General features: G+C 40.5%; 1 protein-coding gene across 1 annotated transcript; it reads right to left on the reverse strand.

Annotated features, from left to right (window-relative positions):
• Nucleotides 1–27661: 27661 nt before the first annotated feature.
• Nucleotides 27662–30789, reverse strand: LOC147635065 (serine/threonine-protein kinase D6PK-like). The gene is made up of 2 exons (XM_086804344.1): nt 29740–30789; nt 27662–29436 (listed from the first exon to the last, which is right to left on the reverse strand). The coding sequence occupies exons 1-2, from the start codon at nt 30375–30377 to the stop codon at nt 28161–28163; spliced, it is 1914 nt and encodes a 637-aa protein (XP_086660470.1). The 5' UTR covers nt 30378–30789; the 3' UTR covers nt 27662–28160.
• Between the last annotated feature and the right edge of the window lie 41300 nt (nt 30790–72089).

Raw genomic sequence — 72089 nt, forward strand, 5'->3', positions numbered from 1 at the left:
TCATGAAACTTATTGTGCTATCTCTCTTATGTAATGGAGAGATGCTAAGCTAATACCAAATTTGTCGATCGCAACTTGGTCATCAGCAAGTATCTCTTCATACCCTCCTCGTGACTTGACTGAATGCTTTGCCTCTACTTTTGGAGAGAGTGGAGCCTCTCTCTCTCTCTTCAACCATCCTTGGAGCTTTCCTTTCAACACACAAACCAATTGATTAGTTGGGGGCTTCTTCTATGATAGAGAAGTAAGCAAAAACAAGAGGTAAAGTGTGATTTTATGGTTTTTTCTATACTATTCTCAATGTTTTCACTTCTCAACCCCTCTCAAGCTTGAGAAGTTTCTTAATTAAGTGTTTATAATAAAAATCAAGCTTTTCTTAAGTGTTGTAATGAATAATTAAGAAAAGTTTACATTTATTCTTAAATTAGAATGATTTTATGTTTATCTCTCTCTCCCCCAAAGGATGGTCATTCCTATGACCAATTCTCTATTCAATTGATGCTTCTCATGGAGAAATTCTTAATTCACAAATTAAACTCTAGGCTTGTGAAGCTAGAGATTAAGAAAATGGTCTTTTATACTTATATGCTTGAAAATTATGGTAATATTATGAGATAAATCCATAAATTAGGTTTAAGGTTAAAAGATAGTTATACTATCATAATTACATTACTATGTCTTATTCTTTTCAAAAATATTAAAATTTGCCAGCGTAATTTTTTTAAGAAATTGATACATAATTCATTCTTATGCATAACGTGAAAAGAGGACTTCCTACCATATTCTAGGATTGAATATCCTAGGCTAAAAGAATGATTTTTGTCACATTCAATGGAAAACTAAATTTTAAGGTTTATGTATAATTAAATAATTAAGAAAAGAGAAAATTATAGTAATTATATTTAAATGATAAAAGAGGAATTCCTATGATATTTGGAATTCAATCATTTAAATGGAAAAAGTGAATTTCCTAGCATATTGGAATTAATGGATATTTTATTTAAATTCAAAGATAAATTTTAGTTAAATCTATTTCATGTATGAGAAATATTTAAATGATAAAAGAGAAATTCCTATGACATTTGAAATTCAATCATTTAAATGGGAAAAGTGAATTTCCTAGCATATTTGAATTAATGGATATTTTATTTAAATTCAAAGATAAATTTTAGTTAAATTTATTTTATGTATGAGAAATATTTAAATAATAAAAGAGAAATTCCTATGACATTTGGAATTCAATTATTTAAATGAAAAAAGTGAATTTCTTGGCATATTGAATTAATAGATATTTTATTAAAGAAAAGAGAAATTTTAGATAGATTTATTTTATGATAAAAGAGGAATTCCCATGACATTGATTAAATGCAAAAAGAGGAATTCCCATGATATTTGAGGTCCAAGAAATTAAATGGAAAAAAGAGAAATTTTTAGTATAATTCAATTTATGATTATTTATCAAAAGTGAAAATATGGGTAGAATTGATTTTTGTAAATCCCATGAATTCTTTTATTCAAAAGAGGAATATTGAATATAATTCATTTGAGAAATTGAGAAAGAATATGGAAATAGTTGTCGAGAAAAAGAACCTTTATCTAGGCTAAGCAATTGGCAAAAATTTAGAAAAAGTCCCGTTATCAGTATTGAAGTAGAAAAAGCTACTAAATGAGAATAGGATGTGAAATGGATGTGATAAGATGTAAATGGGATGTGATAGGATGTGAATGAATATGATAAGATGTAAATGGGATGCGATAGGATGTGAATGGATGTGATAAGATGTAAATGGGATGTGATAAGATGTAAATGGGATGTGATAGGATGTGAATGGATGTAAATGGGATGTGATAAGATGTAAATGGGATGTGATAGGATGTGGTGTAATGAAAATGAATGTGGATGAGATGTGAAGTAAATGGATGTGGATGTGAATCATGAGATGAGAATGAGATGAGAGGATATGTGAAAGGGTGAGATGGGAATTAAATGGATGTGGATGTGTATGTGAAAGAATGTGATGTAAATGGATGTGGATGTGTATGTGAAAGAATGGATGTGGATGTGTATACGAAAGAATGGATGTGGATGTGGATGTGAAAGAATGTGATGTGATGTAAAGGGATGTGGATGTGAATGTGATGTAGATGTGGATGTGAATGTGATGTAAAATTGGATGAGATGTGGTGTAATGTAAAGAGATGTGGATCTGAATATGATGTGGATGTGGATGAATGAGATAGGATGTGTATGAGATATGATGTGGATGTGATGTAAAGTGGATGGAATAAATGAGATATGATGTGGACGTGATGTAATGTGGATAGAATGTATGTGTTGGGCTAGTGATGAGAGTGAATGTGATGGATGTATGTGATGAGATGTGATGTAAATTGGGATAGATGTGAATGGATGATAGATGTGATGTGAAATGGATGTGATGAGAAGTGATGTAAATTGGGATAGATGTGAATGGATGATATGTGATGTGAATGAATGTGATGTGATGTGACGTGAATCGGGATAGATGTGGATGAATGAGATGTGATGTGATGGATGAGATGTGATGGGATGTGAATCAAGATAGATGTGAATGGATGAGATGTGATGGGATGTGAATCAGGATAGATGTGAACGAATGAGATGTGAGGTGAAATAGATGTGATGTGAATTGGGATAGATGAGGATGAATGAGATGTCATGTGAATGGATGAGATGTGATGTGAATGGATGAGATGTGATGGGATGTGAATGGATGAGATGTGAATCGGGATAGATGTGAACGAATGAGATGTGAGGTAAAATGAATGTGATGTGGATCAGGATAGGTATGATGTGATGTGGATCAGGATAGGTATGAATGGATGAGATGTGAATGAATGTGGTGTGATGAGATGTGGATATGGGTAGATGCGAGTGGATGAGATGTGATGAGTATAAATGTGGAAAGATGTGATGAGATGGAAAATGATGTGATTGGATAAGAATGGATGAAAGACGATGGGAATACATATGATTGGAACTGGATTAAGTAATGTGGAACAATGTGGAAAGACGAGAGTTCATTTTAGAAACTGTATTTATGACCTGTTTTTAAATGACTGTTTTATGTCAAGAATGCTGGGGAAGCATTTTTGACCGTCTTGTGAATGAGGTCGTGGAGACCTAACTGATAAAGTTGCAACAGCTGAACGGAGAGTCAACGGAGGACGTCTCGTGTAGCAAGGTCGACCGAGGTCTTGACCAGCCTCGGTTCGATTTAAATGGTGAGCTTCCGGTATGGTGGATGAGGGACCAAGGAAGCGGCCTATAAGTGAAGTGCTAGCTGACTTGCGAAGGATCTTAGAGGGTGCTGACCATACGGTGCTCGGGCTCTAGGTCGTCGAAGATACCCACGCGTGCGTCGAGGACGATATTGGAACAAGGAGAAGAGTTGTTTTCTAAATTCGGACATGGATCTGGTCGATTGACCTTGCTGGTCCTCAACGGATGAGTCCATGGCTCTTTTATATGGATCTATTGGTTGATCTTACTGATCTTCAATGGAGCTTCCATCTGGATTTTTTATAAGTGAATATATTACCGGGTATTATGAGCTAGGAACTATCGAAAAGGCCCCTGAGTGGACAGGTGGTGAGCGTTCTGGTTTTGCCAATGATGCCATAGGTACACCGATTTGAAGGAATGATTGGAAATTAGAATTCAAGCGGATATTTTGGAGGATTATGATTAGTGATACTATGGTTTTGTTTTAAAAAGATTGTTTTTAAGTCAGCTGAATCTGAGAAACATGAAATTTCATATTGGGTGTGTAAGTGGTGTGACTATCTTGAAGTTTGCATGAAGCGCCGGCTAGGGGACCTGGGAACTCTTTTCCCTGGTACCTGGGACAAAACCTAACCAAATTCCTAATTGGATCCCATCACTGCAGTGGTTGGGCGGTTGGCTAACCCATGGGACTGGATAGGATGCTAGACTGATGGATCCCTAAAATGAGACTCAATTCTATTATGGTACAATAGATGCAGTAAATCCTGGATAGTAATTGTTCTATGTAAAAGAATCAACAGATGTGCCTCTTGAGTGATGAGGAAAAAAGCATTGGTCTCTATGATCCAAGTGCAATTTTCTTCCTTGATCTGACCAAGTGACTTACAAGTTCGGTCGAATCAGTTTGGTCAGTGATGACCTTGACTACGTTAGAAATAAAAATATCTTGGAGGAATCGCCCGTGCTTTCTGGGTGAGGGAAGTTTTTCCGAGTTCAGTTTTGGAAGAACCGAGGGATTAGTCTCTTGTCCAAATATCCGTGGGCAAGGCCCCGAGTGAGAGGCCCTGCCCTATGCAAGAAGTGCTACTTCCACTACTAGCACCCCCGAATTCATTACGCGGAGGGAGCAGGGAGGGACTGGTATCAGAGCGAATTCGTTACGCAGAGGGGGCAGGGATCTTTCAGCTGGTATCAGAGCAAATTAGCTAAAGTGGATCAACCAAGAAGCCAGAAATGTCAAAAATTTATGTAGTAGCAGTAAAAGGGTGTAATTCTGTGATGAAATTCATACAAATTGATATTCAGAATGAAGATTCATAAATAGGTAATTAGGTCTTTAGATGAAAGTACCACAATTGTATGGAATCCTTGACCGCTTGAGGCCTAGGCATGATAGTATTTACCTTATAATTCCAAGGACCGTGACAACCCGTATATACCGAGGGTATAACTGCAGCTCTTTACTGGTAGTATATACGAGTAAATATAAGACCTTGAAATCATAAGCAAAAATTAGGCTACCTAAGTGTGCTTCCACCCTAGACTTTTATTTCTCTTTTGATCTATTCATGGTTTTTATTTATTTTTCATTCTTTTTTATCCTATCTTTTCTTTCTTTTTTTCCCTTATCTTACTATACTCTTGTAATTTATGATATTCTCACTTTTTGTTCTTTCTTGTTGTATTTTAGGTTTTTAAATCTCTCTCAACTAGATTGTTTAATGCCTTGGTTTTGCAAAATATCTGTGCTCCTTCACTTGTTGGATTTTCAAACCAACCATAATCTTTGTGTCTTAATTGTAGGTACTAGGGTTATCATTCTTCTAGACAACTCTTTGATTCTCTCAACAACTTCCATAACTAAACTTCTCTCCTGTTTAATATCTCCAAAATGGTATAAATGTCTTCATTACTACAAGTTACTTTGAATCTCTTGGCAAAATCTTTGTTCATTTACCATAGCTTGTGTGGATATGCACACTATCATTTTTTATCTTTTTCCTTCAAGGTTTCCAGGATGTTTAACTCCTCTATATGATGAAATATTTAGCATCATTGTATCCAATTTGTCTAGTAGACTCAACTTTTTATATTTAAAAAATTCTCTATTTTTAGAGTCACCCCTAATTCTTCATATTGCATCTTGTTTCTTCTCTACTTGAAGCTTAAGACAAGTTACCACAGATGTTACTATCAATTTGCTATTTTGCATGTTACAATTTAGTAACACTTCTCTTACATTGCATATTTTGTTTGGACACAATTATTCCTTCCGTGATTTGCCAAAGTTTAAATCCCAAGGATGGAATCTTAGGGAAATTCCACCTCATCTGACTTTATTAAGCATCTTATTGTTATCTTGACCATTTAGGACATTGGAAATATGCATTCAAATGAGTTTGGAAAATATTTTTAATTGAATGAATACTTTGTTTAATTATAAGAGGTATCAAGGTAGATGCACTTGGACTCACCTAATCATGAGTCTCACTAAGCATTCCACTTACTAATTTCTTTACTTATGGATACAAAAGTTTCTACTTGGTACACTTAGATATATAGTACTATTTTTAGCTAGTCTAGCAAGTCAAGTCATATTGCATGTGATATATCATCTCATGATATTCCAAAAAATCATTCATATTGGGAATTACATATTTAAATACCATTGGTGATATTAAGAGAAGATTTTAAAAAATTTAATAGTAGATACCTATTTTAAAAGGAAATTATGAGAACAAACAAGATCCCACATTATAACTCTTGTGTGATAGAATTTATACAAATCCCTTTTTCACAATGTGCTACATTGTCTTGTACATCCTCAAGACCTTTAAATTATGCAAAATGCATAAGTTCTATTAACAATACCAAAGCACTCATCTTCAAGCTTTAAATTTTACTCATAGTTATATTTTGAGAGTTTTTATTATATTGGGAATAATATGTAAATAGAGACTTATATTAATTGTGAAAATTGTTGAGATTCAAGCTCGATGTCAGCTTGTGCCAGTTGCACTATATGCTAGCACGTTAGGTAGTAACATGTGTTATACATAAATGACCGCGTCCAGCTGGTCATAGTTGTGTGGACATTAGCTAGGGTTAGCTGTGTGTGGACACAACACATATAGTGTGTTGTAGCTTATGGATTATGGCTTTATGCATTGTGTGAGAGGGGACATGGTTTCCCTCTATGGTTAGGGTTTGCTTAATACGTTAGGGTTTGCTCCTATGTGTATGTCCCCTCCCCCTCTACCTATTTTTCATCATGGTATTAGAGCCTGGTGCTCTCTATTAGGGTTTATGAGTGAGTGAGAGAAGAGGGAGAAGAAGCTATGAAGAAAAGCTGTGCAGCTTGCCATTGAAGCTGTGAAGCTTGGAGCACACCGATTTTCACCAAATCTGAGAGCTTGGCCTATCGGGTAAGGAAGACTAAACATCCTTGAGCGGATTGCAGGTGCAAAAACACAAACAACATCAGATTTGAGTTGCCCAAAGCAAAGAAAAATTTATGTTTTACAAGCTCTCCATTGAAGCTTGAGTGTGGTGAATGTATGAGGCAAATGGTTGCAAATCTAACAAAGAATCATATATCTGGCAAATGGGAATGTGTTGGCAACTCATGTGCAAGCCCTACAATGAATTTGGAGCAAGTTTGATGCATTGGAGTGATTAAAAAATTACTGTTTTGAAGCCCTCACAAAAACAGAGAATAGAGGCCCATTGTTGATGCAATTGAAGCCGGGGTCTTTTGCAAAAATCAACACATTGGTGGATTGTGTGCATGCCTAGGAGTGTTGGGAACCTACATATGCCTTCAATAGCCACAATAAACTAGCCAAATCTCTCCTACAGCAGGCGGCGCAGCCTGAAGGCCGAAAACAAAGCAGAAAATGCATCACATAGCAAAGTGTAGGCCAAATTCAAGCTTGGTGATTGATTAACTTCAAAATTTTCTTAGCAATTTTGTGATACACACAGATGAGAAGGTTGCTATGTGGTTGGTTGGAGCAATTATGCATTTTGGAGCTAATTATGAGCTGATTAAATAGGCTATAAACAGTGATTAGTGAAACAAAGGGTCATTAATTGGCTAATTACTCACTCAACTTTGGACAAGAATTTAAGAAATTAGAGCACTTTTCCTACTTGTTTTTACTGGTTTTACTGGTTTTTCTCAAAACAGAGAAGGGGATTTGATATTTTTGATATGTACATGCACCTTGGTTGGTGTTAGTATGCAACATTGAGCTTGTTTAGGTGTCAATGCAAGTTATCCACACTTGAATGAACCACTACATTGCAATTTGAAGCCTTGGAAAGTGCGCTAAAATAGGGTACTTTGGACTGCGTATGCCAGTTCAATTTGAATGCAATCAGAGTGATTTTCTACATCAACAGTGAAGTTCGTTGAGTACTTTGGAGTATCTGGAACACTTATTAGAGAGTGGTTGAGCTGAGGAAGGCTCATTTACAGAATTGGACGTGTGCGGAAGGTGCATTTGCATTGAGCAAATATGTCAGACACTCTAGTACATATTGTGGGTGAGAAGTTGGATAGAAAGAACTTCCAGGCATGGAAGTACAGGATTAAAAGCTTTATGAAAGGAAAAGGATTTTGGAACCTTGTTACAGGTGCGGAGCCAGAGCCAGCGGATCTACCCCGACAAGCTACACAACAACAAGTTGTAGCTTGGTCAGAGAGAGCATACAAAGTTTTGCATTACTTGTCTATATGTATCTCAGATGCTATACTCATACACATACATGATGCTGAGAATCCCAAGAATGAAATACATTGGTAAAGCTATTTGATACAGATACTAGTGCTCATAAGTCTTAATTGAGACAACAGATTCATAATGTGAAGTGGAAAGGAAGGAGTATTCATGATTATGTACAAGAGATAAAGAAGTATGCAGATGCATTGGCAACTATCAATGCCCCCATGCCTGATGATGATTTGGTAGACATTGCCTTGCGTGGTCTTGGCAACAAGGAGTACAAGTCTTTTGATACATCTATCTCTGTTCGGAGTACAGGTTTACCACATTTTGATGAGTTGGTTTCACTCTTGCTTTTTGAGGAAATCAAACTCAGTGACTCTTTTCATGATGCATCTACTAGCCATGATGATAATGGCAGGAATCAGGCTTTCTATTCACAAAGGGGATTTAAAGGCAGGGGGAGATTTGCATCACGAGGTCGTGGTAATGGTCGTGGATGGCAGGATAGGTCGCCACAACAGAATTTTCAGCCTTCATATGGTGCTAGAGGTGGTCCGTGGATATACACCTTAGAGAGGCAGAGGTAATCCTCATGGAAGAAGACGTTGGCAAGGCCAACAAACATCTATGCAAAATGTGAAATGCCATTACTGTGGAAAGCTTGGTCATATGGCACGTGATTATCGCAAACAAAATGATTTGAGAGGGGGTAGAGCACAACATGGTGGAAATTATGCACAATATGGTGGAAATTTTGCATCAAGCATGATGGCAACGCAAATCACTTGTTTGCCATGAAACATGTCGTGGGATCTATGATGACAAATGGTGACAGTGATGACACTTGGTATATGGACTCTGGAGCATCAAACCATATGACTTGTCATAGTGAATGGTTTGAACATATGAAGCCAATGGATGTGAAAGGCTATGTGGAGACAAGTGATGATTCCCAGCATGCTATCACTCATGTTGGAAGTGTACCATTGGTGATGCACAATGGTGAAACAAAGTCTATGGCAGATGTCTTGTATGTGCCTTCTATTACAAAAAGTTTGTCAAATGGTTGAACAAGGTTTACAGGTTCGTTCCAACGAGCATGGTTGCTTCATTGAGGATTTCAAAAATGGATGTAGAGTCATTGCCAAAGGCAAGAAAGAAGGCAAGTTATTTAAGTTGGATGCTGGGATTCCTGAGTTAAAATCGGCCATGTTCTCTAAAAGCCGAAATATGGTACAAGACATTGACATGTGGCATAAAAGGATTGGACATGTGAACATACAAAGGTTAAAGAACATGCAGGCAAGAGGCATTGTTGGTGGGCTACCTAGATTCAAGTATGATGGGAATATGCATGTATGTGATGCCAGTTTGGAAAGCAAGAAAGGTTGCCATTTCTTAAAAGAGGCAACATGAGTAGCAGGCCACTTGAGATAGTTCATAGTGATGTATGGGGTCCTGCACAAAACCCATCTATTAAAGGCAACTTGTATTATGTGACATTCATTGATGATTTCAGCAGAATGACTTGGATTTACTTTCTCAGAGAGAAGAGTGAAGTGTTGAGAAAGTTTATGGACTTCAAAGCTTTTGCAGAGAAGCACTATGGCTCTTGGATGAAATGTTTGAGGACAGATGGAGGTGGTGAATACACCTCACATGCTTTTGAGAATTTCTTGAGAAAGCATGGCATAAGAAGGCAGCTAACTTGCAGGTACACACCTCAGCAAAATGGTGTTACACTGAGAGGAAAAATAGAGTCATTGGTGATGTGGCTAGGGCAATGCTCAATGAAAAGAGCATGCCAGACTATTATTGGGGACAGAAGCGTGTGCCACAGCGATGTATGTACTTAATAAGACACCCACAGCAGCCATACATGGAAGTACACCAGAGATGCGTCTTATAGGTTTTAGGCCAAACATTGGATACCTCAAAGTGTTTGGTAGCATAGCTTATGTGCATGTGCCAGATGAGAGAAGGAAAAAGTTGGATCCTAAGGCAGAAAAGTGCATTTTTGTTGGGTATGCACAGGATCACAAGGCATATAAATGTTATAATCCACATACTAGGCAAGTAGTTATCTCACGAGATGTGGTGTTTGATGAACTTACTAGTTGGTACAAGGCAAAGGATGAGGGTGTCATTGATTTCGTTGATGCTAATGTGCATGTGAACTTGCCACAAACAAGTTCTATTTCTATGTCTGGGCTAGCAGAGTCTGAGAGTGTAGCACTATACGTCCATGGTCAAGACGCTTGAGACATGAGAGTGTGAGCACTAGGAGGTTGAAGGAATTGGCATTACAAGTTATGAGTTGTCAAGTTCAGAAAGTTTGGATGAGGAACTTGGCATACCAGTTTTACGCACACCAAGTGCAAGGCAAGATAGACATGTGCCTCCACATGCTAGAGTGACAGGTGTTCAGAGTGATCCGCATGCATTGCGGAGATCCCAAAGGGTCAGGTATCCAGTTGACAGGTTGACATATCCTAACTTTGCTATGCATTATGCATATATGACCTCTTTGGTGAAGCATGTGGAACCTACATGCTATATAGAATCTATTGGGAAGCATGTATGGGAAAAGGCAATGGATGTTGAGATGGACGCATTGGTTCATAATGAAACTTGGGCTTTGGTTGCCTTACCACAAGGCAAAAATATCATTGGTTACAAATGGGTTTATAAGGTGAAATGCAAATTAGATGGTTCCATTGAGCGCCATAAAGCGTAGTTGGTAGCTAAGGGTTATGCACAAACCCAAGGCTTGGACTATGATGAAACATTTAGTCCAATTGCAAAGATGGGAACAGTGAGAGCAGTCATTGCTATGGCTGCAGCAGCAAATGGTTGGGAAATACATCAAATGGATGTGGAAAATGCATTTCTAAATGGTGATTTACAAGAGAAAGTTTATATGGCACAGCCAGAAGGATATGTACACTCGAGGTACCCCACTCATGTATGCAAGTTAAAGAAAGCATTATATGGTTTGAAGCAAGCACCTCGTGCTTGGAGTGATAAGATAAGTCGATATCTTATCTCCCTTAGATTTCAGGTTTCTTTAGTAGATTCTTCACTCTGTGAAGAAAACAGATCATGGGATTGTCTTAGTTGTCATCTATGTGGATGACTTGATTGTCACAGGAGATCACGCTACTTACAGATGTTATGCATGTCAAGAAGGCATTGAGTGGGCAGTTTGATATCAAAGACTTGGGTGGGCAGTTTGATATCAAAGACTTGGGTAAATTGAGATATTCTTGGGATTGAAGTGATCAAAGACCATGCAAGGACATGATGTCAATGGAACACTTGGTTTCAAGCCTTCAAATTACAGGCAAGACATAACCTCAAGCAACTCATGGAGAGGTTAGTTACCTTAAAGCAAGTTAGTGAGCAAACATTGCGATTTGCTTTTACACATTGATGGTTGAAAAACTATGGCACAAGCTGTGGTTTGATGACCAACTCAAGGATAAATACATGGAAGTAGGAGACATGGTGCTTATATACTTGTGCTTATGTACAGTGTCAAGAACATGCCAGCTAGAAGGTTAAAGTTTAGACAAGCGCACCAGTAGAGCAAAGCCAACGCTAGTGGCATCCAAGCTTTCATCGTAGATGACCAAGCGATTCTCCACTGCATGCTAGGTGTACATGGTAAGCCACAAACCCTACACCCTTGTTATACATATGTAATGTAGCACCCATGCTTAAGTGTATAGTACCTTTATCAAGAAAGATTAAAAATAGAAAAAGCCTAAAACAAAACTTGAAACATAAAAAAATAACTAAAAATACACATTTGCACAACACACGTTGCCCCTTGCACATGCACACTCATTTGCACAACACACGTGTGCCCCATGCACACGCACACTCACTTGCATAACGCACATGCACATACATTTACATATCGTGCACGTGCAGGCACCTTTGCACATGCACCTTTGCACATTTGCATGGTGTGCACCCCACCCACATGCATAAACCTTTGCACATGCATGTACACACTCACTTGCACATGCACGTACACACACTTGCACATGCACGCGCACACATTTATACATTGTCTCCCCTAAAAACATGCACACACCTTCGTACCTTGTGTGTATCCAAACACGTGCACACCCACTTGCACCACACACACGTGCACACCCACTTGTACCACACACATGCACGCTTATCTACATATCATGCCCTATATTCAAGCATCCACATTTGCAAAGCATGCATCCCATGTGCATGCACACTCACATACACAATGTGCACTCCCATTCATGCATTGTGTACCCCTGCATATGCTCACACATTTGCACATCATGCACCACATGCACGTGCACACTCACTTGCACAACGTGCACCCCATGCACGTGCGTCTACTGGCACACACACGCACCACCCCCACTCTTGCGTGCATGAATGTCTGTCCACCCACTCAAGCATGCTCAAAACCCGATTTGAAAATACCCCCTCCTTTTTTGATTGTTCATATATATATATATATATATATTTAACCCCCTCTTTTTTTAATTTTTCAAAAAAAAGTAAAAAGTGAAAAATAAAAAAAAGGTTGGCTCCAACATAGCGAAGTTCGAACTTGGGAGGGGCCGGAGCCCGGCACCCGCTTTTGCTCGTTCCTCATCGCTTTCGACACCGCCTTCGCTACTACCGCCGCACTCGGTCGCCAACCACCACCACCACCACCGTATGTGTGCGTGCATCACTCCATCACCACAACCTGCACTGTTGCTCCATATGCCTAGTTCGCCACTAGAGCCATAATCGCCATGCTCGCTCATTGCATATGTGCTTGCGCCACCCAGACCTGCAACCTTGATTGGCCTTCTCTGCCTGCCCTGGATCCCTCGCTAAGGCCCCGCCCTGTTCGTCCGCCCAGATCTACCACCACATAGAAAGAGCGTGGTGGGGTAGTGAGAGAGAGAGGGTATGCTCAATTACAGGGGAGAAGGGGAGATCTGTCATCGACCACCTTGCCCTGTTCTTCCAAAGGGAAAACGTTTCTCAACCCCTCCTCCTTTTACTGTTTATTTCCCCCCCCCCCCCCCCCCCCCCCCTCCAAAAAAAAACACTCCGGAAAAGACCAAAAAGCACCCCTCGAAAGTCTAAAGCTTTCACTCTGCCAACCCAAAGCCCCCTTCTCTTCTCTTTATTATCTTAAGGAAGAGTTTCACAAAGCTACCATGTGGTAAGAATTTGAAAGTTTGGAAAGGGAGGAGGAGGTTTGGGTAGAATTTGAATTTGGAGTCTCAAAAGACGTGCAAAGCACGGGTTGCCCATTAGTTTTTATGATAGCTAACTCCATATGCCACTTCACATACACTTGGCACTGCTTACACAACGACTGTACACTTACTTAAAACTAAGAATTTTATCCATTGCACAAGTAAACTTCCCACACACACCATGGATGACAGAGCCATATCCACATCATCACCCCTATGTAGGGAGCCATATGAATCTCCCATATCCCTTCAAATATCTCTCACCATTCACGATGATTCCCTAAAATGCTCTACAACATATGAGGATGCCTCATTCATGCCAAGTCAAACCCTTCTCCTTTGCAACATCTTTAGGGTCGCCTACCCATCGGCAAAATGTCGTACCATGTTCCATTTACCCAAAGGTGCCCCTTACCTCGACAAGGTCCGGGCTTCACAACCTTTTGTAACTAATCCCCATGGGGTCCGGATCTCTCTCTTACCATGCCACTACATTTAGTCCTATCAAAGGAGACTCACTGAAGATCCCGCACAAAGAGCCCTACACCTCTTGGCCCACGCATCCAAATTCCATACTACAAGGAAGCCATGATTGCACCCGATCACCAATAATGGCCTCAATTCCAATGGGGCTAAATTTGATGACATCGTAGTCCCATAATGGGTGCCACCGACCCGTGTGCTTACCTTGCTCACTTACTAGAAGGCCCAAGACTACCATAACAAGGTATCCCTCACCATCCTAGCCAAGCTACTTTTTGGTCACAACCAACAAATTGGGCCAAAGACTTTGGCAATAAGCTCTAAAGCTCTTGCAAGAACCCGACAGGCAATAAGTCCATATGCTCATAAAGATCCTATGCCATGCCATTGACAAAGGGCTTTCACCCCTTGCGCCTTGCCTAGCTCGTTCCTGGCTTATGGTGTAGCGACTCATCACACTGACACCCCCAATTCCCTATTACCTCTTCCAAAGAAACACAAATGGGAGACATCCCACAACCCACCATCCGTTGCTTCCCCAAGGCCAGCCATGTAGGAACATTCAATCACCCACATGCTATTGGATCCATGCAACTTAAACCACCCACTGTCACCATTCCATTCCCCAATCCACTCAAGAGGAAGCTCCTTGTTTAGGGAAGTCGGAGCTTCACAATAAGAATTATCTTCACCAAGGAGTACAACCCGTTTAGAGCATGAAAGCACATTGAACGTGGGAATAGAAACCTTAAGGGGTGTCAAACCCTCAAGCTCTACAAATCCAATGTTTGGACCTTTGTAATTTAATCACTCACGAAGGAGAAGCTAGCAAACTTCCTCTCCTCACACCTTCTCTCTCTCTCTCTCTCTCTCATCACACTCTCATCACACTCAATCACACTCCACACCTAGTTAATCACAAGCAAGTATACCTTAGCCTACACACACACACACACACACTCAAGAGCTCACACATACTCTCTCTCTCTCTCTCTCTCTCTCTCTCTCTCTCTCTCTCTCTCTCTCTCACTCATCACACTCTCATCACACTCAATCACACTCCACACCTAGTTAATCACAAGCAAGTATCAAGCAAGCTTACCTTAGGCACACACACACACTCAAGAGCTCACACATACAAGCAAGAAACTTAACAAGACTCCATAGCTAATGATAACATAAACATGAAAGTATGTAAGAATTAAGAAGAGATTAAGACAAGCAAGAATGAAGAAGCTCCCAAGCTTGAGCTCAATTGTAGATTGTATTAGCAAAAAGTGTCTTTACACACTCCCACAAAGAGATTAAGACAAGCAAGAATAAAAGGCCTCCCAAACTTGAGCTCAGCTGTAGATTGTATTAGCAAAAAGTATCTTTACACACTCCCACAAGTCACTTATATGCAATTGGGCTTTGCTCGACTACCCACACCTATGGCGTGCCCAAAACATGTTCTCATTGCAAACTCAAACCTTAGATGGGTCGGCTTTCGTTACAATGGTAGGCCTTTGGCCATGTACAGTGTGAAAAATGTAGGCTAGGGAGGGGATTTAAAGAGTGTATGAAAAGGAGTAACAAACCCCCCTGCCTAGGCTAGCTTCCATCCTTGGAGGTAGTTACTGGAAGACGATTGAAGTTGAAAAATTAAAATGTAGGAGTGGATTAACTGAATAGGGCTGGAAAATCTAGGACATCCCTAGTTGGAAAAATTCAATCAAAAAACACTCTTTGAAGGTCCATAGACGGTGTGCTAGAAGAAGGTACCAGACCCGCTCATAGTAGCCCTAGATTTGTCAGTGGGTCGGGCCAATGGGCGAAGTCAAATGCCAACTCGTGAGGGTGATCTCATACTAGATGTGCCAAACTTTACATCTTCAAAATTTTCCAATCAAATCAAAAGAGTTTTGAAAATTTTACAGGTCATCAGCAAATCGTGTGAATTTTGATAAAAAGAGTCTCATCACTTGCCACATCCAATCTTCATAAATCTAGTCTCTCTATGGCAATGCTGGTAGCTTCAAAAAGTTTACCAAATATTCATTATATTGAAGCCTATCTGAGTATTCTCTCCACCTATAGATCTTGAGAGTGGGGATCAATCCTCTCGGCAATAGGGGCATGTTTGTAAGTGTCTTTGTAAATGTGGTGCTTGTGGAATCAGGGAAGTCACCACTTTGGCTAATGTTCACCCAACACTCTTTCCATTTGGCTACTCTACTGGCTTGTGGTAATGGACAACAATTGCATAGATTAACTTATTATACCTTGTGATGTTGTTGCTCCATATAGAAAACTAACATCTTCTAGTGGCAACTCATAATCATCCTTGTCCGAGGGTTTCTCGTCATCATCATCCTGAAGGGAGGTTCCAATGTGTCATTGCCAACCACGAATCCTCATGGGGTTTGGTTGTCTGAATCTTGGATCTCTTGTCCCGAGGGTTTGCCTGCATCTCTAGAAGGTTGTCACACTGCCTTCTTCCACTTTCCCTTTACCCTTATCCTTATGTGAGTCATCTGTCATGTGCTCTTCTTTGCTTTGTAGACGAGAGTTGGGGTTTTCCTTAGTGTCATCCTTGTGGTCTGGTTTTTGCATGTTGCCCTTGTCCTTCTTAGAGTCATCTTTCTCTCAAATTGGCTCCTCTCAGCTCTTGTTCTTATTACCCCTATCTAAATCTTTATCCTTCTTTGCTATGTTGACGAGATTTAGGCTTTCCCTTAGCTTCCTTAGTGTCATCCTTGTGGTTTGGTTTTTACTTGTTGCCCTCGCCCTTCTTAGAGTCATCTTTATCTTCGTCTCAACTTGGCTCCTCTAGGCTCTTCTTCTTATTAACCCCATCTGAATCTTTATCCTTCTATTATGGCTCACCCTAACTCTCCTTGAAACACATCCAAAAAGAGATTACCTGGTGAACTGCAACCGTGAGGATATTTCCAATGGCTGAGCTTGTAACCCTTGAGGTGTCCAAGCTCTACAACTCCTTGAGAGAAGCAATTCCACTACGTCTCCCGCGAGCATTATCACACCGCCGCGTTGCGCTACTACGGGTCCTCGTCCCTCCTCTCACCTCACTTCACTCACACACACTCACTAGCCTGCATTAGGGAGAGAGATTAGCAAGAGGATTAGCAAGAGCAAGACTCAATTGCACAATGGGAGAGTATATTGCATTATGAGAGAAATTCACTTATATACATGGCCATAAGTGTTCACACTCACTTAAACTATGCCCGACCAGGCACTTTAGGCTCATAAGAGGCCTAATGCTATTACAATGACTACTCTCATAATATATCCATGAAGTACATTACTTAGGACTTTATCCTAACTTGCTACCACACGCTCTTGAAGCAGGAATCGCCATAAATACTCTGTCACACCATTACGAGCGCCCGTCCAAGTTGTAACTTTGGACACCATTGCTTCATATCTTGAATTTCATATCTTGAATGTATGACCCTTTGGTGTATCTACCGTGACTCCTTGATGTAAGATAATGGTGGTAGCTCTTATTAATCCTAGAATTGGATTAACATTCCCCCCTTCCTGATGACGATCGCATCCACGTGATCATGTTGAAGACCTTTGTGTGGGGAGAATGAACAAGATTTATCGATGGCGTTGATGTTGAGTGATGTTCAATGGTATTTGTTCCTCTGGAAGAAATAAGAAAAGCTAGTTATTGAATGAATAGGTTAGTGGTGTATTGGAAATTCCTAACGGGGTGGGGGTGGGGTTTTTTGCGAATGATTGCCTTTTTATATTTGTGTGAGCCCTTATTTTTTTTCTTTTTTTTTGGGCTTAATTTGTTTTTAGCAATCATTGGCAAGGTTACATGTGATTTTTTATCAGGTGGGGACACTAAGAGATGTTAATAATGGGAGAGAAGAGAGGGAAGGATCCGGAGGAATGTAGACGTAATTATCAAAACGAGATGGTGTTTCTCAATTCCTCATTTGATTCATTGAAGCGACATTCATCATTTGAAGTAATTGGCTTTTGATGATGTGCTTTTGTGTAGCAAGATTCTTGTCAAATGTTGTTGAGAGAAGGACCTGTTCCTGTCTTCTTCTATCCATGTGCTTTTTATTTTTTATGTATATTTAAGTGCTCTTGTGAAGTAGATTTACATGAAGTACAAGAATTGAGTCATATAGACTCTTATTGAACTGCTCTGTGTGTTGAAGCAGTCTCTTGTTGGTGAGGATTGAAAGAATTACGTTGGCTAATATAGAGATCTTCACTAGGGATTGAAAATCATTGAGTTGTGAAGATTGTGGCATCGTTTAGAGAGGTTTGTAATTTGAAGGAAAATTCTAGGTGATGGGTTGTACCATTGACCAGGCTTTCACCCACCATGGCCCTCCCATCCAGAGATGTACCTGGAAGTTGTTGATGGTAAGGCTTTGGTGCAAATATTCTCCAGTGCATGAGTATGGATATGTACTCATGGAGTAGCTGCCATATTAATTTAGCCAAAAGAATAGTAAGCAATAAGCTTAACCAATATATAGTGGCTATTTTGTGATATGTCTTAATCCATAATGAGCCTTAAATCGTGAAAGTGCAGGTTCTTAAGCCGTGAGATGGAACTCCTTGAATTGTAATTCCGTAAGTTGGAATTCCGTGAATTTGCATATTTTGACCCTTTTTTATTTTATTTTATGGGTCATCTATGTTATGCATTGGATATGTTGGCAAAATATGGGATGACAAGGTGTCCAATGAGTACACCTTTGGAGCAGAATGTGAAGCTGCGGGCCGATTTTGGTGAAGAGTTGGATGATCCATCTATGTATAGAAAGATGGTTGGCAGTCTTATTTACATGACTATCACACGACCGGATCTCAGTTATGCTGTGGGGCTAGTAAGCCAATTTATGCAAAGCCCCAAAAAGCCTCATTTGGATGCAGTGAGACGCATTATGCGCTATGTAAAGACCACTGCACATTATGGTCTTCTTTATGAGAATGGTAAAGGCTTGGATGTACACGGCTACACAAACGCAGATTGGGCAGGTAGATCATATGATAGGAGGTCTACTAGTGGTTATGCCTTTACATTTGGAAGTGCAGTGGTGAGTTGGAGCAGCAAGAAGCAACCTACTATTGCTTTATCTAGTACAGAGGCTGAATACAAGGGTGTAGCCATAGCTACATGTGAAGAAGTATGGTTAAAGAGTCTCTTGGCTGATTTGGGTGAGCCTATTTGATGGCAAGGTTATTCATTGTGACAACATGAGCAGCATACAATTGGCCAAGAATCTAGTTTTTTCATGCGCGGACCAAACATAAAGAGGTCCACTATCATTTTGTCAGAGAGAAAGTGTTGGATGGTACAGTGGATTTGCAGTATGTGAAGACTGAAGAGCAGGTGGCCGACATCTTTACAAAGTCACTTAGCAGAGAGAGAAGTTTGAGTACTTCCGTACTAAGTTGGGAGTACATGGGATGAGCTTGAGGGGGAGTGTTAAGAGCTTTGATAGCCCAAGCTCATCTACATCTTTATCTATGGCAGTACATCGTGAGCTTGAGAGGGGCTATTGAGATTCAAGCTCGATGTCAGCTTGTGCCAGTTGCACTATGTGCTGGCATGTTAGGTAGTAACAAGTGTGAGACATAAATGACCGCATTGAACTGGTCATAGTTGTGTGGACATTAGCTAGGGTTAGCTGTGTGTGGACACAACACATATAGTGTGTTGTAGCTTATGGATTATGGCTTTATGCATTGTGTGAGAAGGGACATGGCTTCCCTCTATGGTTAGGGTTTGCTTAATACATTAGGGTTTGCTCCTGTGTGTGTGTCTCCTCTCCCTCTACTTGTTTTTCATCAATTAGGAAGAACATAAGATGAAAAAATGGATCATTATTATCCCTTAAAAAGAATGATGATATCTTTTTTAAAGTAAAGAGATGAAAACACTATAGAGAATAGTAAACCATCAATCAGCTATATTAATTTCAAATAACCTGTATGATATAAGGATAGATGATGCATTAGAATTATGTCATGATTGTAGTAAATCTTATGAGTTCCCTCCAATAAAGTGGCTCTTATGAAGCGAATTCAGCGAGGATAAGCCTATAATATTAGAGTTATGTAAGTGGTGAAGGATAAGCCCTTGTGTGTGTGGGGGGGGGGGGGTAGGGAGAGTAAGAAAGAAGAGAGAGGGAGGAGGGGAGAGGGGTGGGGTGGGGTGGGAAGGGAAGGGATTCAATGGAAAAAATGTAGCATGGCATGTGCATTCAACATAATAGGATTTTTTTCATGTAAAGTTATAGAGAATACAAAATATAAGGAATATAAATACATAATAAGAAAGGGAAAATTTTGATACAAAAGAGTACTTTTATCACCAAAAAGATTTACAGAAGGAGTGTATCTACATTATAAAAATATGTTAATATAGGGGGTTTATAACTACCCCTTGAATGCATGTGCTACATTGGATCTGTACATAGTGACCTCTTAGGGGTTAGCCTTTAATATTAGAGCTATGTAATATACTCCTAAGAAAAATGTGCTACACCTCTTAAGGGTTAGGCTTTAATATTAGAACTATGTAATATACTCCTAAGAAAAATACATTTTTAGCACAACTAGCTCAACCATGCATATACCAAATCCCTATGCATGGCCATGCCAAGTGCAGTGTATAAGAGTATGAAGTAAGATTTCCAAGTATGAGGCGTAAATTTTTATTTTTAAATCCATGTACAACCTTTTAGGCCTTTAGCTCTTTTCTCTACAAATTTTCTCATGTTTGTACACTATCTTTAACTTATGAGTGTACATCCATGTACAACCTTTTAGGCCTTTAGCTTTTTTCTACAAATTTTCTCATGAGTGTACAGCTCTTGTACACTATCTTTAACTTATGAGTGAATTTTAAAAATATTTGTTTCCTTCTTAAAGTTAAAAAGGTAGAGTCTTAATATTAAAAGAAACCCCTTTGTACTTTATGGGTAGCCACATGAGTGTGTCCCTTTTCATATACATACATAGAGCGAAGCTTATGCATGGCAAAAGAATTAACATCAAGATTTGACCATATTCTTTATGCTTTGTGGTGCATGACTAAACATTATATTTCTATCTTATTTGCTATGAATATTTCATGTGTATCATGGAGATCCTTTCTCATACATAGAATGAAGTTCAAGAGCCCCTTTTTTGCACTCTGAATATTGCATGTGTATTATGGAGATCCTTTCTCATACATAGAATCAAGTTTAAGAGCCCCCTTTTTTGCTTTATGCATAGCCACACGAGTGTCTCCCTTTTTATACACATACATAGAAGAAGCTTATGCATACAAAGAATTAACATCAAGATTCGTCCATAATCTTCATGTCTTGTGGTGCACGACTAAACATTATATTTCTATCTCGTTTGCTTTGGAATATTGCATGTGTATTATGGAGATCCTTTCTCATATGTGTCATGATGAGAAGTAATCTCCTAGACTCATTAGTTAATTTGACCTTAATAAACATGGTGGGGCAAAACTACGAAATAATCACCACATGCTACATCTCACCCATCACAACAAACTTAGAGGATCCACTCATCAGCTTTGAATTGAAGAGCCCACTCTACATCCCCCTTGGAATGACTTTTAGAAGGATCTTATTGGTGAGTAGTACTACGAATTTTCAAAAGTATTCTTGGTACAATTTTCTTCAAAAAATATTTTGATATAAACTTAGTAGGTGAAGCATTGCTCTTCCTTTGGTGATGGCTTGTAGTTTCATGCTATTGTATGATTAAATGAGGTCAAATGAGATAGACTTTTAATGCCATTGCATAGAGTGCATGGAATGGAAGTTCAACCCAAGATGTCTGATTAGGAGCATGGAAACGCTAGCTAAGAGCTTGCCTTTTTTGGGGGGAGAGAGAGAGAGAGAGAGAGAGAGAGAGAGAGAGAGTTTTCAATCGAGCTCAATAAAATGTAGTTCTCGAACAATGGAGTGTGAAGCACATGGTGAGAGAAAGGTAGGAAGGACGATGCAAGGGTGGAAGAGTTTGTTGGGAGTGCATTCAACTGGTCACGAGAAGGGCAGGAGGCTGGACACAAGGACTCCAAGGCAAAAGCTGCAAGCAAGAGAGAGACTAAAGTACCTACCAACATCTCATGGGAGCTCTTGTACCATGGAGTCCTTTTGGCCCAACAAGATATCAAGACCGAGAGAGAGAGAGAGAGAGAGGAAAAACAAAAACACGCAGCGCACCCACCCTCTCTCTCTCTCTCTCTCTCTCTCTGCGCCTGCGGTACTCAGAACTCATTAAAAAAATATTGAACAAATCAATGAATGCACGGCATGTCTTCTCATCAGACTTTTGCCAGCAATGCTCCTCTCTCTCACTAATCAAAACGGAGAGCTAGGCTCACGCTGTTCACAAGGGAACCTGCTTTTTTTTTATAAAAAGGCCCTTCACAATCATGCAGGCCATGGGGAAGAATTCAAGGCGTTGGGCGAAACTGGCAGCACAAGCTCAAGTCGTCCTCTCTTATTACTCTACTGCCACCAAAATTGCATCCCCCTTTCCTTTTCAGCTGATTTTGAGCCGCGAAGGTGTCTGCGAATTCTCTGCACACACTCACTGGTAGCTTTCTGGCATGAGCAAGGCGTGATCGCACGGTGGGCGCCCCACCATGCACATCGGCCAATTCGTGTATCTACATTCGTTGGGTAATTCCAATATTGCAAAATAGAGCTCCCATTTTCATGGGTATCCAAAGGCGCCTTTTCATGGGTAATGCTTGGCACACTTGTAGCCTTTTTCTCGCTAGTGGTTTCCCCACACACATCCCAAATGCTCCTTGGAAAATGGGCTTTCTGGGGTGGTGATGTACATGCCCAAAATGCTACTCAAGCCAAATGACACCTACTATCTACAAATCCAGACAAATGCATCAAGATTCTTTCGAGTCATGGTGGGTATAACGTTGATCGATATGTGCGCATAGGATAAATGTGTTGATGGTGAAGCTCTCCTCATGAGAAGTTCTTGCACCATTTTAAGATGAGGGCAAGTCAAGTGTGCCCTCGGAGATTCTCTACTATGATGAAAAGTGTAACTATTTAAAGATAGCCCAGTTGAGTATCACATCCATACATGAAGACAAGAAGGATATCACCTTTACTCGTTTCATGTCCTTGGCAGTCCTTAAAGCTAAAGCTCGTGAAGACAAGAAGGATATTACCTTTATTTTATGTCCCTTGGTAGTCCTTAAAGCTAAAGTTCATCAACATTACCAGTAAAGAATCTATTCTAAATGCTGTCTCGCTCAAATGTGGCAGGGGAAGAATAAGAAGGAAAGTAACCTTGAAAAATATCGATCAAGCCAATAAAAAATTTGCTATCAAAACCTTAAGTATTAAAACATTCATTAGCCTCAATCTTTGACTTAAACCAAAACTGTATAGATTTTTTTTTCCTACACCACCACTCCCCTTAAGTAAAGTGTGGGAAAACACTCCTAAACAATTGTTTCATGGATTTCCACCAAAGAGAATTAATAAATGGTATAAAAAATGACTCTAATGTGTTATCCATCCCCAACTTCTTTAGTTTCTCAATTCACAATATCTTTGTCAAGGCTCTTATTGTTATTCATATTTTTCAACTTACGCTTTCCATGGAGCTGTATATCGTAATGACTTATTCTTAATGGACCATGGCTTTGTTTAAATTAACAATGATTGGTATAATATGTTGGCTTATGATCTTATGACGCACTATAATGAGGGTTCCAATAGCAAAACATCCACAAGAAGCAAACACTCCAACCTCCCTTCCTTTAATAGTAGTGTCCATGCATTGGATTATGTGTATTTATATCCAAGTGAATTTTTTAAACGACTTATGAGTTATTGAATATCCTATTTGTTAAATAGATTTAAAACCCTTTTTGTAGCTGTTAAAATTCTTAGAATTTTGGAACTATCATCGAAGCTTTTAAAAAAATAAAAGAATGAGCATGGGAGCTCATTCCCAATTGGAAAATTGATCAACTCCTCCTTTTTCTAGATGGATGAATGGGAAACCCTTGACCTTGACAAGTGGGTCACAACAGTTTGTGTGACCACATCAACAAAAGAAAAAAAATGTCGAGCAAGTCCTTGTGTTGTCTAACTTGTCAAATCTAGTATGCATTCTATGGAGGAATACTAACTAATTATATGGTAGGGATCTCAATGATCCAAGACCATGAAAAGAAATATATTCCAATTTTTAGGGTACGTATTTCAAAAGAATACCTTAATTTAGAAATTTTGTTAGATTAGCCTTCTATACGTAATTTATTAACCCCAAAATTTTGCATTGTACCCCTTCAAAAGCTACCATGTTCTCTTTTACGAGTTTATTACCTAAGCCCATTAGACTTCAAAAGCTAGCATGTTCTCTTTTACAACTTTATTCCTAAGCCCATTAACATAAAAGCCTTATGCTTCCTCATGCTCTACCATTTTGCCTACACCTATTTATTGCTTGTTAAATGCACAAAGGGCCAAGAGCACCCCATAGAGAAATTCAGAACCTTAAATGCACAAAGAATATGATAACCTTGTTTGTGAGTAAGCACGAAAAAACTCCTTAGAGAAAGGTCATGCTAGGCTCTCATAGTAAACATTAGAATTTTTCCCTTTCTCAACTCCTCGACTTGTCTAGCCCACCCCTTGATTTCCACACTCTTCCTAGGCACCCCTATACATAGAGGATGCTTATGAACTGAGCCTTAGTGTACTTGCCATAACCTTGCAGTAGTGGCCTTATTATAACCTTAGTGTACTTGCCATAACCTTGAAGTAGTGGCCTTATTATAACCTTGAAATTGGACTTTAATTTCCAATTACTCTTATGAGGGGGATGATGTTACAATAATCACCCAATTTTGTTTTTGTCTCGGTATATGCTACAATGACATTAAAGGTTTATTTTTTGATTAGATTAGAGGAAGCGTGGAAAGGGCACCTTAGTCTACTATCAAATATAAGGGTTTATTTTTGCTACATACTATTATTTGAAAAGATTTTTATTATTTTTTATGCAACCAAAGTTACATGTCTTGATTGTAATGAAAAGCCATTTTCTAAACAATGAACTTTTGGTGAGGCCATTATAATTGCATAACAAGAGTTGGTGTAATGGGGATAAAGGTGGACATGATAGATAGGATAGCTATTAGAAATCTGGTGCTGGAGGGCGAGCATAATTCTTTGGATGTATGGTTTATTGGTTCTAAGGTGCTATTAAGAAAAGATTTGAAGAGAAGAAATTTCTAGAAGGGCCAAAATTTGTGGTTGTCAGTTGTGATGGGGATAGATTAAGGCCACTTGGTTTTCATGATTTTGCACCACTTATTTGTGTGGTTGTCAGTTGTGATGGGGATAGATTAAGGCCACTTGGATTTCATGATTTTGCACCACTTATTTGTGTGGTGTTTAAAGTTCATTTGAAATAAAAAATTGTACTTTATTTATGCTAATTAAGTTTGATAATTGAAGTGATTTAGCTACTGATTCCTTGCTTGTTGTTTTATGATCATTTTAATAGTTAGTTTTCTATTCATATTTAGCGTTCCAAGATTAAAACCACCATGATGTAGCATTTATTGTAAGTCACCAAGTTGAGCCATGGAAAAGTGGATGGCTTGGTAGAAGACTATGAGAAAAAGAAAATTAACACCGTCCCTTGTGCCAATGTAATGCAAGAAGTCATTGGAAACTTTGTAAAAGACTGTTAAAAAAAGAAAATCAAAACGACCCCTTGTGCCAATGTAATGCAAGAAGTCATAGGAAAGGCATCTCCTCATGATTGAGAATGTGATCATGTTATACATATCAGCTCATCATGCCTCCAATCTCTAACTTTTATTTGAATGTAAGGTTGTCCCTAGTTTTGATCAAAGTGGCCAAGGACATGGACTTGAGGTACGCTAATCCATTTGAGATGTTAACTCAAAACATAGACGTTAGCATGCATTGATGTAAGGGAAGCCCGTTAACAAGAAGAAGGAGAGACCAATCCTTTGTTTGTATGATTCATTGGCTCAAATGTTCTTTGTAATTATGAGAATAGATGTAGAAGAGGCAAACAACTCTCTAGAATGGGCAAAACTTATGATTATCATGATGTGTGCATATTTAGGGTCACTTGGTTGCCATGACTTGGACCACTTGTTTAGAGGAGCACATTGGAGGATCTATAAAAAGTGAACTTGCTTTTGATGATTAAGATTGATAATTGCTTGATTGCCTTGAGATTGAATTAGTATTTATAATCATAATTAGCATTGTAAGCTTTAATTCATCATGATGTAACAAGAGCTGGGATTTGGTTAAGATGAGACCTAATGTATAATGTCTTCTTTTGAATACTCCTTTCCTTAACCAAACTAAACCTTTGCTTCAAAATGAAGTCTTTTAGTACATGGAGGATCTACGTATGGCTCAAAACACTCTAGGATTTCATATTATCATGAGGATGGTTCTCTTTCGTCTATTAGGGATTCAAACCATCACCAAATACATAGAATTGTTAGTTACCACTACTAACTAATTATCATTACCAAAGTAATGTTAAAGAGCTTTGCAAAGAAAATATTTTATATGAGTAGTTTTTTCTTTTTTGTAATGTTGTCACACGATTGATGATAGTCATGATTATACTATTAAACTATAAATACCACTGATTCCAAGTAAGAACAATGACAAGGTAATTCTTTGATTCAATGTAGAACTCTCTCCATACACATTTTCTTCTTGTTTTTTTGTGAATCAACCAGCTTCTCTCCATCAAATTAGATAAGTTTATTAGGAGCGTCAATTTTTGACAAGAAGTCATTAGAATAAAAGGAATTACGATAACTTATCTCATTGGGTCTATGTGTTTGCCAAGGAACAATTCTTAAAGAAAATTAAGTGTTTTGATTTTCAAAGGTTACGAATCTAAATGTTTTAAGTGAATTCTCCAGTTTGAGCAACTAGCTCTTTATGAATGCAAGCTCTATATCATGAACTGTTGTAAATAAGACTACTACCTTGTTAAACTCACTTAGAAATGTAAGAAAATGCTTACAATTATTTGTTTATAAGCCCTCTAATTGGGGACATATTTAACACTAACCTTGCAATTGAGCCAAAAAAAGTGAGTTAAGATGAAGTTAAAGAAATGAAAAGCCCCATTAACTTAATTTTTTTATGGATCTACTTGAGGATGCTTAGTTAGCATGTATTTGTCCATGGTAAAATTTTGGAAAACAAAATCATGTAACTAATAAATTTATTATTTTTAAAATTGCTTAAACTATTATAAAAATAAGATAATAGCCTTTATTTTCAAGAAAACATATATTTAAAAAACGTGTCTTTATTTGATAGAAAGTACATATTTTTTTTGTATTGTATTGGTAATGTGCTTTATTAAGTGCTTTAAAAAATGATGTAATTGCTTTCTCTTCTTCGCAAGTTCAATACCCGCCCCCTTCTCCGAGGACAAGTCAGTCTCTAAAATAACCCTTGCAAAACAAAAAAAACAAAAAAACATATGCCAATAACCTAAATACATGTGGATTTTTTTTTGGTATGCTTGAAAATTTTTATGGGATTAAACTAAAGTTTAAAAATTAGACCTTTTCCGCAGATGATAACAATAACTTGTGTTTCCCCATTGAGAACAAAACTTTCTACACTTCCCTGAATTTTTTACTAAGCACAGTACTCGCATGGTAGTGGCTCGCGCTCACACACACCACACACATACCAGCGTGGAGCTCGGAGTACACCGAGGCTCGCTCTGGGCTACCCCCTATTATTGAAGGTACCTTAAAGCACAAGCCATGACAGGGGTTTCTAAACCCTTTAAAGCTTAGGCATAGAACAGTGTTTCTCTTGATTAAGCATAAAAGGCTGGAAGAATTTATGAAAGCTGATTGAATAGATATGAGAAACACGTTTTTGGACTATACAAACATGGTAGTAGATAGACATGTAGTCCTTGACAGCACCATGTGGTGGGATCAAATCCCCTTTGCTGCAATTCCACTAAAAAAAAGTTCATTCTAGCTCCTTGGCCTGCTGATCTATCTGCATGTCCAAAGTTCACCTACATATGTAACTAATCTTCTTCTTTTTAAGAAAACACACAGACATGTAGAACTTTGAAATACAATCCTTTGCTCTATACTTGAGGAAATCCTTGTTTTCTTGGGAATATTTTTTTGAAGATCTTGGTTACCCATAACATATTTGGTCCTATGCTGAGCTAAGAGATCTGTAACATCTCAACATCAAGAGAGAACCCTTCATTTGTTTAGATAATCAAAACTAAGGGCTTGTTTAAGTATCCAAGTAATTCTGGCAAATTTGCTCTCTTCTTGCTGCTATATACCCTTCTTGCTGGTTCACATTTTGGTGATCAAAAGTAATCAAAATGAGGATGAGGCTTGGAGCCTGCCCTGGTGAAGACTTTGGTTTTTAAATCATCATGAGGGTGATGATTACGATGTCGATGATGAGATGTATTGTTGTTGGGAATTGCAGGGGGGTCGGTGCTTCGGATTAGAGCCCAATTAACACCTTGGAAGAAAGGGTGTTGCTTGATTTCAGCTGCACCTTTGATAGAACCAAGCCTTTTCCTAGGGTCTTTCACCAGCAAGCCTTCAATGAGGCTCTTTGTGTGCTCTCCAGCGTCGATGTAACCCCATTCAGGGAATCTCAGCTGCTGTTTGATGATGTTCATGAGGGTCTGCTCATTGCTAGAGCCCTTGAATGGGGTTCTTCCGTACAGAAGCTCAAACAGGAAGATGCCAAAAGTCCACCAGTCCACGGCATTGCCATGGCCATGGCCAGCTATCATCTCTGGGGCAAGATACTCATGGGTTCCTACAAAAGACATGGACCTGGCTTGAGTGGGCTCTGCAACTAGCTCCAAGCCCATCAAGCCTTCATCTGCACATGCATTTGAAGCCCTTGGAGTTGCATCGCCATTGTTGGGCATACCACTTTCACCTGCTTTACTGCTTACATTTGGAGCTATTTCAACATCACATTTGATGGCCGTGTTTATTTCAGCTGATTTTGAAGTCTCCGAACCCACATTTGAAACCCTTCCAGCAATACCACCATTGTTGGATGTGTTGATTTCGCCTGGTTTTGAAGCTTTTTTGCTTGTGTTTGTAGCCCTTTCATCCACACAATCATTGTAGGGTGTTTGAGTACTAGCTAGGTCTGCCTGTGATGCTTTCATCCTCACACAAGAGCCTACTTGCTTTGAGAACAACATTGAGGCAGGATGCCTTTGATGTTGTTTTCGGATTTGTTGTGCTTTTCTACTGATGGTGGCAGCCAATGGGAGGCATGAGAGGAAGGGGTGAATGGAACAGGCAGACGGGAGCATGCAATTTGCCGAACTCTGCTGCAGATGAGAAGCAGCAGAAGAGGAAGAAATAGAAGATGATACACTGAATGAACGAAACAGACCCAACCTTCCTGATGTCGACGATGAGGAAGAAGATGACAGTGGACATTTCAACAGCTTAGGTTTCACCTCGCATTTGAGAGAGAGATCAAAGTCTGTAAGCATGATATGTCCATCCTCTCTCACCAAGATGTTTTCTGGCTTGAGATCTCTATATACAATGCCCAGCATGTGAAGATATTCAAGTGCCAAGAGCACTTCTGCGGCATAGAACCTGACAAAGACAGAAACCACAAAGCCAAATATGTTAGTCCACAGCTCAATTCTGCAGGAAATTGTTCTCAAATCCAACTGTCTCCCCTAAGGCTCTTTAGGTATAAAGGCCTCAGCACTCGCCCATCTGACAGCAGGTAAGGTTTGCTTCTAAGCTCTATCTTGCCATTGTTGTTCTCAGTGTATGGCATTCTTTTCCCCATCTCCTTCACTCCCTTCATCAACATAGACACACATGCTGCAGAGCATCAAACAAGCATGCATGCATCTACTACAAGGAAAAAAAAACTTAAAAGCTTCTCACCTCGCTGCTTTCAGCCCAAAGCGTTTCCCAGGTTGCTTCTGCCTGAGACCATGCAGGTCACCTCCGGGGCAAAACTCCATGACCAGGCATGAGAACTGCTCTGCCTCAAAGTGTGCATACAATGTGGGCAGAAAGGGGTGATCAACAAATTCCAAGATCTCCCTCTCTCTATGCATTCTCTGCACTTTCTTCCTTTGGGTGAGGGCTTCTTTGTCCATGACCTTCATGGCAAACAGGCAATGGCTGCCTTTGAGCTGGGTAAGGAAAACACTCCCAATGTCGCCGTGGCCAACTATGTGAAGAAGCTTGAAATGCCCTATGCCTATGTTGCCTTCTTTTGGCTTCAAGCTTCTGATGGAAGCCCATGCTTCATCATGGGCTTTATGAGGCTTGTTGATGTTGATGATGTTACTGTTGCTGCTAAGAATGGGGAGGCTTCTATCCCAGCTGTTCCTGCTTGTTGTATCTGTGCTGGATGAGCTGCAGCTGAACTTGCTTGCATTGTCACTGCTGCCAAAGACAGGGTGATGATGTTGAGAAGAGCTTGATGAAGAACTGAAGGCAGCTATGGAACCAGAGCTCTCAAAGCTAGCCTTAGCACAGCAATCAGAGTCGGCACAGGTTGATGATGCTACCATTGCAATAGGGGCTTTCTTTCTCGGATGAGGGCTTTTTAATTCTGATGTGGGCGCTCTCTACAAAAAGTTCTCTCAGCTAAATTTGGATGTGGGCTTAATTCTCAGCTAAAATTTTTTATGTGGGCTGTCTTCAGCAATGTTTCCCAACTGTTTTCTGATGTGGGTCTTTATTATCTACTCAATTCTAATGTGCGATTACTGCAAAGATGTCTAAGCTAGCTCGCTAAGGTGTGCAGAGACTGTGTGTGTGCGCGCGCGCGCGTGTGTGTCAAAATGCGTTCTGAGTTTTTGCTTGCAAATGCATTTCATGTGATTTGCCTGAGGAGACGCTGAAGGGGCAGGCTGTCATCTCTTCCCCTTACGCGGGAGAGTTGCTGGAAAGCGATGGGGAAAAAAAAATGAAAGAGGGGATTGAAAAAAAAAATGAAAGAGGGGACTAATCACACGTAGTTTTGCTAATTTACTAATCAGGGCGGAGTTTTAAAACCAAGAAAAGGAAGGTTACGCCTAGGCCCTTGTGTGAGTTGCAAAATAAGCAAAAAAAACTTGAGCTTTTAAAAACAAGGAAAGTGTAGGCCTAGCAGGTGGTCGGTGAGAGTGGTTTCACACTCACCTGCCCAAACGTGCAAATGATGCTCACCAAGTTTTGTATGCCCAACCATCCAAAAAAACTTCGCTACTTCATATGTGCAACGAAATTCTTGATTACCCCTGTGTGCTTGTTTGGTTCATACCAAGACCACATAGGGCAGAGTAGAAGCACAGCTAACCAATCACTCAATGCCACGTCAACAATTTTTTTTGAAGCTAAGAGTTACTTTAGTACACTTGTGTGGCTTTTCGAATATGGAGGGTGAAATGTTTTTTAATAGTTGTTCCACGATAGCCTTTTTCATTGGCAAGGGGGAAAGACAACCTTCATGCTTGAGGGCTTTACACGTATGATGCCTAGTTTGCATAACGATTTGGAGGTTGTTGGATCAACTTCACATCTCTAAGTTTTTTACACATATAAGTCGGAAATGGCCCATATGCAACCAATGCATTGCCAGGGGTCTAGCCTACACTTCACAAAAAAAGTGATGGACATTTGGGAACTCTATACAATACGATAAATTCTTGTCATATGAAATGAGCTACGTGTGGCCATGCCCCTACAGTCTATGAGAAAGGCAAGTCTCGGGCCAGGCTTATAGTGTGTAACAAGGAAAAGTCTAAGGTTGGGCTAGTTTATCATTTATAAGTATCAGAGCCATGTCTTACTAGATGTATAGTCTATGTATGTGTAATGACCCTTAGACTAGATCTACCACTCATGAGAACTTAAGGATCATTTGGAATGGGATATCTACATGGCCTCATCAAAACACTCAACTCTAGGTTGTGTGCACCTCAAACAACCACCCTAGTTTGAGCTATATACAAAGCACTCATATGAATGGTCTTACAAATGCAATCAAAATGGATTACACTTCTCCCAAAACCATTACCTTTTCCCACAACCTTGCTCCTTCCATGTGGCTCAAACATGAAATTCACAATATATCATGTTTCATGAGAATGAAAGGACACAATTTACAAAGCCCACCTAGTTTGACATAAAAAACAATGTAAATTATAAAATCCATGGACTTGGAAGAAAAATATTCTTTTAGCCTATGGATTACCATTGAGTTTGAAAATTTACTTTAGAAAAGCCTCCATTCAATCACCAAAAAGGCAAGATGATGCTTCGTAGGTAGAGCCTCACCAAGGCACACCACATGGAGTTTCAACATCTTGTCTTGGAAATCAACAACATGCTAGCATCTTCATCATATAAACAACCATATTGAATCCACCATTGATCTTTTCAACAACCAGCTGATAACCTATGCATAGTAATCTTCTACTCTACCAACTTTCCACACTTTCAAGCCAATTTAACAACAGAGTATTAGATGTGCACTTTCCATTGCTAAAAAGAGTATTGTCAACATTGTAAAATAGTGGTGTTATAAAGATTTTTTGAAGATGCGTGTTTCAGATGAAAGTGGAACTAACCTTTATATTATGCATCATGCCTTTCACACTAAAAACAAATAATCATTTCTTTTTTATTTAATTTCATATATGGATTCACTCATTGCCATTTTTCATTGTGTCAATTGTCTTCATGTGTCCCTAAAATAACATAATTGTGTTACCATAATACACATTGAAGTTTTCATAACACAACATCTCTCTCTCTCTCTCTCTCTCTCTCTCTCTCTCTCTCTCTCTCTCTCTCTCTCTCTCTCTCTCTCTCTCTCTCTCTCTCTCTCTCTCTCTCTCTCTCCAACTATATGATATATATACTTAATGGGAAATTGATAAAATGCGTTAGATTGCATATTTACATGGCTATGGAATTCTTAACTAGGCCATCACTTTCAAAGTGAAATTATCAAATGCTACTTAGTAAAATGCCTTAGATTGCATATTTTTCATGGCTATGGAATTCTTAACTAGGCCATCACTTTTAATGTGAAATTATTGGATGTTACGTAGTTTGCTCCCCCCCGCCCCCCAAACCCCCCGATTGTGTTGAAGATTTGAACCTTTGTAAAAACTCTATGTTCCATTTTTAGTTCCACAACTTTCCAACATGCAAATTTCTAAAATATATAATGGTGATGTTGGTAAGAACAAGAAAAACGTTACTAATTTTCAACATTTAAAATTGTTCTTTGTGTTTTAATGTGAAATAAGATAATTCAACAGGTTGGATCTTAAGACCAAAATGTGTGTTGAAAAATTTCTAGGTTCCCTCTAAGGACATCAATAATTAGAGTACAATATCATCCAAAAAACTCTTTGAACTTATTTCTTATAAGTTAGGTCCAAATGTATTTGAAATCTTTTAGGCATTTCAAGCAACTTATGATGAAATAAAAAATTCAAATTAAAACTATACCACATCCTTTTGGTAACATCAAGGGCTTGCAAGGTGTTGTCACTCTCCATAATTAAAATGCTAAGAGAAGTGCAAGTTTGGAATAATTAATTCTATCCAGTTCATGGTGATACCCACTTTTATTTATTAGCTTGCTCTGATCCTAGTTATGGCAAAATGATTCATTTCTTTTTTATGTTTAGGTGTTGGCTATCATTTTCATGATGGCCCTTGAATTATCCTCTATGCAATGGGGGCCCCGAGGTTTGGATATGTATGCCTTGAATGATTACTCCATACAATTACTCTGTTTGGATATATATGCCTTAAAGGATTACTCCATACAATTACTATGTTTGGGTATAATGTTTTGAGGAAGGGGAGCCTAATAGCATTTGTGAGACCTTTATGAAAAACAATTGTCTCCCCACACTTGCACAAATGTGGCATCTCTTGGTGTGGGTGGCAATGTGAGATGCACTAGCAAGGCTATTGATGTGGTCATCTTCACTCATCTTGAGCCATTAGAGGGGGTGGGAGGTCCTTCAAAGGGCCTCTTCAATTTCTTCTCTCTAGAATTTTATCTCTCCTTCTACTCCAATGAAAGAGGCCCATCTTAGCACTTATTGACATCACTCATGGGGTAGGGCCTAGAGGCTACAACCGTATTCACTATAGGGGTGAATAAAAAATCCATCAATGAAAATGGTTTGTTTTATCTGGCCCATTTATTGTTGTTGTAAATGAATTTATTCTTGGTTCCTATTTTTGATGAAATTTTGAACATAATTATTTCCATACTCTAGCGCATTCTTCTTTCATGTATGTTCTATGATCTTATCTACGCCATCGTTTAGACTACACAAGCTTTTGTACACATCTTTGAAAGTAATGTTGAACTATAATTGTCCCATAATACCATGAAAGAAATTTTATATTCGACATAATATCCTAGATTTTGCAGTCTTACCAACCTATGCGGATATAAGTGCTAGATATTGCCATTGACATCACCAAAACAACTAACAAACATGGGGAAATTCCTACAAAATAACCACCTTCTATGTAACCTCGTACTTATGTAAACTAGTCCCCATCATGACTTCATTACTAGAATGCATAAGATTGTTAATCATCCATTAATCTACACATGCTACTATCCCAAAGCAAATACAAAGAAGTTTCATCCCATATCCCTCCACAAGTCATATATATCACACGTTCATAGTACTACGCATCATAATAGCACCCCCTTAATTCCTTATATTTTATATGCATCAACAAGATATCCATGATAGTGTCCATAATTACAATGCATTAAATCACTAGACTATGGATTCATATTTTCTACTTCTCCCACATAAACATCAACTATCATATAACACTAACCATTAAGAATCCAAACACAATCTCAACTTACCCTTAAGCACCATCGAGGACACCTAAAAGATCCTTGTAGAATGACTATGTGAACAGCTTCTAATAGCTCTTAAGGTGATTGTGTGTGCATGCACGTGTGCACATGTGTGTGTATGTGCACATGCATATTTCTAATTCTACACGTTTGTTATGCCCCCATCTCCATGCTTATCATGCTCTGATCATGTTTGCTGTAGTTGATTGGGCCTTCAATGGTCTAGTTGGACTCACTTATATGCTCTAATGCCCCACCATTTTCTTATAACTATAAGTGAGTAAGCAAGGCTATATATATATATATATATAACATAATACACCATCAAGAGTTATAATCAAAAACATTATTTCTAAATTAAAATCATTGAGCATTAATTCACTAGTTTACATCAAGGCAATAAATTTATCTCATTATAGTGGTGCTTAATTTGGATTTATGAATAATCAATGTGGTCCAAATATGAGCTAATTTGGATAATAGGAACTTTCCAACACTTCCAAAGCCTCTGGGGTGCCATTAGGATTGAGCAATGAGTTCATGAGATGTGGCAAAGGGTAAATATTATAATCATGATGGTGAATGCTATTTTGTGATGGCATGCTCGGTAAGGCACACATTGCCGTTGCTCATGTTATCCCCCATGCAAACCTCATAGGGAAAAAAGAACATCCGAATGAAGGTTCCAATTATCTCCACCATAACCTAAAAACAAACCACTCACAATAGTTGATTGAAAGCCTGAACCAGGAAAGATCAAAACTCAAATGTCTACTTGAAAAAAGAGAGCCATGTTTAGTTTTTTTAATCAAAAAAGAAAAGAAAGGAAAACAAGACATTAAAAGGGGAAAAACACTTACAAGCTAGCCTAAGCTTGTGAAGTTTTTTTCTTTTATTAATTAACTAAATAAAAAAGTAGCATTGAAGTCCTTGTGCCAGAATCAAATCAATAAAATCAAAGGAGAAATGACATTTATTTACCCATTTGATGATGGACACGTCAATGTTGTGCTTATTAAGAAAATGTGCAGGATTTGTTGGATTGCCATTTATGGGCACAATTTTAGAGAATGGTGTACAAATTGCCATTACCATTTTTGTGATTAATGCTAAGATGGGCCATTTTGATCACTAGTCACATGATATTCCTTGTCATGTAGCCACCTACTCTTAATCTACACAATGTAGTTAGCACTAATCTCAACTTTGAAAATAGCCAGCATTTAAATGTTACATTAATGTCATTATCACTAAATCAAGATTACAAAAAGGAAAACAAGTAGACTATTCTTAATTAATATAATGATGTGATCAAGCATGCTATGAGAGAAAAAGTTTCATTAAATCTTGCAATGATCATTTTTTAACTTAAATATCAAGGTTGGTGCAATGAACTTTGTAGGATGGCATAAAATTAAGTATCATATATTAATCTTTATTTTATTCTAGTATTATTAATCTCTATATTGAGAGATACTTAAATCTACTTTTACCTTTTAAAAAATGAATGTGAATTTGAAGGGTAGTGGTCAAGCTATGGTGACGGGGTGATGGTAGCACTTAATCATTAGAAACAAAAGAGGGAATTGCAAAAACCTAGCGTGTGCCTTTCTCTTCCATACCCATCGCTGTAACAACTTCAAGTGAACGACCGTACCTGTACGACCGTTCTTTTGCATATCCACATCTGTACACTTTTAGTTTGTGAATGCCAATTCCTTCACTAGGGAACGCCCATTCTCTTACAAACCCCACTACCTTACCAACTTTAACGTACGACCGCATCTCCCACTAAGCCACACCTATAACTTACCAAAAGAATGACCGTTCCTTTGTGAGTGAATGGTTGTAGCCTCTCAAAAAAAATCCATGTCCAGAGTGTGATCCTACACTGTCACTTGACACATTTATGCACTTACGCTCAGGGAAATCGGTGTGAAACAACCCTATGTTTGACGTTACCATCAAATGCACAATCACGTGTGAGATCTGATCCTTTGGTCAACACAGACTGGAGTCAAATGGTGTTAGTTCTTGATAGCACCGGTGAAAGGGAAGAGAATCCAAGCACGAGACACACTGCACCAGACCTAGAGGCAGGATGATTGGCTGCCCATTGCATGGATAGACCATCAATTCTTGAGCAAGATCCCCTACACATTCGGCCTCGCCTTGAGACTAAGAAACTTGATCCTGGGAAAGGCGCAATCAGAAGAGACTCATCCCAGGGACTCAAGCATGGAACATCAGCAAGAGAGAACCATCACACTGCCGCTAGACCCTAGAGAAGAGGTGGGACAGAGTCCCAGTAACCCAATCCAGACTAATCTAAAAGTCTGGGGAGCCATGCCGACTACTATGATGGTGTGTGCGCTTTTGCCGCACAGTTCGTAGCTGGGGACTTGCCGAACACCGTATGCGAGCCACGAATGGCTGCAAGCATACAACCAGGGAAGCAAGCTCAAAACAGAATGCAAAAAGGTGTGTCACTCACCGCTTAACTGCCGCCTTGAAGGATTCCCGTGTCGCAGCCGTGAAGGAGGAGCCGCCGTCGCCGCTCTACCGCCTCTCCGTCGCCGTGCCGCTACACAGTGCTCGATCACTCTCTCTCTCTCTCTCTCCCTCACACACACGCAGGAGAAGGAAACCAAAGAGATAAGGCAAGAGCACTCTTGTATTCACAACACATGAGAATGAGGATTTTAGGGTTACATTTGACTCTTATAGGTGACTTGGCCGTTCACACTTGGGCGCCCATACATGGCCGGCCGACCCTAACCCTTATCCTACTGATATTCAAGGTGCGCCTCTCATCGGCGATCACCCAATCCCTTCATCCTTAACATATGGTGCCGACAAGCCCGGCCCATGACTCAGAATATTTAAATTAATGACGTAAAACATAGTACGTCTCAATGTCCGTCATAGGTTAACATGCCCCCCTTCCTGATGTAGATTCCATCCTCGGAAGCTATGGTATGGTAAGCTCGAGAGGGTTGTTGTGGTAGACCGTCTGCAAAACAGGGAAGTAGAGTGAAGGTATGCTGGAATTCAAAAGATATAAAGTGTATAAATTCAAGCATGTTAGACCACAATGGATGTTGCTATGAGAACTTAGTTTAAGGGTCACATGAATGAGCTAGTGTAGCAAATTAACAGGAGTTTAAAATTATTGAAAGTAAATCAAGAGTAAGCAAGGTGTCAAAGGTTAATCAAGGTTTATAACTGGCCTAAGTCAAGGAAAATAACCAAGCTTAATAAATAAACACATGACCACACTGTGTCTACTCTAAGAACAAGTTAATACCACAAGCCTAGGGAAACAAGAAACATCAGAGTTACAGGAGCTTTTTGCCTTTATTTATTTATTTTTTGTTTAATGCACGTGACAATTTTTACACACAATGGCGACCTTCCTAAGGCAAAACTAACATCGATCCTGGTACCATGTTTAACACAAGGTATCATCCAGGAATCTATTAGCTCACTTTAGGCAAGGCTACCCCCTATCAACCAAGGCATCGGTGTGGAGTAGAATACTCCTCGCCTACCAAGTATCAATAAGGCGATAGGCCAACATTAAAGCACATCATAGACTTGTATTGCCATTTATTGTAGGCTTTTTTTTTTTTAAAAATAATTTCTTTTGATCTTCGCTCCTGAACTATAATTTATCTTGCATCCTTTCAACAAGGGGTAAAAGCTATGTCCTAGAGGTCAACACACACATGGCCAGGTGTCAAACATTAAGATGGTTTGACCCTAGACCTAAAACAATCGTATTCCAAGGTTAACTAAAGACGTCATGCTGCCTAGGAATATTTCCAATAAAGTTAAGCTCATTAATGATTTACATTAGCATGCAAGTGACTTCAAAAACTAAGTAGCACATTGACAATTTCCATGTGGTCATGCATTATAGTTTATGCAATTAACTGAACAGTAAAAACGAAAGAGAGTGGGTATGGAAGAATTACACCTGTAATTGGAGATCTCCTTGATTCGATGAGACAGCTTGCAATTTGATGTAGATATATTTTGATGAACGTTGCGGCAGTCTCAGGACTTGAAAGCGAACCCACCTTAAACTTTTTTAACCTGTACAATCAACTAACAAGCACTATACCTCGAGAGGCACATCAGCGTGAAAATTTCAAGACTTGTTTAAGGAATCTAAACTAGAAAAAACTTGAAAACACTAACCTACCTACCAGTCACCACACTACTACTGAGGATACGGTAAGAGGATGTTGTAGAGTCCTGGCTCTAGCCCTAAGGCTAAGCCTCTATCCGCATCATCCAAATAAATAAAGTCAACCTCAGTAGTGCCATGAGTTTCATCCGTCCATTCATCATTGTCAGATATTTCCGTTTCGTTTTCCCATCCACATAAACTCATCAAAAATGTAACCATGCGAGGATAGTCATCTTGTGGAAAAGGAAAGCATTGGGCTATCGGGGATATGTCCTCTACGGAGTAGGGGTCAGTCATGGTCAATAGGCGAATTAGCCATTCTAATTCCTCAACATTTTCCTCTCTAGCTAGTACATCTATATGATCCCATTCAGTTTCAATTACAGGATAGCACATGTGGAATATTTGAGAAAGGTACAGATGATACCTCTCACCAAAGGTAGGAGTGGATGAAGTGTATGATGATCGTGCATCTGCCATATCTGCAAACACAGATATAGCATCAATAGGTTTTTGAGACAGGTCAATCTAGTTCTTGATTGGATATTGCTCCTCTTTTTGTGCTCTTGCTCTTTTTACTATTTTTTGTTTTTCTTTTCTTTGTTTTTTTTTAAAAAAAATGTATGAAGCTATATATATACATCCCCTTGAATTTGGCAATTACATGGTCAGGGGAGAAGGTTAAGGAGGAAGCATTAGAATGTCGAGCGTGCGTACATACTCCCCCTTTCCTTGGGTAGATCATATTATTTGCAATGATGTTGCAGCCTCTTGGAACCAATTTGTCCAGCGGGTCATAGGTTGTGATGTGGGCAGATAGCTTTTTATGACCCTTGTGGCCACATCCAATTGTAGAGATGGTAGTGTACGCTCCCATTGACGAATGGAGGAAATGGTTTCCGACGATACTATTACAAGGGGAGACGTAGACTCATCGGTTTTTTGTTGGGTGTTGACAAGAGTAGGTGTAGAGCATGTAGAAACTTCTATATGAGTGTGTGTTTGGCATGAGGAGCTAGAAGCTTCATGTGGCTCCCCCCTTCCTGAGCTAGGTGGTAATGATCGATATCGTTTGGGAATCCAAACTAACTCTGGAAGAAGTGGTGCAGAGCACTCTATTACCTTTCCCTTACCACGGTCTTGAATTGTCATCATTGGGGTGGCAACAATTGGTTTGCAAGGTTTTACAGGTGATGTAGAGGGATTCAGCTTATGTTTAGGGACCCAAATCTGGTCATTCCCCTCGTAGTACCCTTGGGCTACTAATAATTTTTTAGGGATCCATCGCGATGTTACATTGCCCTTTCTCGGGTGGTTAGCTGCTTTCCTTTTACGAGGCTTCTTGGTGGCTGAACGAGATTGAGCAGGGGAAGTAGCTATTAACGAAGCTTTTGGGACCCATTTGTATGTATTTTTTGGCATAGGAAGCGGAGCCTTAGAGACCACCTTGCCTGTTTCCACTTTTGGCGTTGAAGCGTTAGAGGGGTAGCCAACAATCGAAGATGGTTTTGCCACTGGACTTTGTGATTTTTCGTTATCTAATATTTGAGTGGATGACTTAGGTGCGGGATTTTGAGCGGTCAGACCTAGTGTTGGTTCTTGCATTGTGACTTGTCTGGTTGCCCAATCGATATTGCACTTGGTGGCCATCATCCATTTGCGCCCTAAGATTACAGTCCCTTCCATGGTACCAGCAGCAGGCATAACCAAAAAGCTTTGAATTATGGTTCCCTTGTCATAAGCAACCGGAGTGTGCAGAATTCCTGAGACAGGGGTTTTCTTCTTGTTGATTCCTTGAACTTGGATAGAACTCTTGGATAAAGGTGGTTTTCCCAATTGACACCACACGCCATATGATAGCAAATTGTGTTGAGCTCCTGTATCCAATAATGCATTATACAGCACCTCCCCGTAAGGACTCTGTAACTCAATTGGGTATCTTAGGGGTGGGTCAGATTCGAGTGCATCCTCCTCTGCTTCCTCGAAAAATACTTGCGTAATTCCCAAGTTGGCTTCTCGTTGTCTCCTAGCACGCTCTTGACGTTCTTTAGCTTCGACTCTTGCCTGTATCTTTTTAAGCTCAGCCTGTTCTTTAGCTGCCTTCTTTTGATGGATTGCGTGTAACTCCTCCTGGCTCAGGGGGTCATAGTATCTTTTGAATTTACTCCCATTAAGGAATCCAATGGTTTCAACTCCGTCGAGAGTCTCCACTCTGATGGTACCTTGCGGGGTAATTTCACATACTCTATATGGTCCTTTACCAGCATATTTGAGCTTCTTCTTTTCGTTTCGCACTCCATACATCAGGACTTTATCCCCAACCTTGATGTCCTTGTCCTTTAGATGGCGATCAAACCATTTTTTCCTTCTATCCTTCTCCACAAGGGCATTGTATACAGCCAATTGTCTTTCTTCATTTAGCCGCTCAAGGATATACAGACGCTCTGCTAAGGGATTACCATCCCAACCCTCTTGAGTAGCAACACGAAGACTAGGAATGACAAATTCCCACGGCATGACTGCTTCTTGGCCATATACCATTTTGAATGGTGTGCAATTAATAGCCACTTTGTACGCAGTACGATAGGCCCATAAAGCTGTCGTAAGCTTTAGATCCCAATCCGTGCGATGAGCTTCAACTGTCTTTGTCAAAACAGAGATTAATGTCTTGTTCGTACTCTCGGCTTGGCCATTCGCTTGCGGATAGTAAGGAGTAGATTTATGATGGGATATCATGAAATTTGTTGTGAGCTCCTTAATCACTTCATTTATAAAATGCGTACCATTGTCGCTCACAAGTTCAAAAGGACAACCGAATCGTGTGATTATATTTTCAAAGAGGAACTTGGCTGTTATCCTTGCATCTGCCTTACGTGTCGCTTTCGCTTCAGCCCATTTGGTCATATAGTCAGTGGCCACAATAATATAGCGAGACTGTGTGTTTCGGGCCGCTGGGCTAATCGGACCTACAAAGTCTAAACCCCACTTTTCAAATGGTTGGTTTACTTTGATTGGATGTAGGGGCATCTGATCTTTCCTTTGGGGTTTCTTGTATCGTTGGCATTCATTGCAACCCTTCACAAAGAGTGATGCATCTTGGAACATAGTAGGCCACCAATACCCTGATTGTAAGATCTTTCGCGCAGTTAAGTCTCCTGAGAAGTGACCACCGGCTACACCCATATGTGCCTCTTGCAAAATGTATAGATACTCATCCTCTCGGGCACAACACCTAAGAACGTCATCCTTTCCTCTTTTATAAAGAGTCCCGGCTATCAGGCAATAGGGTTCGCATTCTTTGATTAGCTTTCGAGCTAGATCTTTACGAAGCTCCTTGGGTGGAAAGCCATTAACCAAAAAGTTAACAATCTTCTCACTCCATTCAGGCATTGTCTCCACCATGAACAGGGAAGTGTCAGGTAAGTCATCATCAACCCCCGTAGGAGCCTCACCATTAGGTATGCGAGACAAATGATCAGCCATAACATGTTTTTTGCCAGGTCTGACAACAACCGTGAAATCAAACTCAAGAAGAATCAATAGCCATCGTGTGATTCTTCCCGTGGAGCATGGTTTGTTCACCAGATACAACAATGCTTGATGATCCACATAGAAAACAAACTTGGTGGCAAGGAGGTAATAACGAAATTTCCTTACTGCATATATCATTGCCAACCCTTCTCGCTCCGTAGTGGTGTAGTTCATCTCAGCATCGTTCAACTGGCGACTGGCAAAGCTAATGGGGTAGTCTAGCTTGTGTTCTCCAGGTTGAGTTAACACAATAGCAAAGTTTGATGCATCAATATGTACATGGAAGAGTAAATCCCAGTTAGGCATTCTCAAGATTGGAGCACTCGCCAAGGCCTTCTTTAATAGCTCATAGGCACGGTCACATTCTTCGGTCCAAATAAACTCGATGAGAAGCTTATACAATGGTCGAGCTATCTCGGCGAAGAAGAGAATAAACCTTCGGTAATAACCAACGTGGCCCATAAAGCGTTGGACTCCCTTGTAGTTGGTGGGTGGTGGAAGTTCCAGAATGACCTTGATTTTACTCTCGTCCGTGGAAATCCCATTTTTGGACACTATATGCCCTAAGATAACTCCGTGTTTAACCCAGAATTGGCATTTGAAAGGATTCAATGAGATGCGATATAATCTACACCTTTCAAATATTTTTCGTAAACACATCAAGTGCTCGTCCCAACAGGAATGAACACAAAGATCATCTAAGAAAGCTTCACAGAAGTCCCTTAGATATTCCTTAAAGGCCGTGTTTATCAATCGTTGGAATGTTGCAGGTGCATTGGTCAAGCCAAAAGCCATGACGCGAAAGGCAAACACTCCAAACTCCGTGATAAATGCTGTTTTAGCTTGGTCCTCGACTGCAATTGTGATCTGATTGTAACCTGAGTACCCATCTAAAAAGCTATATGCCTCCTTGCCTGCCACTCTTTCAAGCACATGTTCAGAATATGGCAAGGGGTAATGATCCCTTCTGGTGGCTGCATTAACCTTTTTGAGATCAACGCACACTCTGAGTTTCCCATTCTTCTTTGGCACGATGACTATCGGAGAAACCCATTCTGAGTGCTCAATTGGGTATATGAATCCACATTTTACCAGCTTTTCAATTTCCTCTTGTACAATCTTTGCATACTTAGGATTCATTGGGTAGGGACGTTGCTGGACTGGTTTAGCAGTGCTAATCATTGGAATCGTGTGTTGCACCACCGAGGGTGGAACACCCTTCATATCATGATATGTCCAAGCAAATATGTCCTTGAATTCTTTAAGAAGCTTCGTAAGTGCAGCTTCTTCTGCCTTGGTGAGGTCTTGAGCAATAAAAACTGGTTGAGACTCCTCACCCGGATCTGCTAAGTCTATCTCCTTAACTACCGCAGGGCCATCGTAGACACCGCTACTCCCATTGGTAGGCATTCGTTGGGCTTTTGTGTAGACTACTTTACGTTCCCCTGTGGTGAATGATTTGAAATGCTCGGGTGCGGGGTGTAAGTCTACTGGTTCTTGTTGTGCCAGGCTTTTTTCTTTCAATTCCGCTTCCTTTTGCTGCTGAGCCAACTCTTGGTTTTGCCGCCTCCTTGCAGTACGACTTAGTTTTGGCTTCTCATCAATTTCTAATTGGGCGACGTCATGAGGTTGCGAAATACACCACATGACACTTTGGAGATATTGTCCCCAATCATCTGCTATCTTCCGATGAGCATCAATGGCTCCTACATAACTAAGCCATTCTGCAGTGGATCTTTCCTTGTTTATTGCAGTGCGTACATTGGCTCGATAGCGTTGACGCTTATGTCTCGTTTTCTTCTTACCAAGTTTTTATTTTTGTTTTTATCAGATTCGGACTCACTTGGTTGATCTTCACTTTCGGATGAACTGCAGGAGGTCACCGTCCTAGGCCTTGAGCACATTGCTTCCACATTTGGGTGAATATTTGATTCATCCCTCCCATCAAGCTCAGGGTCAGTTTCTTCTTGAGATTCATACTCAGAGTTGCATTGGTCAGAGTCTTCGCTACTTTCAGTGTCGGTGGAGTTTGCCACGTTCTCGCCATCAGGAGTCAAGTGCATAACACCTATCATGTTTATTGGCACTAACGGTGGCATATCTTGCCCCTCAGCAGGTGTTACCCAACTTGTGCCTCTATTTCCCCATGTGTCTATGGTTGCCGCTAGGTGTACCCAATCTACGTTATCCGACTCAGTCATACCCGGTAGGACATCCATATAAGGAGAATCTTTCCCATCATCAGTCTCTTTTTTGCATGTATAGCAATACCTTAATGGGGCGGAGTGAATAGTGGTACCGATAGATTATCAATGATAACCTTACTTCCTAAAGGATGTGCATGACCATTCTCAAGATCAACTCGAATGACAGAGTCCTGGAATTGTAGGTAGACATGGTTTTTCGACCAGTCATGCACCATTTGTGCTTCCCTCATGAAAGGACGTCCTAAGATCATTTGATATGACATAGGATGCTTGGAGAAATCCATTACAATGAAGGTATGTCTTACCTTGTATCCCAGAACCTTGATCTTAAGGTCCCTTAACATTCCAATAGGTTTAGCAATAGTTCCGTTTGCCATCTTGACCACTATGTTTGTGACCTCGAGGTGAGGTCTCCCCATAGATTCCCAATAGTTTTTAGTCACAATGCTCACGCCAGCACCACCATCAAGGATTCCCTTTAGAGTTAATCCCTTGGTAGTAATGGGGAGGGTTGCATTAGATTCGTCACCTTCAAAGTACTATCCCAACTTGTTAACAGGTATTTCAACGACCGTGTCTTCATCTAGGTTGGGTTGTAGATCCCAATGCTCCCCTTCATCTTGAAGCGTGTTGGGTCTATCCATATTTGCAAATTGTGGTAGCCCCACCTTTAGTTCTCCATTGAGAAATGCCCGAAGAGCTAAGAATAGCTCAGGATCTCCGTATAATTTGGATATGATCGTGGTTCTGATTTCAGAGGACATGAAATCCATTAGCTTGGACACATTCAACGGTACTTTTCGCGAGACATTGCCCCTTGACTAGGGACTGGTGAAGATGGAATCACTTCCTCTTCGATGGGGTCAGGCATTCCCTCACTAAACATTCTTTCAAGCAAAAAGGGTGTTTGCCCACTTCCTGATGTCCTACCCTCACTTTCTTCCCGAATGATACTAGGTATCGCTAACGGTTTATGGTTCCTGTGAGGCTGAACTTGTGTAGGAAACACTGTGTCTGGAATTTTGATTTTTCTCGGGTTTGGCTCCAGCTCTCTTTGTGTTTCTTCCACCAAACCCCTTAAGTGTTGCACTTGTTCAATCTCCTCAACTGGGTTTGGGTAAGTCCCAATCTTTTTCTTAAGGGTTTTTGGCCCACGTGGCTTGTCTTGGGGAGTCTCAGTCAGTTTGGGTGGTCGAGAGGGCATTAACTGACTTGGTTGTGGGGCTGAGGAAGTTTCCTTCTGTTTCCCCTTATTTATGTACTCACTTGATTCTCCTTCCTTGAGCTCCCGAGTGGGTTCCTCCCTTAAGGTAGTGGCTTTGGTCCCCATGGTTTCTATTGAATCAGAATCGTCTTCAGGATCATTCATATACACGGGGTCGTCTCCTGTCCCTATGTTGGTCTTCGAACTGGGCTTGGAGCTCGTGGCATTAAGCGATCTCTTTCGCCGTGTTTTCTTTTTCTTTGCCTGAGCGATTGATGCAGTATCCCTCTCTTCAAGAATGTAGTTTTGATTTTGAAGCATTGACCGTGTAACTACATTCACAGGTACAACGGGTGTGGTTCCTCGTGCTTGGTTGGTGACCTCAACCAAATTCAATGGCGTAATCTTGGGTGCATTAGGATTATGTGGACATTGAGCGATCAAATGATCTATGCCACAACGATTACATGTAAGTACCGGCATTCCCGATGTGCTCCCTTGATTTGGTTGCATTTGAGTAGCGATCTTCTGTAGCCTATTAGGGCACTCCGCTACACGATGCGGTCCACCACACTCGTAGCATTGAAGAGGTGGTCTCCTTGCCATGGTATTAAGGTTTTGCCCTCTTGTGGCGAGAGCAGCCGCTTGATATACAGGCTTAACTTGCCCGAAATGATCCTCCATGTAGTACTGGGGAATCATTTCAAACGTATCAACCCCGTATGGAGCAGTGGGGTCTATCTCCTCTTCATAATCCCCACATGCACTATGTGACTCACAACCCATCTGGTTTACAGGGGTAATCCTTGGATGTGGAGGTTGTGGTCCTAGCACTGGCGGTGGTAACGGCACAGACTGGACTACATTCGGATTCCTTGGAACTATGTGCTGTGACGGTTGCTCGACAGGTTGTGCAGGCATTAGCGCGGGTACTTAAGGTGTGTTTGACCAGGCTAGTGGTGCCTGATTTGCCAACATTCGCTTAAGTACTAGGCAATCTTTAGATTGATGGCCATACTTACCACATGCATTGCAATTCCCATTGAATTTGACTCTGAATGTGGGACATTCACTCGTGCTATGTGGTCCTAAGCACACCGAACACCATTGTTGCTCTCTCCTTAGGTACATATGGCTATTCTGAGGAGCTCGATTACCCCTAAAGTATTCTTGGAGAGCCCTAGTGAGGTCGGTCACAGACATTTCAGATATCTTGGGCTCCTTGGCAATAGGTTTCACCGTCATTGGCTCGTGCCCAGATACTTGCGAACTAACGGATTTTGTTTCCGAAGACACCTTTTTACCTGCAATCATCAAGTTGTCTTCTAACTGGATTGCATTGGCAGTGACTGCTTCCCACGTTGTAAGACCTCTAATGACTAGGCCATTGTAAATGTCCTCGTGGCGTAATCCTCGGATGAATCTATCGAGGAGTTGGTTGTTATTGAAGCGCTCATCGGGAGTGCAGCGAGAATTTAGATGCTTCAATCAACTTATAAAGTCTCTCACTGACTCCCCTTCCTCGCGTTCAGCTTTTTGAAGTTGAGATGCTACCCCCCAAAGCACACCCTCGCGTATGTATTCTTTCAAGAACAATCTCTTGAGAGTGGGGTAGTGAGTGCGCTCTTCAACCCTTAAGGTTCGATACCAATCTCCGGCCTTCCCACTCAAGGTTAAGCCTAAAGCTTTACACTTATGCAGCTCATTGTGCTCTTCCAAATAATCACACACGTGTTCAAAGACTTCAATGTGCTTCCTAACATCCTCGTTACCACTGAAGTTTTGAGTGAGCTTAGCCACTTGTACCGCCTTGCTTCTAGGTTCTCTCTCAGGCATGCCCCGCATGTTTTCCGCAATGGATCATCCGATCGTCTAAGCAAACGCTACGAGATCACCTAAGTGAGCAGGTATAGCTGGTGGAGGCACTTCTGGGATAGCCTGGCTGATAGGAGTTGGCGTTGGTCTGAGTATGTTGGCAAATGACGTAGGATATGATATGTGACTAGGCCTAGCTCCCCTTGGATAATGGTTATGATAAGGTGGTCGTGGAGCATACGCCATTGGCATACTAAGAGGCGTAGGAGCTACATGAGCATGAGTAGCGATAGGTACATATGGTTGATAGGCACTGGCACGCACTGTTGTAGGTACTGTTCCACTAGGTAGTAGCAGTGTCGTACTAACTACAGCGGTAATAGGTGCATTTTCCGCTATGCTCATCATTGGGGTAGGCATTGTGGATTCCCTAATGGAAAGTTGAGCCAAGGTTGGAAAGCTAAAGTTACTGCTCGTGGGCTCAACCTGCATTGAGACTCTAGGCGAAACAACATATGAAGGGTCTATGGGACTCACCGCCGAGGGAGTCTCCAATTGTGATAGGGTTGGTTGTTTGGCCTTGCCCGTATCCAAAAACCTCATAGGGCCAGTGGAAACTAGGTTCACTCCCCTATTTTGCCTCTCAATTTGGATAATTCTATGAATAACCTCACATATCATGTGTTGTTGCTCCTCTAGATTAGTGGCGCTAGATGTAGATCGTAGGACTTCTAACCAACCCACATGGTATGTGTAACCCGTGTATAGGTCCGTTAGAGTCTCTGTGTGTAGATCATATTCCCAATTTTCATTGAGAAATATCCCATCCAGACTTGGTGTGCCAAACGGTTCTCTTGAAGTGGACGCAATGTCACTTCTTAAGGGTTGGCTTCTAGGGACCTCTACTTTAGGAAGAGCATCGGAATGTGGTAGCTCAGTAGGGCCCTCATTAAACGAAGTGGGTAGAATATCCACATGGACACTCTTTGGGAGGGTAGGGTCCACATAAGATGTGAATGGCGAATCTACTATCCCTCCTTCCTCATTTACTTCGCTTGTCGCATGCTCAGAGCGTGTAGCTCTACTAAAGGTCTCTATTAGACGACTAAACATGCTAGATCCGGGTTGTGGGGCCCACACTGGCATGTTTTGGCTTGTCTCCTCAGGATTCTTGGTAGGGTGTCCTTCCATGGCTTCTGAGTCAGAGGACGAGTCACTATCCACTATTCGTGGTTCTTGGGTTGCACTCCCTTGGGTTCCAGCCAAAGGCCAAGATGCCAACGTGGAGGGATGGTGTGAGCCTGCGTAAACTGAAACGCTTTCTAGTGGTTCAGGCTCTAGCACCCGACCAGAACGTAGATGCATGTGACGTGGGTACCCTATGTGCGTTGGTAACTACCCTTGAAACTCACACAAGTGGTTTCTTAGGTGTTTCGCACCCCGTTTTTATTTGTTTTTAGATTGTTTTTAACCCGTTTTTGACCCCCTTACTTATGGTCGAACCTGGACTAGGGTGTGTGATAGCTCGAAACGAGCGTATCGTTTAAAGGGTCCTAGTGTGCTTTACAGCACCGTGTTCGCCTATCCAGAGCTCTCGTGGTCCTCAAAACAGTCCGTTTCCTTTGGGGGGAAGGGGCAAAAGCCTATTTGCTTGTGGAGGAAAGGGTGAGGGCTTTATCCCACATGCTCACTTTACTCCTTGGGGAGTGGGCTACATATAGGGCAGGACTTCCCATAAGCTCTCATTTGAAAGAAAGCTATGGAGGCTCACTCTCCTATATATATATATCAAAAGACCGAGACCGAGATCGGGGTCGTGGGTCAATTGGGGTTCTTTCTTTTCAAAAAAAAAATTTATATTTTTTTATATTTTTATTTTCTGTTTTTTTTTTAGATAAGTTTTCTGGGGTTTCTTTAGGGTTCAGCCTTGGCCACGGCGCAATTCGCACACAGCACAGATCTGGGGATTCAGAAATCCTCCCCACACCACGCAGATAACCAGATAACAGAACGCACGCCCACACGCGGAGCGAAAATATAACAAAAGAAACAGAAATGCAGAAGACAAATTGCAGAAACAGATTGCAAAACACAGAAACACCTCAACAACAAACACACAGTCGCTTCCTACAGTGTAGATTAAACTTCACGCAGCAGCCGAGCTGCAAACTGGAGCTTGGTGCAGGGCAACTCCCCGGCAGCGGCACCAAAAATGTGCGCTTTTGCCGCACAGTTCGTAGCTGGGGACTTGCCGAACACCGTATGCGAGCCACGAATGGCTGCAAGCATATAACCAGGGAAGCAAGCTCAAAACAGAATGCAAAAAGGTGTGTCACTCACCGCTTAACTGCCGCCTTGAAGGATTCCCGTGTCGCAGCCGTGAAGGAGGAGCCGCCGTCGCCGCTCTACTGCCTCTCCGCCGCCGTGCCGCTACACAGTGCTCGATCACTCTCTCTCTCTCTCTCTCTCTCCCTCACACACACGCAGGAGAAGGAAACCAAAGAGATAAGGCAAGAGCACTCTTGTATTCACAACACATGAGAATGAGGATTTTAGGGTTACATTTGACTCTTCTAGGTGACTTGGCCGTTCACACTTGGGCGCCCATACATGGCCGGCCGACCCTAACCCTTATCCTACTGATATTCAAGGTGCGCCTCTCATCGGCGACGATCACCCAATCCCTTCATCCTTAACATATGGTGCCGACAAGCCCGGCCCATGACTCAGAATATTTAAATTAATGACGTAAAACATAGTACGTCTCAATGTCCGTCATAGGTTAACATGGTGGAATCGTACCATGATCATAGCCCAACACCAAACCTAGGTCAGCTCACCAAGGCCCAGGGATCTCTTACCAAAGAGAACAAGCCCACCTGTAACATTTTAGCCAACACGTGGCACAAATGCACAACCACTACCCGCCTCACAAAGTGTATCCTAGATACCGTGTGGATCCCTATGAAGCACACGGTGGCCCACCATTGAGACAAGGGCCACAGATGGGATACTATCCTTGAGGCCTAGCCCCCCCGAAGATCATGCCCCAGCCTGCACCAGCTCCAGCCACCATGGCAAGACTGCCACCGAAACTGTTGAGGATAGCCATGGAAATAGGGAGGGGGTGGCTTCAGAAATTTCTCCACAAGCACCTACTTAGCCGATGCAAGGGCCAAGATAGGAGAGGAATAAACCATCCCATATCTCCAAACTTATCACTAAGTTTGATGGGATTGGAGACCCCATACCTCATTTGGAGATGTTCAACTAGATTTGTGAGGCATTTGGCCATGTGGACGATCAAGTCAAGGTGACTCACCCTATATGGAAAAGCACGACAGTGGTTTCGATCACTGAAGGTGGAAGACAAGGATACCTTTGACATCTTAAACGAGGCTTTCAAAGTGGGATATTCAGGTCAAGAAACTTGATGGTGTCCAATCGAACAGTTACACAATGTGAAATAGAAAGATGGAGAATCTATCCAAGACTATATCAACCGGGTGAGATATCTCTAATCTCGTTATAACGATAGAGACATGTTCTCTGACGAAAGATTAATCACGCGATTCCTAAAGGGCCTTGAAGATGTAGCCTTGCATAACTCCCTGAATCTGCTGAGATCCTTCAGGTTTTGCAGTGGACAAAGCTTGCTGATCATCTTAACTTTGGACGTAGCATTATATGGGTTGTATAATGGATTTAGTATGAATAAAACGGAATTTAATTACAATAGATGTTAAGTTGTCCGTAGAAGGCTTCAAAGAAAGAAAACATGCACAAGGGGAAAAAAAACATAGCCTATAACCTAAAATACTCTTCTTCAAGCTAAAAAGACATCAAAATCTTGCACAAAAAGCATATAAATAGAACCTTTTTTTTTAAGGGAAGAATTTGGGAAAGATTCTTTAAATAAATTGGTTAAATAGATTTAAAAAATGCTTGGCTCCTCCAAAATAGCCCCTCTAAATTGTTACTTTGATTCTTGGCTCCTCCAAAATAGCCCCTCTAAATTGTTACTTTGATGCTTGACATTGCTTATCAAATAAAATTTTTCGATTATAAACTTTAGGTTGGAAGGTTGTAAAGAGGGGAACTTGAGGGTGGAAAACTTGAGTACAAGGGAATAAGAGAAAAAAATATAGACTAAGCTTTGAGCTCTAAAAGCATTTCATGTTTATAAGGTAGCTAGTAGAAGTGACTTGAAATGAACATTCAAACTAAAATTTAGAGATCTGATCAACTTACATGTAAGTTAAATATATATAATTGGTTGTTAAATCTACAAGAGCTTATAGATAAAAATAAGAAATCTTACATCCAATGACTCTTTGTTTGGGACATCATAGCATAGTGGAGGCTACACTCTAACCCACACACTTTGTCAATCCGTGAATGCAACCCGGTTAGCGCATAGAGGCTATCCCGAATGGGAGAAGATGAGTTAACCACACACTAATGACTTCTAGTCCTACTCAATCCTTCTTCAACACTCAAGCAATCAATCATTGATCCCTTCTCAATCTAACATAATCAACGCATCAAGATTAGGCTACACTTAAGCACAAAAATGTAACTTATGCAAAGAATCTAACATGCAAAGAGCTATCACACAAGCCTCAACTACACATTATTTCATGCACAAGCTTCATCACATGCACTCTACAATTCACAAATCAAAACATCATTAAGAAATCTAGATTAGCAAGTGTGTAGACCATAACCTCATATCATTGAAAATGTAGAGAATAGAGAGTACAAGATTGAAGCATGAATGGAGATGGAGAGCTTTGGGAGAGCACATGAGAAGGAGCTATGGAGCAAGCTCTCTCTATGAGCCTCTCAACCAAATGACCAAAGAGTCCTCTCTAGCTCTCAAATGGGCCACCTTTTATACAAAAATTCTAGAACTCCCAAAAGTTCCCATGTGGGATTATTGTCAAGCCCTCTCCCACATTCATCTACAACTTGGAACTCTTTTCAAGAGCCCTAAGTGTCTTTTTTGTTGCATCCTTGTATTGATCTTCATTCGTCATGCAACACTCCCCCCTTCCTATTTTGCGCACGTCCTCGAGCGCGGTAGTAGCAAGAGCTGCAACAAAAAAAAAACAATGGATACAAGTAAAGTCTTTTATTGAAAAAGAAAAGAAAAGAAAAGAAAAACCAGCAATGATAATTTCACACGTGAGCATACAAGTGCAAGGCTGATTAAATTTTTAATGAGTACTAAAATTAGGTGAGTAAAGACTAGTCAAAGTGAGACTTAAGTGGTAGATAGTGCTATGCAAAGGCAAGTGTGCTTTGTACTCCGCCGGTTATGACCGCAGTCTCAATGTCCTACAAGTATGTAAGTTATTTCTAAGTGGCAAACCTACTTCTAAATATGAGCAAAGGTGATTGGAACTCTCTTTTTTTTTTCTTTTTTTTTTTTGATGTGTGTGTAGAAGGTGATAAAGATTAAGGTTCCATCCCAAAGAGACCCAAGCAATGGCCAAGAGACCTCCGCCAAGAGAATCTAAAGACCGCTAAGTATCTCAAAGGCGATAGACCCTTTTTCTTTCTTTTATGACCTAAGGAGTACCCCATGAAGATGAGGGCATCGGTCTCGAGGGCCCATAGTGTACCCCAGAGTCCTACCAACATCTATCAAGGTGATAGATTCCTCAAAGGTTTTTTTCTGAGGCTTTTAGACAGCAGTGTTCACCCCATGGAAACCAAGGCATCGGCCCCAAGGTGCTAAGACAACCCCAGGTCCTACCAAGCATTCCACATGGCTGTAGACACGTCATGTCTCAATTCACTTTGTATATATATTTTTTTAGGGTATAATTTTTTATGAATTTTTATTACTCTTAGCACCTAGCTCATATCTAAGAGGTAGCTACCACTAGGGATAACTAATATACCTTGAAAGCATAAGAACTTGGCATATTCCATAGGTATATATCCTACACTGTCTTTAGATAGAAATATCTTTTACTAAGTCTTCTAAGAGTCTAGAATTCACTCACCATATTTTAACAACTAATCAAAAACTTAAACCAGCCAACATTGTGTGAACATGCAAACCATATATTCAAAAGATAAGAGCACATAAAGAAATAAAGATTAAGATTTGAATACACCTGTTGTAGTGCCCTGTTGATGTTGTTCGTTTGCATTGATGCATTGCTGATTTTGCGCAGATTGCTCCTCCTTGATCTTTGTAGGCGTAGCATGTCTCCCCCTTCCTAATTTGTGTGCACGATAGGTGGACTATTGGGGCGTGTTTGATGCTCTTTTTTTTAGCGGAGATCTCTGCAAAATTTTTATTAACAAACAAGAAAAGAAAAGAAAAGAATAAAATTTGCCATTGGTGCCAAACACCGAATATAGCCGAGGGGAAAAACCCAATGGGAGAAAAGTGCCCTGGCTTGTCGATCTTATTATGGAGTCACTGAGCTTACCCATACGCTAGTAGTGGAGATCATCTCAAAAAGAACATAATCCTCTAAAGGCATAAGGAACCACTCTATGCAAACATTGATCTACCAAAGAGCTTCAATTGTAGTGTTAATGCCTTATCTTTGGTTTTAGGTATGTCCTTCTTGGGTGGGAATTTTATCAATTGTCTTGGAATTTGAGCAAGATAAGAGGATTTAGGCATTGAAATGCTAGAATCTATGCTCAAATGAGACTCATGTGAAGTTGGATGTGTCTTAGGTATACCAGTTGATGATGGAATTGTGTAATCTGGAGAATTTGAGACAACCGGTGATTCATTACATGTTTTAGGAAGATCAACACAAGTAGATTTGTAGGTGCTATCACAGCCACCTATCCTATCCTGAAGAGTTTGTGTTGATTTCTTTTGCACCCACTGATATGGAAACCTAAGGGTGGCTTTTGGAATCTTTCTGATACACTCTTTTACCCCTAGCAAACCATGGCATTTTGGAAGCCAAATTACTGTTGCACCCTCATAATAGCCTTGTGCTTTGAGAACATGTTTTGGGACCCAACAAGTAACAATCTGAGGTTTAGGCTTGGAAATGATGTGCTTCTTAAGAGGCTTAGCAACTGGACTAGATGGTACAAGTTTGTACGCATCTTTGGGTAGCCACATTGATAATTCCTTCTTGCCCGGCCTTCTTTGAGCAGCAACTAGAGTAGTTGGAACATGCCAGCCATGGCCCTCACTTGAGTACTCATCAATTATCCACCTCATTTGTTTTGGAGCTTCAAGAGCAGATTTTGAGAGTGGGTTGTGTAAGGTAGAAACATTACCCTTTTGACACGATAAAGCTCGTGGAGTAGCAGAGACTTCCTCTACAGGCAATGCTGTTGTGGATGCATTCCTAGTACAAATCATCTAGAAGGGCACGTGGTTGTACCATTCGTATAGGAATAATATCATATCCATCTGAGTCACAAAATTGAATTGGCTTCGGTAAAGCACATGTCGATAATGTTGCAAGGACATGATTCCATTCTAGTGGATCAATTAAATGCTCAGGGAAGGGTTGTGGAATGTATGCCTCATCTGATACACTTCGATTACCCTTAAGTCTCTCAGTGTTGAAATCCCTACATGAGGCTCCACACATCCACAGATCTTCTCGCCCGTCTGACAATGTAACTCTTGAGCTCTCAGATGAAGCAGAATCAAACTCATCTATTGGGGACCTTGTTACATCACGATATGAGTGATTCCTTAGGTTGACCCTTGTGATGACAGAATCATGTCGGAGGTACAAGTAATTGTATCCCCAATCTTGAATCATTTTAAATTGTCTCATGAATGGTCTACCCAATATCACTTCATAGTTTGGATGTTTTCCAAAATCCACTACTGCAAAGGTGTGCTCATATTCAATCCCACATGTGGTGACCAATATGTTTTCAAGCAGCCCAAGGGGATTTTCTAAGCTTCCATCTACTAGCTGCAAGCGCATCCTGGTACTCCTAATAGCCGGTTTGCCCCACTTTTCCCAAATGGACCTTGTCACAATGCCCACTCCTGCGCCACTATCAAGTATTGCAGTTGAAGATACTTCTCGCACTTCTAATGGGAGGGTAGCATTTCCCTGATCGTCCTCACAAAATTTTCCTACTTTGTTGATAGGAACTGGCATAACATGTTTTGTCTCAGGGTGTATAGTATACTCATGGTGACCCTTTTGTAGCAATATCTGCTCTGACAAACATGTGGCAATATCATTCCACAACTCAGGTCGAATTTTTATCAAATCAAGCAATGGTAAGGTACAAGCCACTGGTGCTGACAAAATAGCTTGCACCATACTCATTGTCAACCTTTTATGCATGGAGGGTATCCTCAAGGTTTGAGAACAGTTCTCATATTCTCCCAGATATGATGGTAAGGTTTTCATTGTATGCTTACTTCTGGGAGAAACAATTGTTTGAACTTCCTCCTGGGTGCTTGGAAGTCCAAAGTTGTTTTCCGTGCCTCTGGTAAAATCCACCTCAGAGAATGGAGGTGAACTAATAGAAGACATGTTCTCATTAACTTTCTCATGAACTGTGGCCCACATCTCATTTGCCATGTCCTCATTAGCATCAATAACTTCATCATTGCATGGGAAGACAAGGCTAGGTGGTGGCAGATTACCTCCTTTCAATTGGGTGTCAATTGGTGCAGACCTTTCGCTAGGAGCTTGTGAAATGAGCTCACTTTTCATTTCCCGACTTGATGACACTTCTGGTATGGTTTCTAATATTGGCTTAAGAGAGGTTGGGCCCCGAGGAATAGGTGGTGGTGGTCCCTCAAGTATTGACTGAGCTTCCCTAATGAGTTGCTGATGTACAGCTAGATTGATCTTCTCCTCACGAGGGTTTGGGTATTCTTGAAGCTTCTTGGGTAGCTCAGATAAAGCTGCAATGCAACTTCTATGAGCATCAATGATGGCCTCTAGAGTCTCATTCACTTTATCCACAAAAACAGAACCCCCAGAACTATCCTCAGTCGTACTAGCCTCATCTTGTTTAGCACTAGACTCAGGTTGAGGTTGATGTTCCTCATGCACTTCTTGGGATGTAAAAGTTTGATCCCTCATGTTTTGTTTAGAGGCTTCTTGAGAACTAGTGGATGCACTTTTAGTTCGCTTGTTTCGGTTCTTTTTCCTCCTAGTGGTCTTTTTTCTATTGGACTGTAGGGTCTTGTCCACTAGATTTGTCTTTGCATCCCTAGTTCGAGGTGTCTCATCAGTCTGTATTTCAGCATTTCGTGTCTGTGATCGAGTCATGACTCTAAGTGGCACGATATCCTCATTCTCAGATGAAGGTGGTGACGGAACTGCGCCTACAAGGTTGAGTGAGACCTTTGGTTGAGAGGTGCCTTCCTCATGTGGTTTCAGCAGACAATCTTTTGGGAAGTGTTCTACACAACACCCTAGACAATATCTTTCAATTGGTGAAAACTGTTGTACTATTGTATTGGATCGAGATGCTTGCCTTGAGCGATGTGGACAATCACGAGCCCAATGGGGTTCTCCGCACTCATAACAGGGGCCCATTGGTTTGGCCTCTACTTTCCTTGGCTGCCATTGACCTAAGGGGCCTGGAGTCCTAGGTTGGTAGCCGCCTAGCAACATTAAAGAGTTTTGTTCCCCTGGTTGAGTCTCCAGTGCTTGGTTTGGGTATGCGGGGCTTTCAAAGATATTTTCTTTGGATGAATATGATACGTATTCCTCTTCCACATAGCCTGGGTTTACCAAGTCTCTACACATATTTCAATTGTCGTAGTCAACAACCCTCACAGGAGCAGTCCCTGGAGCAGGAGGTTGAGCACCAAGAACAAGTCGTGCTTGCTCTTGTGCCATCGGTGGCTTACGTTCAAAATTAGTATACTGTTGATACATTTGTGGAGCCACTCCACCCCTTGGCTGCTCACGTTCCTGTCTCATTCTCGCAATGCGAGTACATTCCTGTGTGGTATGGGTAAAGTTCCAAGCACAGGCTTGGCACCATTTTTTTGTGGGTTGGTTTGTGACTAGAGGAGAAAAGGTATTACATTCCTCTGTTTTATGGTTACCGCCACATGCTCCACAAAGATGAGGACCTGTAGGAAGTACACTCATTCTCTGCTGCTGTTGTTGTGGCTGCAAGGGTGGACGATAGGTCTGTCCCAATCTCCTTAGTACTAGGTTAGCTATCTGGTCTGGATTTACTAGCGCACTAGACCCTGAACTTTGGTCATCACCCCACTGATCTCTATGTTTCACCTCTGGGCCAGAACCATCTTGGAATTTGAAGTTATCCATAGCATCATGGCAACACTCATTGAAATTTGTATGCTTCTTCGCATAGAGATGTGTATGCAGTGTTGAATTTTTGAGTCCTTTTAAGAAGAGAGAAATTAATCGACTTTGGGCGGGCTTCTCATCTTCTGGGCAACGATTAATGTACTGCTTCATTCTATTTACACAGTCTCTAACACTCTCATTCTCGCCTTGCTTGAAAGAGTAGATGTGTGCTACCGTGTCATGTTGAATTCCCATCAAGGAAAAAGCAGCAATGAATCTCTCTTCCAAAACTCGTAAAGAAGATTTGTCTGAAGCCTCTAATGCCTGAAACCAAGCCAGGGCTTTTCCCTCAAGAGTGAGTCCAAATCCTTCAATTTGAGTATGCTTATCAGCCACTTGCTCAGCTCGAACTACTTGCCTAAATGCTGCTACATGGTCATATGGATCTCCCGACCCTTCATACTTCTTTACCAGTTTCTGAAGAGTTGATGGCCTTACTTGTCTTGAATACTCATCATAGGGCCTACGGCCTCTCACTCTCAGTGGGAATTGTTCCTCTCTTTGGAAAGATGGTCCACATGTTTCCAAAATTGGTGTGGGTACCCTATTACCAACCTCACCAAACCCCTCCAAAGATCTTGTCACCCGCATTTCAGGAGGTGCATTAATGGGAGGCCGAGTTGGCTCCCCTCTCCTCCGATTGTCATAGTGAGAAAGATGTTGTTGTGGTGTGACTGGTGGTCGCACATTTGGTGTAGGACGATATCTTGGTGCTAGAGTCGGGCTACTAGTTGTGGCCCACTTGGATGTTGAGGGTCCCTCTCTAGTGAACTCTCGTAGGGGAGGAGCAACAGTTTCTCCAAGAAAGGCTGTCTCTCCTGGTTTGGCTGTATTTGTTGAGAACACTTCCATGAATAATGGTTGTCCTTTCCACGTGAGTTCCCGAATCTCTTTCCAATCTAAGGTTCGGTATTCATTGGTCCATTTATCAATTATTCTGTTCATGTGTCCTGCAAGCTTCTCAACTACCACCACATGAGCTAGAGGAAGATCCAGTTCTGGCAATTTAGTTGTGGCATAATATCCCTCTAACGAGTCCTTATAGACCACTTGAAGTGGGTCATCCTGTAAGACCTTTGTCACTGGAATTTGTCGTACAAACTCCCATTGGCTTTCAGCCCCCTGATCCATTTTACTCTTGCCTTTCCTATCCCTTTCCAAATTTAGATCTACAAGAAGTAAATCATCTATGGATGGCTTTGAGGACTGGGCATTGGAGGGTCCAGGCATGTCCGGCTCAATGAACCAGTCATCTCTAGACTCCCTTGCTCTGGAAAGTTCTGATAAGTCTAAGAACTCGGTAGAGAGCTCCCCTAATTTGTCTACCCTTTCTGGATGGTAGGTGACTTCGTAGCGAACACCATCTCCACCCATGTACATGTTACCCTGGTCATTGACTAGAGGTGCTCTATCAAGTTCTGAGAAAATGTCTGCGATCTTAACAAGATATCGTTGTTGTGGGTCCCTAAAGATCTCAGCTCCTTGAGCATTTGTGTAGACATATTGGAGTCTCACATTGAGTGTTAACCCCATGGTGTCGGCTTCAAATGGATTAAAGGATCTTGCGGGTGTCCTATTTAGGGCTACGGACTGACTATTTGACGGCCCTAGATTGTCCATGGACAATGAACTAGTTGTTCTGGAGGAAAGGGTATCGGATTGGGATTCAGAAAGGGTTTCAGCAATATCTGCCAAATTTCCTACCGATTGGGTCCCACTTTCTTGCGTAGGTACTCTAGAAGGTGCCCTAGGTCCTATGGCAGAATCTATAAGACGTCCCGACCGCAAGTGCATAAGGTCAAATTTTTTTGATTTTTTATTTGTTTTTGTTTTGTTTTGTTTTGTTTTGTTTTATTTTTGTTTTTATTTTTTTTTGTTTATATATATATATATATATATATATATATATATATATATATATATTTTAAGCTACCTAATCACTAAATGCAACTAAAATGAGTATGTGTGGCGTAACTATCTATCCTATTTTTTTATTATTATTTTTTATTTTTTTTAAATGATTTTTTTTAATGATTGTATGATTTTTATGTTTTTTACTTTTTTTTAAACACAAAAATTATGAATCCCACTAAAAAAATACTAATTATGCACAAAGTTACAAAGATTAAAAAATGCAGGTCACACTAATTATGCAAAAAATGAAGAATTACAAATTATGCAAAAAAGTAGACTCCTAAAAAACACTTAATTTATATTTTTTTTTTAAATTTTCTTTTGTTTTCTTTTGTTTTCTTCTCCTTTTGTTGTTGTTTTTTTTTGTTTGTTTGTTTGTTTTTGTTTTTGTTTTTTTTCTTTAAAAACTAATAAATTTCGTGCCTAATTATAAAAAATATAAATCTACTAATTATGCACGCAATTAAAAAATTCTAAAAAAAATACAAGTAAAAAGCTACTTTAATTATGCAGGACTTTACAGAAATTTGAACAATGGATTCAAATACAAAAATAAAAATTGTTTTTCTTCTCTCTTTTTTTTTTCTTTTCTCTTTTTTTTTAAAATTTAATTGTTTTTCTTTCTTAATCTCTTTTTCTCCTTTTTTTTAAAAAAATATTATTTTTTTGTTTTTTTATATTTATTATTATTATTTTTTATTTAAAAAATGCAAAAAACCTGAAAAAATAACTAAAATAACTAAAATAAAAAAATAAGAAACTACTAACCTTATCCTCCGCCGCTCGCCGCTCACCGCTCGGATTTCTCGCCGATTCTTCAGACGCCCTCCACGCTCGTCTTCAATGCTGCGCTCTTACACTCCAACTGATGCGTCGGTTTTGCAGACGACGCCTTTCCTCTTCACAACTGGCCGCCCGCACACTGTCGACAGCCTACACACCGTCCACTTCGCTTTTCACCGGCGCTCTTTCTACCAGCCTTCTGCACTTGCACCGCTCGATGCAGCGCTCAATGCAGCCATCTCTTTCCACTCCAACTTCGCTGCTGCGCCTCCACCTCTTGCAGCTACTGGCGCTTCAGCCGCCTCCCAACGCTTCTAGCTGCTCTTTCTCAGCTTTCAGCCTTCCACCGCCTCCATTTAGACGTTCCCTCCACAGCAGCGCTCGACGCCGACTCTTCCACGTTACTCTCGATGCCAACTCTTCCACGTTAATCTCGATGCAGCGCTCGATGCCGACGGCCCCCTCCACGATGCAGCGCTCACGTCACTGTAAATATATATATATATATATATAGATTTATATTTTTTTCTTAAGGCCGCCTTCTACGCTTCTTGATCTCAGGCACCCCAGCTCTCCGCCGGCCAACGCTTCCTTCGCACCAGCCGCCGTCTTCTCCTCTGCAGAGGCGCCGTCTACTCCTTTCTACGCCGTCTTGATGCAGCCAACGTTGGCGTTTCTACCTTGTCATTATAAAAGTATATATTTATATATATATATATATATATTTTTTAAAAGCCGCCTAGCAACAGGCTTTCAGCTGACTGCCTCCACAACTGCAAGTATATATATATATATATATATATATATATATATATATATATATCTTTGCTGCGCTTGATGGAGATGCCTCCCCACACAATAACAACACAACAAAACAATAAAAGAAAGGCCGCCTCCAACACTTCCTATCTACCACTCGCCAACCCCGTCAAAGATGCAAAAACAGAAAGTGCATAAATCTGATTAATGGCGGGATTTCTCTACCGCATTGGGATTTTAATTAATTTTATTTTTTTTGCTTCTAATAAAAAACTAAAAACACACAAGGCACCCTTGAGATCACACACTCAATGCCCTTGCAAACTCTACTCTAATCTACCCTAATCCACGATTTTGCAATCAATGGAGCACTTAGTAAGAAGTAATGGTTAACACCCTTCACTAACTTAGGTGTGCGTTCCCCGGCAGCGGCGCCATTGTTTGGGACATCATAGCATAGCGGAGGCTACACTCCAACCCACACACTTTGTCAATCCGTGAATGCAACCCGGTTAGCGCATAGAGGCTATCCCGAATGGGAGAAGATGAGTTAACCACACACTAATGACTTCTAGTCCTACTCAATCCTTCTTCATCACTCAAGCAATCAATCTTACATAATCAAAGCATCAAGATTAGGCTACACTTAAGCACACAAATGCAACTTATGCAAAGAACCTAACATGCAAAGAGCTATCACACAAGCCTCAACTACACATCATTTCATGCACAAGCTTCATCACATGCACTCTACAAATCAGATTTTAGCATCAAAACATCATTAAGAAATCTAGATTAGCAAGTGAGTAGACCATAACCTCATATCATTGAAAATGTAAAGAATAGAGAGTACAAGATTGAAGCATGAATGGAGATGGAGAGCCTTGGGAGAGCACATGAGAAGGAGCTATGGAGCAAGCTCTCTCTATGAGCCTCTCAACCAAATGACCAAAGAGTCCTCTCTAGCTCTCAAATGGGCCACCTTTTATACAAAAATTCTAGAACTCCCAAAAGTTCCGATGTGGGATTATTGTCAAGCCCTCTCCCACATTCATCTACAACTTGGAACTCTTTTCAAGAGCCCTAAGTGTCTTTTTTGTTGCATCCTTGTATTGATCTTCATTCGTCATGCAACACTCTTCATGTGGCATCCATCACAATGCACACATCAATGGGGCTTGCAAGTCTTTGTGTAGCATTGAGCATAGGGTTGAAGTTGAGCAATAGATGGCTTTTAGGATTTTTTAAGGCTTGTTTTAACTTTGATATGTGTGTTTTAACATGTTAAGCAACCACAATTATGAGCATATATAGGCAAACACAAGTACTAGTATGACCTTGTGTTTCAATAACATAGGCATCCACAAGTTAGACCATCGTGTCATAGTAGTAATAGCAATGCTGACCAAGAGCATGCAAGTATGGCAATTGATAGATTAAGTAGTGATACAAATTTCAAAGAAAGTGAAGCCTATGTGCATGTGCAAGCTTTAGGGCATTAAAAGCAAGCAAAAATATAACAAAAAAGATAGGATTTTGATGTGCTACATCAAAATTCAGCTTTTGGTTTGCATCTTGGATGCATAAAAATGCATCTCTACATGCATTTTATATAAAATCAAAAAATTTATTAGTTTAACCACTTTCTCATAATTGAAAAGCCAAAAAGCTAAATAGTTTCAAGCTATAAAAAATGTTGTAAAGAGGGTTGTAGGAATGCGCGCACACACACAGTGGAGACGCGCAACGAAGCACGTAATAAGATGCTAGATAGATAGATAATGAATGTGTGTTGTACAAAGATGATAAGTATACCCCAAGATGTGTGTATACTAGCATGGGGGGAAAGTACCCCAGTTGGTCCTAGTGTGTTCACACACATCACTACCAAATATGGCTACAAATATGTTAGAAATAGAGTTACAAGAATGCGCACGCGCGCACACACACACACACACGCGCGCGTGCGTGCATGCACAGAGTGGAGAAACTCAAGGGAGACAATGAGATAATAGATAGATAGATAGATAGATAATGAATGTGTGTTATACAAACATGATAAGTATACCCCAAGATGAGTGTATACTAGCACGGGGGAAGAAACCTCCTACAAGGAAAAAAGTGCCCCGGCTGGGCCTAGTGTATTCACACACATCACTATCAAAAAATGGCTACAAATCTCCCCAGGGAGTGATGATGTGAACAATGGGTGAATGAGCTGGCACTAAAAGTACAAAGATGTGTCATGCTCTTTGGACTATGACACAGAGCCTAGACTAATCCCCAAAGGGAAATAAGCTCAAAGCTTTGGAAAAAGCCTCAAAATTCTCTCATGAGAGAGCCTTTGTGAATAAATATGCCATGTTGTCTTGTGTTGGCACATAAGCAAGTTGATTCTCCCTATGGATCATCTCTCCTTAACATAATGATAATGCACCTCAATGTGCTTTGTACGAGCATGAAAAACTAGATTCCTCACAACTACCATAGCGCTTTGACTATCAGTAAAGATGGTAGTGGCTAAGGACTCGCTGATACACCCAAATCAATAGTAAGGTATCTGAGCCAAACACACTCAATCGTAATTATAAACGTTGCCATGTACTCGTAGAAGTGGCCATAATGGGTTGCCTCTTGTTAAGCCATGATATACTCGTAGAAGTGGCCATAGTGGGTTGCTTCTTGTTAAGCCATGATATACATAAATCACTAAGGTGAAAGAAAAAATCACTCGTGGGACAATCATGTGTTGTAACATTTAGCCTAGTTTGAGTCTGTAAATGCATGTAGTTATGATTTACTCCCCTTGGGATAAAACAACCCAAAGTGCTTGGTGCCCTTTAGGTAACGGAACACCCGTTTGATAGACTGCCAATGCTTTGCGCCTTGGCTATGCATAAATCTGCTCAATACTAAGACCCCATACTGAGTGTCAAGCTTGGTGTTACATAAGAAGTTAAGGCATCCAACAACTATGTGATATAAGCCAACATCAAAAGGGTTACCCGCATCTTCAAGACTAAGTCGCAAAACAAGTTCCATAGGTGTAGCAAATAAGTTTACTGTCTCCAAGATTGAACCTCTTCAACAATGCCTCTATGTATTGTGTTTGCAGCATAACAATTCCATCATTACGTTGTCAAAGTTAAAGGCCTAAATAATAGTGTAGTGGGCCAAACTCTGACATTTTAAAAGACCTCTGTAAATCAGCACATAAAGGCTAAAATATGATCATCATCATGGCATGTGAGGAGCCTATCATCAACATATAGCACGATGTCCAAAAATTCATCTTTAGTCCTCTTAATGTAGAGGGTACTATCAATAGGACTATTGTAAAAACCTTGTGCAATCAAGTATGCATGTATCTTCTCATACCATGCTCTTGGAGCTTGCTTAAGACCATATAAAGATTTTTCAATCTACATACTTTTGATTCTTGACCTTTCTGAACAAAACCACGAGGCTGAGATACATACTTCTCATATAAATCTCCATTCAAAAAGTAGTTTTGATATCCAATTGACATACATTCCAACCTTTATGTGATGCTAATGCTGTAAGATTCCTCCCCCAACCCCCTTTTTTTATGTCTAGTATCTTCCCCTGTAATCAATCCCTCTTCAGAAATATAAAGACCTTGTTTCTAACCGTTTTAGCCTAGAGAGAGAAAATTATTCTAGAGAGAGAATATTCAGATTATGAATATTTTTGGATAGAAAAATAACTCATCTTATTAAAATAAGTTCCCCTGAAACAGAAATTCAAAAAGAATTTTTCAATGTGCAATTGGAATTAATTGGAAATGGGTATAAAGGACCTTAGTCTAAGGGTCTAGATTTTCAGAAATTTTTGGATTATGGTCCAATTAAGGTTCCTATGGGCCAATAGCATCAATCCATGTGTAGGGAGGAGATAAATCCAATTTGTAAAAGAAGATACCCAAAAATGAGTAAATGCTCACATAAGATGAAGAGTTGAAAATGTACAAGGTTTATTAGTAAAAAACTATGAGCAATATTAAAAATATGAGATATTTTGGGTATCCAAAAATGAGTAAATGCTCACATAAGATGAAGAGTTGAAAATGTACAAGGTTTATTAGTAAAAAACTATGAGCAATATTAAAAATATGAGATATTTTGGGTATAATGATTCTATTTTGACACATATGTAAGGAAGGGGAGTTCTTTAAAGGAGGTGCATATTTCACATAAGATGAAGAGTTGAAAATGTACAAGGTTTATTAGTAAAAAACTATGAGCAATATTAAAAATATGAGATATTTTGGGTATAATCATTCCATTTTGACACATATGTAAGGAAGGGGAGTTCTTTAAAGGAGGTGCATATTTCACATGCTTGAATGAGTTTTAAACTCAAAAATAATGTGATTTTTTTATCTCTCATCTCTCTTGAACCAAACCAAATCAAAATGGAACCAAACCGAATCAAAAAGTAACCAAACTAGGTCCAAATCTAGTCCAAATTCAACCAAACTGACTTGAAAAATTCTAGAATCAGTTTGTTTGGTTAGGAGCTCAATTTTTCCTATAAATAGAAGCCTTCCCTTGTTGAAAAAAATATAGTGTTTACACATTGTTACTCTACTCCACCTAAGCCAAGAACTGTGAATTCTTTAATAATTCACTAGTTTTTGACACTTCTCTCTTTCTTCAATTCCCATTGGTGGCTCCATCAACATACTAAACCAATTGATTGGGGGGGGCCCTCTACCGTGAACAAAGAATCAAGCAATTTGTAAGGTAAGTGGTGAATTTTGATCTTTTCTATAATTTCTCAATGTTTGTCTCTTCTCAACCCCTCTCAAGCTTGAGAAGCTTAATTGGAATGGTTTTTAAATGCTATTGAAGTTAATTGATGAATGGTAGTGAAGAGTTACATAATTTGATGAATGCTCTTGAAGTTAATTGATTAATGATAGTTAAGAGTTACATAAATTTCCATTTATGTTTAATTCAAATGGTTTTTATGTAATTTCTCTCTCTCACTCAAGAAATGGTCATACTCATGACCCTTTCTCAATCCAAATGAAGTTTTTCATAAAGTTTTTCCTTAATCCAAGATTATTCTATGCTTAAGACCAAATTAATGGCTTTCCCTATGCTTTTAGTTTATGTATTTCATGAATATTGATGATTCAATCCATTATGGATTTATTCTAATTAATTCTTTAATGATAAGCTTTATCCCTTAGAAAAATTGAGATTTATCAGTCATAGCAGCGGAGCTATGGCAAAATTTTTATAAAAATTACGCATAAAATAATTTCATTCAAATCATGAAAAGAGGACTTCCTACCATATTCTAGGAATTATCATCCTAGATTAATTGAAAGAATTTCATAGTAACCATGGAAAAATTAGATTTTTTGTATTATGCATAAAAGATAAATATTTTATTATAAAAGTGTTACTTTTAGCATAATTGAATTTCATGCATAGAGGTATGCATAAGAGATGAATATTTTATTATAAAAGAGTTACTTTTAGCATAATTGAATTTCATGCATAGAGGTATGCATAAGAGATGAATATTTTATTATAAAAGAGTTACTTTTAGCATAATTGAATTTCATGCATAGAGGTATGCATAAAAGATAATTATTTTATTATAAAAGTGTTACTTTTAGCATAATTGAATTTCATGCATAGAGGTATGCATAAAAGATATGGGAAGTGATAAGATGTGATAAGATGCATATGAGATGAGTTAGGATGTGATAAGATGAGTTAAAAAGTGATAGGATGTGTATGGGATGAGGTAAGAAGTGTATGTGATGGGATAAGATGTATATGGGTTGTGATAGGGTGAGAATATGGATGTGAATGTGGATGGATATGTATGGATGTATGCATGTAGATGTGGATGCATGAATGTGGATGTATGGATGTGAATGAGGATGTGGATGTAGATGCATGGATGGGATGTGGATGTATGCATGTAGATGTGAATGTACGCATATAGATGTGGATGTATGGATGTGAATGTGCATGTGGAAGTGGATATATGTATGGATGTGAATATATAATATGTGATGTGAAGGAATCTGAAGTGATGAGATGGAAAATGATGGGATGGGATGAGTACACATATAAATGGAATGTGGAATAAGTAATGTGGATTGATGAGGGATAATGTGGAAAAATGAGAGTTAATATAGAAATTGTATTTGTAAACTGTTTGTAAATGCTGTTTGTAAATGACTGTTTTATGTCAAGAATGCTGGGAAAGCATTTTGACCGTCTTGTGATTAAGGTCGTGGAGACCTAACTGATAAAGTTGCAACTGCTGACGGAGAGTCAATGGAGGACGTCTCGCGTAGCAAGGTCGGCCGAGGTCTTGACCAGCCTTGGTGCGATTAAAATGGTGAGCTTCCGGTATGGTGGATGAGGGGCCAAGGAAGCGGCCTATGAGTGAAGCGCTAGGTCACCTGCGAAGGATCCTAGAGGGTGCTGACCATATGGTGCTCGGGCTCTGGGTCGCCTAGGACACCCACGCGTGCGTCGAGGAAGATATTGGAACAATGAGTAAGAGTTGTTTTCTGAAATGGGTGCGTAAGTGGTGTGACTAGTTTTATTTTGCATGAACTTCCGGCTAGGGGGCCTTGGAACTCTTTTCCTTGGTACTCGGGACAAAACCTAACCAAATTCTTAATTGGATTCCATCACTACAGTGGTTGGGCGGTTGGCTAACCCATGGGACTGGATGGGGTTAGGTTGGACTGATGGATCCGTAAATCGAGACTCAAATCAGACAACTCCCAAGTATCATTTTTGAGTAAAGTATTATATTCAGATTGGATAGTACTCATCCATTCTTTTGATTCCTTTGCTTAGCCATTTTGGCATACTTTTTGACTCCTCAATTTCTCTTCTTTCCTAGTCAATTGCATCATCCACATTTGCCTCATCGATAGGCTAATCTATGGGCTAAAAAACATGCTGATTTTAACCTATGTGGGCTGATTTTTAGCATTCCTTTGAGTACCCAAATGCTTTACATCAATGTGCCCTATATCAAACATACATTTTGTTGTTTTTACATGAAAATAAGGGCTGAATGGAAGGAGAGTATGGAATATGTCTTGCAAACATACATTTTGTTGTTTTTACATCAATGTGCCCTATATCAAACAATGGAAGGAGAGTATGGAATATGTCTTGCAAACATACATTTTGTTGTTTTTACATGAAAATAAGGGCTGAATTGCATCTTCCACAAATACAACATCTTTACTCACAAGAATCTGCTTGGTAGTAGGATGATAGAGATGTTAACCTTTACTTTCTGAGCTATACCCCACAAAAATATATTTAACAACCTTATCGTCAAGCTTGCTACAAATTTGCTTGGGTACAAGTACGTAAGTAAGATAACCAAAAATATGTAAGTGAGCCATAGATGGATTTCTACTATTCCAAGTTTCAAAAGGAGTAATTGTATGCAAAGCCTTTGTAGGACACCTGTTCAAAACATATGTTACACACATGACTGCTTCTAGCTAGGAACCATGAGGTAACTCCTACCTTTTGACCATATAACATGCCATCTCCATGGCACAAAATAGGTTTATAATCTTAAAAGTAAGCTGACGGTAGTGTTGACGAGCGATACAAAGCAAGGCTTGTTGCAAAGGGTTATGGACAGAAAAAAGGCATTGACTATGGTAAGACCTTTGCACCCACATATTGTATGACTACCATGCAGAGTATCATTGCATTTGTAAGATCCCTGTTCCCACCGAGCAACGGATTCAGGATACTGGCAGCGGAAGTAGCACTTCTCGCGCGGGATAGGGGTCCCACATTCGGGGCCTCACCCACGGATATCCGGATAAGAGACTAATCCGTCGGTTGTTCCAAAACCGATCCCGGAAAAACTTCCTTTACCGGAAAGCACGGGTGATTCCACCAGGAAAACTTTTACTCTAACGCAGTCAAACCCTTACTGATCAAACAGATCCGACTGCATCTATAAAGATACTTGGTCAGATCAAGGAAGAAACTTGCACTTGGATCATTGGGATCAACGCTTTTTTCCCCATCAAGAGGCATAGCCGTTGATTCCTATCCATAGAACAATTACTATCCGGGATTTGCTTTATCTATCGTAGTAACAGAATTTGAGTCGATGATGCCATCTACAAATGGAGGTCATATAGGCCACTGGCATCATACAATTTGATGACTCACATGTGGCATTCCCCATGGAGTTCACCCCCAAAGAAGCCACGGCGGAGGCCAAGGCATTCTTCTGCTCCCATGGCCCTTTGACTACTCCTCAGATGAGGACGACAATGACAACAACAACGATAACAACAGCGGAGGAGGAGCCCCAGGTGCCCAACCCCCTCAACACCCACCACCCTCATCTTCCCCACATCAACCTCCTCCTCCCATCTCCTCTCACCCAAGCATAAGTACACACCCACCCCTGCCCCCACTCAGCACCACAACAATAACTCTCTTCCCCTCACAATCATCTACACCCCCCCATTTCCACACTCCACCTCCCTCACCAACTCCTCCCTCACCAACTCCTCCCTCACCTACCACTTTAACCCTCAACTTAGGCATGCCCAAAGCCATCACCGATTTACCCTCAACATCAACATCGGTCAGAGGCCTCCCCCATCACTTACCGCAACCCTCACCACCGTCACCTCGACATCACCCACCCCTCCACCCTCATCAACCCCACCACCCAAAATACCCTCCCCCCACCCTTGGAAGAAGGAGAAATCCCACCGCCACCACCATGCGAGCAAGAGGAGATCGACCCTCCGCTCAACCCCCTTAATTGGCACGATCCACTCAATCGCACGAAGCTCGAGCAGGCCATCGGAATCCTGCTCAGTCGACAACTGATCCAGGCCGCACCTATCACCAAAGTCATGGATCGCATGGGCCTCCATGTCCTATGACCCTACCTCGATGCCAAGCATCGTCGCTAGAAGCGCAAACACCCTCCTTGACAACGTGGCAGCTACCACAGGCCACCCGTCTCGTCGCTGCTCGTCCCATCACGTTTGATCTCATGGGTGAGCAGTTGGCTTGGCAACGAGCATTCCTTCTCAAACCCTACATATGGGACCAATACTGTAAGGCGCCAAGCCAACTCAAGATCAACCCCGAGTATCTGCCGATCCGTCGCCCACTAGCCCTAGAATCTTTTCCATGAGGAGCAGGCCAAGAACCCAAAACTCCTCTACAATTTCCCATGGTTCACTCCTCCGATACCACAGAACTCGTGCATCAAAGCCAGCATGCTCAAGCACCTACATTTCATCGGCGGCAGATACGATCAAGTACTAGATCTCGTTCTAGTCTCCACAATCAAATTCTTCAACCTGATCATCACACTGGAGACCTTCCTAGATTGGAACCATTACCATGAAGGCACTTAAGGCTTGGCCTTCGACATCAACAAGGGGCCAACACTGAAGCAACTATTTAGCTACTACGAGTGTATCTAGTGGATGCCTACATGTGGCGCCTCTAAACCTTCGAGGATATGATGGAGACAACCTTCTGGATGAGCTACCGCATCTTCCATCGAGCCCCCCCACATCCTATTTTGGGACGTGACTGTTCGAACCTACTCGATCTACTACCGTTATATCCATTGCCAGCTCCGAGGATGGACCTGAATTAGGGAGGGGGGTATGTTAACCACTCTGGTTAACATCATTTTTCAATTGTGGTCACGATTCTTGTAACTTATCCTTTTGTAACCGCAAAAAGTGCTTTACTGATAAAAGAGATATGGGATGACCAAGCTTACAGCTTGTGTAATGCCAATCGTAAAATGAATGAGCTAGATGTACATAGAGCTAGAAAGCCAATTTTGGGTCCCAATTGTAAATGGGTGGCCGGCCATTGTAAAAAGCGAGCTCATGTATATAAGGCATTTTATGGAATATGAAAGGAGACAATCCCATTTGTCTCAGTTGAGTCTTGCTCTCTCTCACACACACACATTTGTCTCAGTTGAGTCTTGCTCTCTCTCACACACACACATTTTATGGAATATGAAAGGAGACAATCCCATTTGTCTCAGTTGAGTCTTGCTCTCTCTCACACACACACTCTTGAGCTCATGGTTGTATGCTTGTGTTGTATATGCTTGCTTGCTTTATTGTTGTGTATGCATGGAAGGGATGGTGTTAATCTAGCTTCTCTTCTCCTCTCCCTTCTCTTGTCTTTCTATCAAGATCCCTCTTGCATGCATTTTGGCATTGAGTGAAGGTAGAGCTTTCCATAGCTCCCTTCTTCTTTTCTCTTTACCTAGCTTTTTAATCTCCACTTGGGTGACACAGGTGGTGGAGGAGTGAGCCCCTAGCAGCCTCACATATAGGGGAGTTAACCCTCATTAGGGTTGGCTAAGTGCTATTCTCCGAATCGACCCTTGCATGGCTCCTTTCTCTTCTTCTCTCCCTCTCTTGTGCAAGGCAGTATGTTTAGGTTAACAATCCTTTTCATGTGGCCATAGCAATTGTAGTCAAGATTGATTCACCTAGCTTCTATTTCCAAATGGTTCACCTACAAAAAAACAAAAAACAAAAAGTCAACACCAAAATTTATTCTCAATGATACTTTTCTTAACTGTAGGCTATAAGTAGACTCTACTACCAAATCATCCTAGT

The sequence above is a fragment of the Cibotium barometz genome, chromosome 10, assembly GCF_041138505.1.
Source record: "Cibotium barometz isolate CiBa-2024 chromosome 10, ASM4113850v1, whole genome shotgun sequence".
Lineage (NCBI taxonomy): Eukaryota > Viridiplantae > Streptophyta > Polypodiopsida > Cyatheales > Cibotiaceae > Cibotium > Cibotium barometz.

Excerpts from the sequence above, each read along its gene's own strand:
- LOC147635065 (XM_086804344.1), bottom strand. The coding sequence starts at position 30,377 with ATGGTAGCATCATCAACCTGTGCCGACTCTGATTGCTGTGCTAAGGCT. Across the intron at positions 29,437-29,739 it reads TTTGGGCTGAAAGCAGCGAG|GTTCTATGCCGCAGAAGTGC; the intron begins GTGAGAAGCTTT and ends TGTCTTTGTCAG.